The sequence below is a fragment of the Lytechinus pictus genome, chromosome 18 (genome assembly GCF_037042905.1).
Source record: "Lytechinus pictus isolate F3 Inbred chromosome 18, Lp3.0, whole genome shotgun sequence".
NCBI lineage: Eukaryota > Metazoa > Echinodermata > Echinoidea > Temnopleuroida > Toxopneustidae > Lytechinus > Lytechinus pictus.
In genome coordinates, this window is record NC_087262.1 from 3,592,421 (window position 1) to 3,664,509 (window position 72,089).

Here is a 72,089-nt window from a genome sequence, read left to right on the forward strand (position 1 = left end):
CACTTACTTCATACAGCATCATCACTTCATAAGATCAAATTTGGTCGTTGACATGCGACTCGCATGTATTTCATTAGTACGTCATTGCGCTCTATGCCAGTGCTGCGTATCACATTGCTTTCATTATTGTACGTGTTGCATATTTCACGCATTCGCGCATGCCCACTAGACTGTTGAATACAGTCTCATATATTCAATGGCAAGTTTTGTACGGGAGCCTATATGGGCTATTCTTCTAGGGATATGCTCTGGTATTGAACGGGCAATTGAAGCAGACCTAGAACCTAGAAATTTTGACCAATCAGCGGAACAGGTTATTCGACACTCTTAAATACAGGTTTATAATGTGTCACACACCACACCAAAGCTCTTTGTAAGACAAACATAATGTGTCATACGCACCACCAAAGGAAAATTTAGAGTGTGACTTTGACTTTAAATTTGTGTCAAACATGTCCATAGTGACAAGAGAGATTTCAGCTCTGACTTAACTATTTTCTTGAAAAAATTCCCTTATCCCTTTGCCTATTTCCCCTCAGGATTGCTTGGAGATAAGGGAAGTGTTACCTACAGGCACCATGAATTGCGCTTCAAAAAATTGAAAATAAATTACTTCTTGATATGGTTGAGGCACTATAATTCAGACTTCTTCTTCTTCATCTTCTTGTCTTTGCCTTTGCCCTTCTTCTTTCCTTCATCCTTCTTCTTGGTGCAGACTCCATCTGGTCCGTAGCATAGTCTCTTATCAAGCTTTCCTTTAAGGTAGAATCCATAAAGCTCCTCCTCCTCATAGTCGCCAAGATAAGACTGACACATCTGCAACATTCTATGAAAAACAAAAACAAAACATCTTGTGACTGCGTGCAACACATCAGCTAGCCTTGCAGAAGTCAATCTAAAGCAAATCTAGAGGCATTTGGTGACTTTGCAAGCAGGGTAAAAGCACATTTATGCATCCCAGTTTAAGCAAACAGTTGTACATGTAACTGACCTTTTTTTAATTTCTTATTAAAGGGGAAGTCCAACAGAGGAATGAAAGGGGGGAAAAAATCTTCAAAATCAGAAAAGAAAGTTAAGACATTGTAAATTTTTCAACTCAATTCAATTTCAATTTATTTCATTCAGGTAAAAATATATATACAATAAAATAGAATGTGGAGACAGCTTTGAAGAACATTGCGTTATTATTAAATGCTGCCATCAATATACAAACATTTAAAATTGAGTAATTTACAAGAACATATGAAGCTGATACAAATAAAGACTAATTGAACATTCAACAAAATCTTACGAACCCTAAACAGACACAACATAACAAACATTTAAAAAAATACTAAAGTGAGCCTGATAATTTACATGTAAATGTAATTTTGAATGAGAAGTATGATTCTTTTTTAAAATGTGTAAAGAAGGACTTGATTTCATTTCTTTTGATAGAGCATTCCAAATTTTGTGTCCTTTATAAAAAACTGAATTTATGCCAACAAGTTCTTAAAAGAGGAAAAAATAAAAATTGAATTTGTTTTGCATTCATATTGCTTCTTTTCACAGGCACAATAATGTAATAAGCAATTAAGAGATTTGATGTCTTACTATTTAAAAATTATGACTTTTCATCAAATCAAAGTCGGTTACAGCGATGTTATTTCAAAATATTCAGGGAGGGACCAATTTGTGAATCTTTGAAATTTCAAAACTTTCTTATTTCATGCTAACATGAAGAAGGAAAAGTCAAATCAGCCTAACATTGAGGAAATTTGATGGAAATTTAAATGTTTGAATTTGGCCTGTATAATACAATGATTTAACAGACAAAAAAATACACAAATTGCAACAGAAGCTGCCCCCCTCCCACTAATATAAAAAAAAAAACAGATTGAATCTCACCCCCAAAAGAAGACTGCATCCCCCCTCATCTTTTCATAATTTTTCGGGAGAAGGACTACATCTTAGGGGGTCAGTGCAGGGAAAACACCCCAATACGTCTTTGAAATATGAGCTCTTTTTTTTTTTTTTTTTCAAGAAATACTTTTTAATTCCCCAAACCATCCCAAATTCAGGGGCTAATTTGCTAGCTTTACTTCCAAATGCCTGTGATGATTATGGATACTATTTTGATGGCTACCCAGTGAATAGGGGGCCGAAACCTAGCCCATTTCCAAGTAAACCCTACCTTACATCGGGGCATTATGGCCCCCACACTAGACAATTTGCATGATAAATCTGCCACACATATTTTTATGACTGCGCCGCCCGCTGACTTTAGTTTCAAGCCTCGCACAACGTTTGAGACCAAGTTTGTGATGCCCAGGTTCACGGTTATGAAAATGCACAACATCAGATAAGAGCATGTCAGACCAAAATTGCTGCAAAAAAAAAAGATTTCTTCTCTTTCTACTTGGTATACTTGGTAGATTCGCCCTCAATTACCAAGGGAAGGTCTCTCAATTATTTGTTCTACTGATGAACCTCTCTGTACTCACTCTTGTCAAATTCAAATTCAAATTTATTTATTTCACTTCCATCAAACAAAAACAAATTGTATACCATATACAAACATAAATATTTGTATCCGTTGCAAAAAAAAAAAAAAAAAAAAAAGTAGAAAGTCAATGATACAAAATGTGTTTTCAGCTAAAATTCATTAATGAGTGATTATTTTTACTTTTATTTACAGCAGTCATTTAACTGATGTTCTTTATGGCCGAAATAAGTCGCTGACGAATTTAGTATTAAAAAAAATTTTTTTTTTTTAAATCATACATAAGAAATCGATTTTGGTACAAGAATTGTTTTAATTTACAATTGTCCCCCCCCCTCCTCCCCCCCCCCCCAATAATTTAAGCTTGCAAGATAGCTCAAGTAAGTTTAGGGTTAAGGGTAATCTGAGACAAGCATACATGAGTATAAGCCAGTTCACGGTTAGCTCATGATCAACTTTTCTCAAATGACCTTTGTGATTTTTCATTAGGATAAGCACTATCATTTTCAATTGTAGATGTTGCGTAAGCTTTACGGTAGAGTATTCAAATTCTAAGAACAAAAGGCATTGTATAGACCAGGTGACTAGAATAGTACACCAGGGATGAAGTTTGGAAATCTGTTTTATTGTCTGCCTTTGGCACATTTGACTATTGTTTAGGCTACTGTCAAATACCAGTGATTATGAAAGCTCTATTTATTACTCTTCAGCTTGGATGTGATAAATATTTTGAAAGGAATACCGGTACATGAATAATCATCAAATCACAAATGCCTATGTCAGTGAATTTGAAAGCCACCTTCATGGTTGTCTCCAATGACCTCTTTCTGCTCGTGCGCAGTTTACAACCGTGAACAGGCTTATTATATGATTGACTGGACTGACCGGGTTGGGATTGGTTTTTACCTGAAAGGCCATTTGCCTCCTCCTTGCATGATACCTGGTGTATCTTGAATCTTAGATCCAGGTCCAGACAGACGCTTCTTACCATTGATTTCCTTCACTCCAACACTGTATAAAGACAATGACACATTATCATTTAAATTGCATTTCTCATGGGGCTCAGACACACATTGATCAATGTGAATCTCAACAGTTGCATTTAAAGGAGAATGAAACTCTTGGAGCAAGTTAGCTTTTGTGAAAGCAGAAAAATCTAAGAAATAAGATCAACAAAAGTTTGAGAAAAATAGGAATAGCAATAGAAGAGTTATGAGCATTTGAATGTCGAGATCACTAATGCTATGGAGATCCTCTCGTTGGCAATGCGACCAAGATCTATGATGTCACAGATGAACAACTCTCCCCTTTTGGACACTGAAAATATACCCCAAAACATCTCTTTTTGCTCATTCTAATCATATGACAAATGATTCATCAATGATATAATGTTGTGAAACCTCTGTACTTGTCCTCTCATAAAGAGAACACCTCACCTTGTGATAGACTCTATAAAAGTGAGAATATAAGTGAAATAAGTACTAAAGTAATGAGGGAGTTGTACGTGTGTGACATCACAGATCTTGGTCGCATTGCCAATGGGAGGAACTACATGGCATTAGTGATCTCAATATTCAAATGCTCATAACTTTCTTATTATTCATTCAATCTTCCTCAAACTTTCAACAATATGTTTCTTTGATTTTTCTCTTTGATATGGATTCAGCTGGTTTCAAGGGTTTCATTCTCCTTTAAGGCCTTTGCAGCAAGTGTAAATAGGTTTAGAAGCTTTTAAAATCATTTGAGGCCTTGAGGGAGTCATGTTTTGTTCGGCACATATTCAATGAATATTTGAAACATCTCACAAAAGAAAGATTCCACATCCTGTTATGCCTTTTATTTGTTAGCAAACATTTCTCAATTTAAGCTTTGTAATATATGCACAGGATCTTTGTATAATGAATGAAAATATGTTCACTAACTCTTCACAAGGTCTTTGAAAATCAGAATGTTTTGCACAAGACACTAATTTCACATGAATATTTAGCATTTGATTCTCAGAACAATTTCATGTTTGTGTGTTCTTTGTGCATTCTGACTTGCTGTAGTTCATTAACAGTATGCTGACCATCACACAAATAGCTTTAGGACTCAACCATCCGAAGAGATTCAGAGAAAAACTTCACTGACATTCACGTTCTTCAAACAATGTTTTGTCTTCCATGAAACCTCACTTAAAGGGGAATCCAACCCAAATATAAACTTGTGTTTATAAGGAAAAGAAAAATCAGACAAGTTGATGGGTGAAAGTTTGAACAATATTGGACAAACAACAAGAAAGTTATGAATTTTTAAAAGTTGTAAATATTGGTAATCACTATACCCATGGAGACTTCAAATTGGCCGCATATGGAATGTCATAGTGATGTACTCCATTACATATTATGGCTAAAATGTCAATATTCCCAAAATTTTTATTGCAAATTATATTTTTCTTTCATGAGGACATAAAACAATATACTACCTGGATTATATTAAGATTACTGCCCCAGGGGAATGGGAACCTAGGAGAAAACCACAAATCCCTGATAATAAAGTACATGGCCTATGGGAAAGTTGTCCTTGCCCCTTGTCATAATTTACTTACCAAGTTGCCAATTTGAAATTTACATAGTATTAGTGATCTCAATTTTAAAGCAGCTATAACTTTCTTATTGCTTGTCCGATATCTTTCAAACTTTCACCATTCTGTTTAATTTATTTTTCTCCTTCTCAACACAACATTTAATGGCAAAGGCTGGATTCCCCTTTACATATATGTGATGAGGGAGATACAGATTCTGAGAAGTCCAAATCAGCCATTACTTCTTGGAAAATAGCCTCCATACATCACCATTCAGCTCAATTCCAAAGGCACTTTAGGAATGTGTCATTCACTTTTTAACCTGCGGCACCTGCCAATGCTCTTATTCCCACAGACTTACACAGCGATCTCATGATTCTTGAATGCAATTTAAAGAATATTTATACTTTTTCTAAAACTGGAAAATTTCCCCCTCCACATTTAATTGTATGCAAAATATGAATTTACTTGCAAAAGTATATTGTGACCTCAGGAAAACATCCTTAAATTGGTGTATGTAATTTAAGCATTTTCAAGGTTCAAGTAACTAAACTGGGTTCCAAAAGAAACTGATCAAACTTTACAAGGGCACTGCACAAATTTCACTCAGTCAAAATGAACAATATTTTTACACAAGCTAAGCTTCAATAATCTTTACTCATTAATTAAGAGAATGTCGCAATCACAGAGAGGCTATAGCCCTTTACATTTTCACTGTCAAGGTAATTATTTGTGGTGAATGGCCTGGGGCTCTGTTGACATGTTGGTCAGAGGATTGAGACTCAACTTAACATTTCCCCAAATCTCCTTGTATGCTGTGGAACCATTTTGGCTAGAGTATATTCACTTATTAAAACACAAAAGAAGGAGGGGGTATAACTCACTTGTGAAACTCATCGGAGCACAGCTCTTCAAAGATATCAATGATTTCAGATTCCGGTAGTTTCTTCTTTAAAGATGGTCTTTTCTCATTTGCTTTGTCCAAGCGTTCTGTCATCTGAAATAAAGAAGGTGGATTGAGAGCAAATTCAGAGGTAAAAAATTATTAAATTACTTAAACTCCTACTGTCTAAATCAAGCTAAGTTTCAATGTGTTCAAGACAAGACAACTTTTTTTTACATTACTACGGGACAAAGTTGATAGATTCACGAGTCTCCCTCATTTTCACTGACTGTTTTAATTTGTTTTGTTTTTACCACTCTCTTGACCTGGGAATATATATTTGAGAACCATAAGAAAAAAAAGAAACATGCATTTTTAAACATTTTAACACTAAGAAAAGAAATTACAGAATATAGCACTAAAGGCCTATAATTTTTCATAAATGAATTTAAATGAACTCAAAATCTGTATTATTTTGAGTTTATTTATATTTTTGACCTGGGAATTAATGTTTCACAACACCAGAAAAAGAAAAAAACTGGAGGCTTAATTCCTCAGTTTGAAATTAAAGCAAAAAAGGACATTTTCAAACATTTGTAACACTAAGAAAAGAAATTGACTATATTTTTTTGCCATTATATTAAATGACAAGTGGGGGATCTTAAAATCAGGAAAGAATGCAGGATTTATTGGTGATGAGGTAAATATTTAAATCGTAAATTTTGTGAGATCATGTGTGTAGATTACGTGTTCTCAAGTACAAAGGTTCAAGTACAAGGATTAAGGATCTAGCAGTAACAGACTGGAATAGAATGGTAGTGAACTGAAGCAAGGCGTGACTGCTGCATGCTGGGTTTATAATATACTCTCTTCAGGGACTAAATGCAGGTACGTGTAAATGTGGTGCAAACCTGTAGACAGGGGTGGATCCACAATTTTTCTAAAAGGAGGGGGGGGGGGCACATTTCCCCAGGGAAAATTTGGCAAGCAAAAAAAAAAAGAAAAAAGAAAGGTCTTCACTTGTGTATGAACGACATTCAAATGAAAAAAATTATGCTGTGACGTTCAAAAGGGGGGTACACTTGTGCAAAAATGGCATAGGCCCCAATCATTATTCAAATTTAAAAAATTGATTATGGCTCTCAAAGGGGGGGGGGGGGCCATGGGCCAAATGTGCCCCCACCCATGGATCCGCCACTGCCTAGAGAAAAAGCTTCATCATCAGTTAACAAAGGCGTTAATTCAACCCTCAAATATGCAACAAAGAAGGAGAAGTAAAAATACAAAACACATTTTTCAAGAAAAAATATAGAAATGCATGTACCATACCTAACTTTAATTCTTGGTTAGACAAAAATAACTGTCTTTTCTAGGGATTTAATTGAACAATATCTGACATTTCACTAGTACATCATCACCAGGCAGAGTGTAGCCACCCAACATGACCAGTTGTACAGAGACTGAAGGCAGCTTTTCTCGTCTAAGAAATACTCACTTTATTGCAGTTAATAAAGTAGGATTGATAAAACTACACTTATTTCTGAATTCTGTCTCCTGTTTATATTTCAGATGAAAAATCTTGGTTGATATAATTTAGACTTAGAGTATTAAAATACCTACCATATGAGTGAGAATATGACAGGCATCGCATTTCAATGACGAAGGTAGATGAGGTGAATGATGATCCTCATCATCTAGATCAGGAGTTGAAAAATTAATGGTTCCAAGACTCTCACCAGGTGGTCTGGGAGGAGCTTCTTCCTCCTCCTCCTCTTCTTCTTCTTCATCTGTAAAGTCATCCCCAAACTCTTCTTCTTCCTCTCTTTCAAATCCTTTTCTCGGCCCTCTTTTCAGTGGTAAGGTTCCTTCTTCTTCTTGTGCATAAACGACGTGTGCACTCATCAAACAGAATGAAAGTAAAATTGTGGAACAAATTAAACGATTCGCCTTCATCTTTGTCTTTGACTTTGTGACTTGTCAATTTGTGTAATCGCAGCAGTGACAATGCAGGTAACACAGATTGTTGCAAACTCACGCCAGAGGTTCGGGGTCCACTTTAGTCAGCACGCCGGTGAGACGTCGAAAATGTAGGTGCTGCAAAGTTAGTTTAACTAATAAGTAGCAAATCTTTACATTCAGCTTTGGATTTGGCCGTCAAAACCTTGTCAGTGAAACAGCTGTCTACTCTGATATCAGACAGCTTGCAGCTTAAGTTAAGAATGAAATAAAAAAGAGTACTATACTAGGCAAGAAGAGAAGTATTTTAACGACCAACAAACAGCAGCAGACAAATTTCGACGAATCGCGCTCGTACACGTATCGTAATATGGCGAATGAATTGCGACCTCTACGTTTGCAACATAATTAGTGGGCGTTTCTATCAACAGGTCCTAAATTCTTGAAAACATATTCCCCAAGTCACCGGGTATACATTTTGGTCCAGCTGGAAGATCCTTCTGTAATGTCATTTTATTAATGTTATCAATCCCTTTCAGACATGGCAAAGTTAGGGGGATAATTGCAATCAGCATTAATATCGCGACTTCAATGATGGAGACCGATTATTGACACAGCTCTTTTCTAAACATGTAATTGGTGTAGAGAGTGGGGGCTTGGAGGCCACGTGCCCCCCACCCCCATCCAACAAAAAATGAAAGGAGTAGAAAAATAAGAAAAGAAATACAAGAAAAGAGAAAGAGAAAGAAGTAGTTAAAAAAGGGAAATTAGGGTTAGGAAAAGGGTCAAGATGAATATCTAGTTAAATCACAAAATTATGGCTTTTTAAGCTTTGTTTAAATAAAATTGAATTAAATTTTTAGTTTAAATTGTCCCATTTTTTTCTCTCGATTCAATCGCTCTGGACTACGAACGTGTTATTTTCTTAAATAATCTATCACCAAATTATATTTTCATTTGATATTGGCCCATTAATTCTTGCTTCGCTGGCCACGGCACATTTAAAAAAATGTCACACATTGTCCATGTTATGCCCACTCAAATAATTGGGCTTAAATATGCCTCTGAGCCAGTGGCGTACCTGGGATTTTTCACAGGGGAAGGGGGGGGGGCAAAACCGTCCGCCAAAAAATTTGACAAGCCCCCCCCCCAAAAAAAAAAAAAAAGTCTTCAATCACAAATGAAGGATCTCGTACCAGAAAAAAATTTGACAAGCAAAAAAAAAAAAAAAAAAAAAAGGGTCTTCAAGCTCGTCAGGGGGGGGGGGGGGGCAGGGATACGTCCTTTGCATGGGTTGTGGCTCGTCAGGGGGGGGGGCAAACTGCCCCCTCTGCCCCCCCCCCCCCCGTAGGTACGCTAGTGCTCTGAGCCATGGGAGAGGCATTTGAGTCATTTTGGAAATGACGTCTCTTGAAAATGACATTTCGTGGACTGTTTTTTCCAGCTTTCTTACAAAATAGCTATTGTAATCTATATATAGATAATTTAGGCTGAAGACCGTAATCCGCTATATGGGACACAGTTATGTAAGCCCAGCCTATTCTGCCAAATCGATGATAAATAATAATAGAAGAATGACATCTCATTTTGGTTTTTCTGGCTCTAAATTATTTATGCAGGAATCACTTCATGAGCTTGAAATGATATTAAGTGAATCAGTAGTTTAAAATAAAATGTACATGCTTTGCCACGAGTGCAAGGATATTCAATTTGATACTAGATTACCCCCCCCCAAAAAAAAAAAAAAAAACTGAAAAGCACAATGAGCAATAATTTTAACAAACCCTAACCGAGAACTATCAAGTTACACACATGGAAGGCACCAAGGCAGGGAGGCAGGTCGTATTGAAAAATTGAAAGGGCCGGGCGGAGAAGAAAAGAGGAACTGCATCAAAAGAGAGGTATAAGTCATGTAATTGCCCCTGCAAATTCACCCCTCTTCTATAAAAAAAAAAAAAAAATACCATGGTGTCGCCCCTGATTACAGTAATGCAATATCAAATCGCTTTGGTTAGCTTGCCCTTATGTCATGCATTAGTTTCAAGTAATATCAATTTATATTTGAAATTTGCTTTTTCGCAAAGGCATAGGTAAAGGCCTACAAAATTATAGTACACACCCCCGGTATACACCTCACTAATTATAATCTGCCTATAGATAAGAGGGTTAAGAGAAGAGAAGATGGGGAGAAGATTGAGAAGAGATGTATTGGATTATGAAAGGAGAAGGCAGCAGATCGGGATAGGGGTTAAGGAGAAGAGGTGAAAAAGATCATGCAAGAGAGAGAGAGAGGGAGAGGAAAAGAAAAAAATGCAATACCTCAGTGAAACAAAAAGGCATGGATTGCAGTGAATTGTCCTGGGGAATAATCATGAGATTAAAAAAAAGTTATGATTTCACCCCATTATCTGTCTCATTTAAGTTATGAAAATATGAATTTCTTGGTTTAGAGTATTAATTATTCTGACAATTAATGAAATCCCTGTTTAGAGTTTACAAATCTGGGACATTCAGAACAAAATCCTAGCTGTTAAGAGTGTGCAATTCTTGGACATGTGCACAAAATCCGCGTCCGTGTCCAGTGGCCTCCCAGTGGCCTTCCCTTGAATCCTCGTTTCGGGTGCTTTTGCCAGGCCGATTTTCGCGCATGCCTTTTATCCACTCTTCGATGGCAGTGATCGACCCCCCCAGGACTGTCATCAAATTTAAAGGACAAGTCCACTCCAACAAAAATGTTGATTTGAATAAAAAGAGAAGAATCCAACAAGCATGACAAGCATAACACTGAAAATGTCATCAAAATCGGATGTAAAATAAGAAAGTTATGACATTTTAAAGTTTTGCTTAATTTCACAAAACAGTATAATAATAATTTATGCACACTCTGGCTGGTATGCAAATGAGGAGACTATGACGTCATCCACTCACTATTTCTTTTGTGTTTTATTATATGAAATATGAAATATTCTTATTTTCTCCTCATTGTCAAGTGATACAACAATTAATTCCTCCCTGAACATGTGGAATTAGCATTGTTTAATACAAAATCAAAAAAAAAAATCAATTCAATTTATTGACCATTAAAAAGACATCAAAATATTACAAAAATAACATGATACAACAAACTAATTCAAAATATAACAGGTTACAAATTACTTAATGGTCAGGACCCCTAAGAAGCAAGACTGCTTATAGCCGGGGCCCTACAAATAACATAAATGGTAAAAAAATACTGTATGGTTCAGTCAAGTTGGTCCTTAATGTCAAATCTATAAAAAATGAAATATTGTATAATTCAAAACAATAAAAAATAAAAGAAACAGTGAGTGATGGACATCATCGACTGACTCACCTAGTTGTGCATATCACTGTTTTGTGAAAAATAAGCAAAACTTTAAAATGTCATAACTTTCTTATTTTACGTCCGATTTTGATTAAATTTTCAGCACTATGCTAGTTTGATTTTTCTCTATATTTTATTCAAGTCAGCATTTTCCTGGGGTGGACTTGACCTTTAATGGTCTGACGCTGGCGTCATATCCACGGTTTTCCCATTTATTCTGGAAAACAAAGAGCTTCGACCATGTACCTCTCAATTTGATATTGTAGAAAGATTGAAGAGCGCCATCATGATCACATTTTACAAAGGTGATTTCTCATTTTTTATATTAGATTGGAAAAAAAAATAATTAGCGGAATTTAAAGGAGAGTAAGTCTTGACCCCACCCCTTAAAATTTTATTTAATGCCAGTTGGTACAACTGGTACAAGCACATGATCAGAAGAAGGTAATTGGTACTATAAAGTGACATGGTGGTTTAATATTTAATGAGACAAGCACCAACTTTGATGTCTTGATTATTATATTATTTTGAATTGTGTTTTTCACTAGATCCACAAAAACAACAATACGTCCACCAGCGACTGGTATTTCACAGTAACTGTTAGCCAAGTATACATGGTTATATACCAACATGCTAATTGGAAATGATCACAATTATTGTCTTGTTGAATTATTTATCTAAATAATTCTCATGTAGAATGTGTGTATCATGTCCTTATCATAATTGACATTATTTTGTCTTCTTCTATGTTCTTCATGTCACTCTCCTCTTCTTCACCACTTTCTCCTTTCCTTTCTACCTCACTCAAATATCTCTTTCTATTTTTAAGTCCTTACTCCCTCTCTCTCCCCCTCTCTCTCTGCCTCTCTCTTTCCATCTCTCTATCTCGTCCTTCCCCTGTGCTTATCCCTCTCTTCCCCAATCTTCCCTGGATGAGATAATTATATCTTGAAGTATATCAGTATAGACTAATATTTTTTCCTTTATAATTCTGTTTTTATTATAACAAATTAAAGTAAATTACAAAATTTATATATGATTATTAAGTGATTGCAAATCACACTGATAAACACAAGGTGGATACACAAAAGAGACAAAATAACAACAACAATAATAAAATAACCCCTACCCACTTATCCTCTCTAGACTTAAGTTTTGATATAGAATACTGTGGTTGCATTTTCGTTCATTTGCCTTTGTATTGTACTTCATGATATGAATAAATAAATAAATTAATTAATAAATAATGAAGCATTTAAAGTAGAAATCCAATAAATACTTTCATAGTGTGTTCATTGGTATGCTACTTTAGTCACCCGCTCTATTCAATTTCTTCATCCTGCTTTGCAAGTCCGGTTTGTAAGGCATTCCTATACATAATATCTTGCTTTGAAATCTGCCTATCATAATGAAAGAAATGAATGGTCATTTATTTTGACAAAAACTTGCCCATGAAGTAACTACGAAATGGTGACTTATTCTACTGCGAGTGACAGTTCGTATATACATATGAAAGTCCAAAACTTCACTCCTTTCATTATATATAACAAAGGATAACAGATAAACAAAAACCAAGTGAAAAAAAAACAAATTCATTAAATAATTTCTCTTTATTAATTAGGCCAATATTTAAAAACACATTTTCAAATCATAAATTATAAGAGCTCACAATGAAACATTTTGTTCACAATTTTGAGCAATTTTCGCTTTATGAGAGACAATTTTGCTTAAAACTGTTCGATTGTGTTTAATATCGTACGATTTTTTTTTCAACATAAGGAAAATAACATAAAAAAAAAACAAAGGTAATTCAAAATATTCGTTATGGCATTCATTCAGAATAGGCCTCATATTTTTCTTTCTTTTTCTTCTTACTAATGGCAGTACTCAATGTTTGGTCCTTTTCTCATCCAATGGACATGGTGGAGCTACAAGACCCGGTGGTTATAATCTCATAAGAACTTAAAATAAATAAATTCGTCATAGGAAATAAGGGGCGCAAAAAGAGAGAGAAGAATATGACGAAGAAGGGTATATCGTCGAAGAGAAAAGTATGTTTGCATGTGCAGAAAGGCTTTGTAGAATGTGTTTTTTCTTCGTACTTTGATACTTGAGGCATTGAAGGGAATTTATTAATTTAATATTTATCTATTTTAATTGTAGATTTATAGCATTGCCAATTATTGCGTTAAACAATTAAATGAGTCCATTGACAAGTTGTTCAAAAATCAGCGTCTGATCAATATGGGGTATACTTCCTTGCCTTGAGGTACGCCGAGAGAACGGACTCTGTCTTGATGAATTTGTAGAAATTAAGAAGATATGGTTAAGACTTGAAGTAGTCTTAGATGTAGAAGGCGCCCTCGATGAAGAAATTCATGATATTAAATATTATACTAAATCGACGAGAGTGAGCTGTGTGGAGAAGTAAATTTATATTAAAGTTAAGGATTCTATAATAACCTGGGAAAACAAGGTTCGAAGTATTTAATCTATACCTGGATGATAGAAGTTAAGAATATGTATGTCTCACGGACCACAGTCATAATTTTGTTTAAAGGTCAAGTCTATCCCAGAAGAATGTTGATTTGAATAAATAGAGAAAAATCAAAACTAGCATAATGCTGAAAATTTAATCAAAATCGGATGTAAAATAAGAAAGTTATGGCATTTTTAAGTTTTGCTTATTTTTCATAAAACAGTTATATGTACAACTTAGTGAAATGAAAATGAGAGAGTCGATGATGTCACTCATTCACTATTTCTTTTGTTTTTTACTGTCTGAATTATACAATTTTTCATTTTTTACAGATTTGACAACAAGGGCCAACGTGACTGACCCATGTAGTAATACATTAATGTTAATTGTACATGTTCAGGGAGGAATTAATCTTTGTTTCACTTGACAATGAGGTGAAAATTAGAATATTCAGTATTTCATGTAATAAAATACAAAATAAATAGTGAGTGGATGATGTCATCAGTCTCCTCATTTGCATACATTTTTTAACGATTGATTGTATATTGACTACTGACAACGTACAATAAATCGTTAAAATCAAGCGTACGATTGCTGATTAACCTAAATCGGGACACAGGAATTGAATTCCGGACGTTCGTGTGTCTAGTCAGACCACTCGGCCACGGCATGCACCTCCAGGGAGTTTAATTAAAGTTTTCAGTATCGACAGATTGTCTTTCTTCGACAGGTAAGAAAGTCAGAGGCCAGTGCTTCTCGAGCCAATAAAAACCAATCATCTCACTAAAATGGTAATCACTGGCAACTTTCATCACACGTCACCTGACCTCTAGGGGCGTATCCTTCACACGTAATACTGAATTACCTTGTTTCCAACGTAGAATATTCCTCCTGACTTGTGGAGAGATTCCGCGAAGAATTCATAAAATGGTTTGAGTTTCGTATCTCTCAGCTTCAGAAGACCAGCTACCTGAATCATGAAGGATATCTAACCGAAATTTTCATAAATACGATAAAGACGGATGATGATGATGATGACGATGATGATGGTGACGATGGTGGAGGTGGTGGTGGTGGTGGTAATGATGATGATGATAATAATGATATTAACGATAGTAAATCTGGTGTGATGATTGTGTTTATGGTAATGGTGGTATAGTAATCATGATGGTGATAATATTAATTTTATCCGGCCTCACTAAAAGTTTTCGAAAGCAAGGGTAGTTCTGGGTGACTTTGATTTAAGCCTCCCATTATTCTCTAACTCCATTTCTTTCACTCTCTTACATAATTATTGCTATTATTTTCATTGCTATAATTATCATTATCATACGTAACCATCGTTAATAATCAAGTCATTACGATTGTCATAAAATTGTGAAAACTCAGGGGTAGGGCGTTTGCACGTTGTGTTAAAGGATACATCGAAACGTATGCTTACCCTCTTGTCAGCATCAGGTTCATCAAATGATGTTGCCATGGCAACCTCGAAATCGACCACAACGCCTAGTATTTCATCAATTGCGGATGATTCATTGTTATTCCCATAATAACCTGTCCATGAAGGTATCAGAAACGGACAAAAAAGACTTAAAGGGAAGTCCAAATTGAAAATAATTGGTACTTTCTTGATAGAGGATACAAAATGAAATATCATTCATGTTTTTGTTAAAGAGGAGTTAAACCCAAATGAAAAATTATGTCAATTAAAATCAGAGAAGCTAATAATGATAAAATCAGAGAAGCTATTATTATAATGTCCAATTTCGATAAGACAAAATGAAACGAAAACCTATGAATTTTCAAAACTTCTGAAATGCTGCAACCACTTAACCAATCATGCCAATGGAGATTTCAAATTGACCGTCATCAGCTGACGTCATTATGCTGTATGATAGGTCAATTGCTCCAAATGATGTACTGATAGTAACATTTTTTTTTATTAGGATATGGAAATGTGTTGTTGAATATGCTTTATTTTATTACCATCAAAGATGCAAATGAAAGAGAAAGAGTTTCCCTACCACTTGTTACAATACATTCACCGAGTTGTCATGAGTCTCAAATTGACAACTCGGTGCATGAGACAAGATTATGAAATATATTTCTTATATGCTTTTCACACTGCACTTTTTTCCCTTAACCCCAGGAATTTGGTGGGGCTAAGGGGGGGGGGGGTCTTAGCCCCACCAGTTTCCCGGGGTTAAGCTTAGCCCACTTCGTTTTCACACTACGTTTTAGCAAAGTGGGCTAGCACGGTAAATAGTACGGTACTATCTGGCCCTGCAAAAAAGCAGGGTTAGCCGGATTATTGTGGTGCTAGCACCACAATTGCGGTGCTAATAGATGCAGTGTGAAACGAAACAGGGCTATGCAAAAGTGGGGCTAAGCATTAGACAATCACAGAAGTCGAAATTGCACGTTAATCGCGCTCCGTATGGTAAAATCATCAATATTTATGAGCTGTGTGATTGCCCGGGTTAAGGCGTTAACCCCGGCTAAGCAATAGTACGGGGTTAAGAAAGACAGTGTGAATCGAAAAAAAAAGATAGTATGGGGTTAAGGATAGTCCGGGGTTGAGGATAGTATGGGGTTAAGGAAATGCAGTGTAAAAAGCATATTACTGTCTTAATCTTGTCTTATTTCTATCGAGCCTTCACTCATTTGTTTTCCGTATTGTTGCCCTTTCGCACAGATTATCTTATTACAAAGGATGCATTCCGGCCCCTCCTACATCTTACCGAACTCTCTCGCTAAATAACGCCAAACTGCTCTACTCTGACTTTTTTTTTGCAGGAGTTTCTGCATTTATTGTAAAGCCAAAATAAATTTACATACATAAACATAATCGTAGTATGACATGAAAGTACATTGTAATGTGACAAATTTATAGTAGTGTCATATGGAAACCAATTATTCTATAGGTCTAGGTCTGGAAGAAAATCTTACGTCACAAATCATCAGAAAAGGAGAAAGAAGAAAAATGAAGAAATTACTTAATATCTTCCCATCTATTTCTAAGACGGGTAGTTGATCAAAAATATGTAATATATTCATGAGAATGAAGATAGTAATTATTATACAGTGTGACGATAATATCGAGGATAATGTGATAATGATAAAACAATAAATGCTAATAATAATAATCAACATCATAATCATCATCCAGGGGCCGCGGAACGGGGGGGGGGGGGCTGACAATGCAAAAAATCACAATCTTATGGTCATTTTTACGTTTTTGTACACAGTTTTGGAAAAGAGTGGGGGCTGAAGCAACCCCCCAGCCCCCCGCTTCCGCGGCCCCTGTCATCATCATCATGATCAACATCATCATCATTATCGTTATCATCATCAGCAGCATCATCATAATAATCATCATCATCATCTTAAATAATTGATTATCATGTCATTATAATAATCAGCATAATAACACTGTAATAAGTGAAAGAATGAGAATGATGTGAACACGATAAAATAGTGATTACGGTAATAGAATTGATAATAATGAATATGATAATGCAATATTAACGCTGTAAGTGGTATTGATAACGAAGCTAAAATATAGCAAAAAATAGAACAAAGGTAAAACTCAAAGGAAGACATTTTATTTTACCCGAACACAAGGCTTAATTATTCCGAAGTCAAAGATTCAGAAACGTTCAACTCGGCCAATATGTAATTTCCCCTGTCCCACTATCATCGAAACATTAAAGGAGCAATAAATTTGTTAGAAAAGAAAAGGAGTGATGTTTACTTGATTTTTCACCTTTAACTTTCAACAACCGCGTAGCCAGGATTTCATTTTGGAGGGGGCGGTAAATGCACGCGAAGCGTGCCAACACTTACAGAGCGCGCGAAGCGCGCTCCCTAGGGGGTGGGTGCAGGGAGGGGGAGTTTCCCCCTCCCGCGCGACCCGCGCGAAGCGCGAAGCTTTTGGTGTTTCATAAATTAAAATTAAAAGGAGCCGTCTCTCTTGTCTCTAGTACCTATATCAGCTCCAATTCAGTTGACTATATTGTGATTTTGAACCTTGTTTTCAAAAGTGATTGTGAACGCACAAAAAGGAATACAATGGAGGAAATTAAAATCATAATAACCCCGCGCGAAGCTAAAGCGTTTTATCAATTTTTTTGCCATGAAAAGGGTCCCGAGAAAAGGGTGTTCTCAAAGATATATTGAATACTTCCCTTGGAAAGATCAGATTTGATTACAAACATTTTAGCGACAGTGCATATCTTTAACTCGCAAAACAGAGGAGAAGAAGTGTATATGCCGGGAGGAAGATATTCCTCCCCGCGCAGAGCAATAAAACTCTGAAATTTCAAAGAGCGGACGTTTCATCAAATGCAGATATCTCTAATACCCCATCGGCTCTAATTCAATTGATTTCCTAAGATTATTGAACTTCATTACAAGGAAAATAGAGCGCAAAAAGATGAAACTTCAGTGATTTATTGAAATTATATAAAAAAAAGATGCCTAATTTTCTTGACTTATCCTGAAGCGCTTCATTTTTAATTATAAAGAAACCTAAGTGCCATTCAAAATTTCAAACTGAGGGCGCAAAACAGGACAGGAGATGAATGTGCAGGGAAATAACATGAAGAATAATATAATTTGAAAATAAATATTGTACTTTTTTATTCAATACGACACGAATTTTATACATTCCTCTTTTTAAATTAGGAACCTGTTTGCCCCCAAAATTATGGTTGTTTAGTACTGAGCTGAAAAGCGGGAGAAGTTGACTTTATGGAGGTGACGGCAGAAATTGATATAAAGATTTTACCCGCCCGGAGCCGACCCGACCAGAAGTTGCGCGAGCAAAAAAAAAAAAAAGATAACTTCATATACTTCGGCCTAACCTACTCTAATTCCATGCCCTAATAAATACATTTGAACTTTAACTGGCAAGAAACACATATAGCTGAGGTGGAAAAGCAGGTTAGGGGGGGGGAAACAATTGAGAACTTCAATATTGTCATTTAACCGCGCGCAGCGCGGAAGCAAAATTCATTAATAAATTTAGAGCAAGAGTGAAGGAGTTTCTCTTTGAGAAAAAAAATAAAGAATAAAAAGAAAAAAATTCCGACAAAGCTACCTTTTTTCCCTTTCCTCCCTTCCCTTTTCCTTTTTTCCTCTCTTTTTTCCCTTCTTTTTTTCTTTTTGGGGACGTTTTGGGGGGGGCGACCGCCCCCACCGCCCCCCCCTGGCTACGCGCCTGACTTTCAACTATTCTTGATCTCCATAAAATTATAGGCAAACCGTACATCTTCAAACTCTTGTCCTTGCAATGCAAAGAGCATTCGAGCTGGTTCACCTCGGGCACGTGCATCAAAGTATATTAGTTTGTAGCTGGGCATTTTGTTAAGATAATGATTCTTATACTCAAAATTCAATTAAATTCATCTTCTTGCAAATCAATGATAGTCTGACCGGAAAAGATAACACACTTTTTTTTGTCTCGCCTGCATAGCAGAGCGAGACTATAATAGCGCCGCTTTTCCGACGGCGACGGCGGCGTCGTCAACATTGAAATCTTAACCAAGGTTAAGTTTTTGAAATGTCATCATAACTTAGAAAGAATATGGACCTAGTTCATGAAACTTGAACATAAGGGTAAACAAGTATTACTAGACATCCTGTTAAAGTTTTGGGTCACATGAGCAAGGTCAAAGCTCATTTAGGGTCAATGAACTTAGACCATGTTGGGGGAATCAATATCGAAATCTTAACCAAGGTTAAGTTTTTGAAATGTTGTCATAACTTCAAAAGTATATGGACCTAGTTCATAAAACGTAGACATAAGGGTAATAGTGTATCACTGAAGATCCTGCCCGAGTTTCAGGTCACATGACTAAGGTCAAAGGTCACTTGCGGTCAACGAACTTTGGCCATGTTAGGGTTATTTGAGGAATTGTCATCATAACTTTAAAAGTTTATGGATCTAGTTCATGAAACTTGGACATAAGAGCAACCATGTACCCCTGAATATCATGTGCGAGTTTCAGGTCACATGACTAAGGTCAAAGGTCATTAAGGGTCAACGAACTTTGGCCATGTTGGGGTTATTTGAGGAATTGTCATCATAACTTTAAAAGTCTATGGATCCAGTTCGTGAAACTTGCATAAGAGCAGCAGTGTATCCCTGAATACCCTGTAGGCCTATGCATTTCAGGAACATGGCCAAGATCAAAGGCCATTTAAAGGTCAATGAACTTTGGCCGTGTTGGGAGTATGTGTTGAATCAATTGGCATCACAACTAAGGAAGTTTATAGATCTAGCTCATGAAACATCGACATAAGGATAATCAAGTATGAATGATTGTTTTGCACATGTCTTAGGTCACATGATCATGGTCAAAGGTCATTTTGGGTCAATGGGCATAATATTTTATTATCATATTAGTGTTTTCTTCTGTGAATAATATTCATTAGCTATTTTCAAAGGAAGCACTGCTTTTATATTGCATTGCGTAATGCAGGCGAGACTGCCAGAGGCGTTCCACTTGTTTTTCAATTAAAAGGAATCTAACCTTTACTGGGCATTTTCTACACAAATATTTACTATCGAAATCAATTGAACCATAATGTTGACTTTCAGAGATGTTGAATAGCGAGAGTCTAGACCGTCGTGTTTCTGAAGTATGTACACACTTGGTTGGGCATAATTTCGAAATGATTATGTTGGCCTATTATCCTACTGTAAATAAAAAAAATATGAAGGAGAAAGAAATGACAACGCAAAAAAAAATGAACACCCCACCCCTCTCACAAACACCCCGTTTTACCAGCCCTTTGAAAAATATGACAAAAACTTGAGCTTGATTAACAATGATTTCTTGTGGAAAAATATGCAAAATGCTGAAAAATGTTGATGATATATTTCAAAATAACGGAGTAATTAACAAACACGCCACAAGAGATCAACGTCATTATTTTTTTCAGCGATTGATTCTATACGAAATCATGGAAGGGAAAATGCTCTTTAAGAAAGTAAATGAAATTTCAGCAACACTGGGAGCAATACTGTGATCTAAAATGTGCAGAGTTAAGTTGAACTTTTTAAAATTGACCTAGACCGAAGGTGCACCTACAGAGTTTAGTAGTGGGCTGCACCTGTTAAAAGTGCCAAGTGTATTTATTTTCCTTGTAATGTCCAAACTGCAAAACGTACAGTGTAACCATAGAGCTATAGCTCTATGGTGTAACTAATACGACACCTCAATGATTTAATTTCCGAAACTGTCCTGCTTAAGATATTACAGGCAAGCAGATCGAACAAGAAAAGTCTGAGCTAATGCCCGGAGTTAATGATGAATTCACAGTGACAGTGCTTAATGATATGAAATAACCTATAAGATATGGAACGCGGAAAGGCTAAAATTTGATCACTGTCACTTTTGATTTGATGGACCTCCGTACCAGCCATCATCAAATCAAGTGCAGCCATCAGTAAATCAAAAGTGGCCATCATCATATCAATTTTCAGCATCATATCCCTCTGTACCAGCCATCATCAAATCAGTTTCTAACATCAAATCAATGTTGTCCTTTCGGCGTTCCTGATGTGCGCGCCAAAAGGACACCTGTAAGTTGATGGCAGCCACTTTTTATTTGATGACGGTTACTTTTGACTTGATGACGGCCACTTTTTACTTGCTTTTTATTTGATGACGGTTACTTTTGACTTCATGACGGCCACTTTTGACTTGATGGCGGCTGCTTTTGATTCGATGATGGCTGCTTTTGATTTGATGATGGCTGCTTTTGATTCGATAGTGGCCACTTTTGATTTGATGATGGCTGCTTCTGATTTGATGATGGTTGCTTTTGATTCGATAGTGGCCACTTTTGAACTGATGATGGCCACTTTAGATTTGATGATGGTCACTTTCAATTTTTTTATCGCTTTTCATTTGATGGTCACTTTTTGTTAAATGGTCACTTTTTATTTGATCACTTAATTTGATGGTCACTTTTTATTTGATGGTCACTTTTTATTTGATGGTCACTTTTCATTTGATGGTCACTTTTCATTTGATGGTCGCTTTTAATTTGATGGGCACCTTTTATTTGATGATCACTTATTTGATGGTCACTTTTAATTTGATGGTCACTTTTAATTTGATGGTCACTTTTAATTTGATCAATTCTTATTTGATGGTCACTTTTAATTTGATGGTCGCTTTTTATTTAATGGTCACTTTTTATTTGATGGTCACTTTAAATTTGATGGTCACTTTTTATTTGATGGTCATTTTTAATTTGATGCTCAGTTTTTATTTGATGGTCACTTTTAATTTGATGGTCGCTTTTTTGTTGCTCACTTTTTATTTGATGGTCACTTTTAATTTGATGGTCACTTTTTATTTGATCATCACTTTTTATCTGATGGTCGCTTTTTATTTGATGGTCACTTTTAATTTGATGGTCACTTTTTTGTTGGTCACTTTTTATTTGATGGTCACTTTTTATTTGTTGGTCACTTTTTATTTGATGGTCACTTTTTATTTGATGGTCACTTTTTATTTGTTGGTCACTTTTTATTTGATGGTCACTTTTTATTTGATGGTTACTTTATATTTGATGCTCATTTTTTATTTGATGATCACTTTTTATTAGATGATCACTTTTTATTTGATCATCACTTCTTTGACGGTCACTTTTTATTTGATGGTCACTTTTTATTTGATGCTAACTTTTTATTTGATGCTCACTTTTAATTTGATGGTCGCTTTTTATTTGATGGTTATTTTTTATTTGATGGCTACTTTAAATTTGATGATCACTTTTTATTTGATGGTTACTTTTTATTTGATCGTCACTTCTTCTTTGATGGTCACTTTTCTTTTGATCGTCGCTTTTCATTTGATCATCACAATTTAAGTTGATGGTTTCGGCATTCCATACATGGTCGCTTTATATTTGATGGTCGCTTTTCATTTGATCGTCGCTTTTATTTGATCGGCACTTTTCATTTGGTCGTCGCTTTTCATTTGATCATCACTTTTTACAGTACGTGCGCATAAACGTGTCGCAGTGAGCATGCACTGAGCAAATCCTCATGTACGTATATAGCTAGCGCGCTCTTTTTGCTTCCGAGAATTGAAGTGCAGGTGCATATATATGAATCTATTGATCGTGAAAAAATAAATCTGGAAAATGGAGGGTATACTTAATAGTTTAGGGATGCCTCAATCAGTTATTAACAACTTTCAACGGGAAGGGGTAAGTTGAAGTTAGAATTTACTTAGATCTAGACCTACGCTTTAGATCTAACTTTGTTTGTCTATTTTGTTGGTGTGAAACGGTACTATAGGCCTTGGCCTAGGCCCTACTCCCTCACAACATTGTCACTGGGGCGTTGCACTGGGGCCTATGCTCTAGTATAGACCGGCTAGGCTAGGGCCCTATCTATAAGTGTCACTAGGCCTAGTCACTAATAAGCCTAGACCAACCTGACTCCATTGTTGAGAACTGTGCTAGTAACTTAGTGTTAGAGCCAGAGGCTACACACGAAACCCATGCAAATGCAGAAAAAATACAGTTAGTGTTCAGTTCTTAAATATTTTCAGATCTCTAGACCCTAATAATATTAATTTTAGCTGATGATTGGCATTGCCCATTTTGCAAATGCAGCGCGGCGGGGGCAGAGGGAGGGGGTAACACTAACGAGTAACGTTGAGTCTTATCCATTGTAGTTATACACTCAAGCCTAGCGCCTATAACATACAGTTCAATTGTTACTGTTAACCCCCTACCCTCTACTCCTGCCCCCGTTGTGTTGAAGAAAACCTTTTTTTTTTTTTTTTTTTTTTGCTATAGGCTATTCATATTTATATATATATATATAAACAAGGCCATAGATATGAATAACAACAAACCGAGTCGCCCTTTTCCAAAACTCCCAACCCCCCTCCCCCCAGAAAATTTGTTGCGTCTATTATTGGGCTTATTTTCTTTTTACCCAAAATTAAGGGGGGGGGCTGCGTGCGCAACCTCCCAACCCCCTTGGCGACGGTCATGCAGTTGACCCACAGAAATTTAGAAAATTTATATTTTTCTTGCAAAAATGCATAAAATTTACAAAAAATTGTGCAACAAATCCTTCAAGTTCTGCTCGATTGCTTCGCTCCCTCACTTTCGAATAGGGTCTATTTTTGAAAATTGCAAGAGTTTTTAACAATGATGGGATGAGGATGTTTTAAACACTCTATCAAAAGTAGGTTCAATTTTGCACCTTTACCAATGTCACACCTGGAACATATTTAATGATGCAAATTTGCACCTTTCAGAAAAATAGGTGCAATTAAGCTGTACCTTTTAAGGTGATTTCTTTTCTGAAAGGTGCAAATTTGCATCATTAAATGTGTTCCAGGTGTGACATTGGTAAAGGTGCAAAATTGAACCTACTTTTGATAGAGTGTTTAAAACATCCTCATCCCATCATTGTTAAAAACTCTTGCAATTTTCAAAAATAGACCCTATTCGAAAGTGAGGGAGCGAAGCAATCGAGCAGAACTTGAAGGATTTGTTGCACAATTTTTTGTAAATTTTATGCATTTTTGCAAGAAAAATATAAATTTTCTAAATTTCTGTGGGTCAACTGCATGACCGTCGCCAAGGGGGTTGGGAGGTTGCGCACGCAGCCCCCCCCCCCCTTAATTTTGGGTAAAAAGAAAATAAGCCCAATAATAGACGCAACAAATTTTCTGGGGGGAGGGGGGTTGGGAGTTTTGGAAAAGGGCGACTCGGTTTGTTGTTATTCATATCTATGGCCTTGTTTATATATATATATATAAATATGAATAGCCTATAGCAAAAAAAAAAAAAAAAAAAAAAAAGGTTTTCTTCAACACAACGGGGGCAGGAGTAGAGGGTAGGGGGTTATGAACTGTATGTTATAGGCGCTAGGCTTGAGTGTATAACTACAATGGATAAGACTCAACGTTACTCGTTAGTGTTACCCCCTCCCTCTGCCCCCGCCGCGCTGCATTTGCAAAATGGGCAATGCCAATCATCAGCTAAAATTAATATTATTAGGGTCTAGAGATCTGAAAATATTTAAGAACTGAACACTAACTGTATTTTTTCTGCATTTGCATGGGTTTCGTGTGTAGCCTCTGGCTCTAACACTAAGTTACTAGCACAGTTCTCAACAATGGAGTCAGGTTGGTCTAGGCTTATTAGTGACTAGGCCTAGTGACACTTATAGATAGGGCCCTAGCCTAGCCGGTCTATACTAGAGCATAGGCCCCAGTGCAACGCCCCAGTGACAATGTTGTGAGGGAGTAGGGCCTAGGCCAAGGCCTATAGTACCGTTTCACACCAACAAAATAGACAAACAAAGTTAGATCTAAAGCGTAGGTCTAGATCTAAGTAAATTCTAACTTCAACTTACCCCTTCCCGTTGAAAGTTGTTAATAACTGATTGAGGCATCCCTAAACTATTAAGTATACCCTCCATTTTCCAGATTTATTTTTTCACGATCAATAGATTCATATATATGCACCTGCACTTCAATTCTCGGAAGCAAAAAGAGCGCGCTAGCTATACGTACATGAGGATTTGCTCAGTGCATGCTCACTGCGACACGTTTATGCGCACGTACTGTAAAAAGTGATGATCAAATGAAAAGCGACGACCAAATGAAAAGTGCCGATCAAATAAAAGCGACGATCAAATGAAAAGCGACCATCAAATATAAAGCGACCATGTATGGAATGCCGAAACCATCAACTTAAATTGTGATGATCAAATGAAAAGCGACGATAGTGACGATCAAATAAAAAGTAACCATCAAATAAAAAGTGATCATCAAATTTAAAGTAGCCATCAAATAAAAAATAACCATCAAATAAAAAGTGACCGTCAAAGAAGTGATGATCAAATAAAAAGTGATCATCTAATAAAAAGTGATCATCAAATAAAAAATGAGCATCAAATATAAAGTAACCATCAAATAAAAAGTGACCATCAAATAAAAAGTGACCAACAAATAAAAAGTGACCATCAAATAAAAAGTGACCAACAAAAAAGTGACCATCAAATTAAAAGTGACCATCAAATAAAAAGCGACCATCAGATAAAAAGTGATGATCAAATAAAAAGTGACCATCAAATTAAAAGTGACCATCAAATAAAAAGTGAGCAACAAAAAAGCGACCATCAAATTAAAAGTGACCATCAAATAAAAACTGACCATCAAATTAAAAATGACCATCAAATAAAAAGTGACCATCAAATTTAAAGTGACCATCAAATAAAAAGTGACCATTAAATAAAAAGCTACCATCAAATTAAAAGTGACCATCAAATAAGAATTGATGATCAAATTAAAAGTGACCATCAAATTAAAAGTGACCATCAAATTAAAAGTGACCATCAAATAAGTGATCATCAAATAAAAGGTGCCCATCAAATTAAAAGCGACCATCAAATGAAAAGTGACCATCAAATGAAAAGTGACCATCAAATAAAAAGTGACCATCAAATAAAAAGTGACCATCAAATTAAGTGATCAAATAAAAAGTGACCATCAAACAAAAAGTGACCATCAAATGAAAAGCGATAAAAAAATTGAAAGTGACCATCATCAAATCTAAAGTGGCCATCATCAGTTCAAAAGTGGCCACTATCGAATCAAAAGCAACCATCATCAAATCAGAAGCAGCCATCATCAAATCAAAAGTGGCCACTATCGAATCAAAAGCAGCCATCATCAAATCAAAAGCAGCCATCATCGAATCAAAAGCAGCCGCCATCAAGTCAAAAGTGGCCGTCATGAAGTCAAAAGTAACCGTCATCAAATAAAAAGCAAGTAAAAAGTGGCCGTCATCAAGTCAAAAGTAACCGTCATCAAATAAAAAGTGGCCGTCATCAAGTCAAAAGTAACCGTCATCAAATAAAAAGTGGCTGCCATCAACTAATACAGGTGTCCTTTTGGCGCGCACATCAGGAACGCCGAAAGGACAACATTGATTTGATGTTAGAAACTGATTTGATGATGGCTGGTACAGAGGGATATGATGCTGAAAATTGATATGATGATGGCCACTTTTGATTTACTGATGGCTGCACTTGATTTGATGATGGCTGGTACGGAGGTCCATCAAATCAAAAGTGACAGTGATCAAATTTTAGCCTTTCCGCGTTCCATAATAAGATAGTTATCATGTACTTCGTGAAGACATCGTGAGTTCCATCGCACTGCACTGCGATGCATGCATGGCCTTCATCTTGTCATCGTAGCAGTGTTATTAGCCTGATTGGATTAGATTATGTGACGTCATAGACCATCCATCTATTCACGTGACCTCATGTTGAAGGCGCGCGCCATCGTCAGCGAGTCATAGTGTTTCGATCACTTCGCTCCCCTCTCCGAGCTCCCGGGCGCGAAATTGACGCCACATAAAATAACGGGCCTATACTAATTTAACAAACGCGGCACGCTCCAACTACGTTGTCAATAGTACTTATGCGTGGTGCGATAGCAGTGCAATCGTCACCAGCAAGCTTCCACCCCATTAACCGGACGTTGTCTAGTTTCCTCTCCATCACTTCCATCTCATTTTGTGACTCTCTAATCCAATTCAAAGATGTCTACCTACAAACTGACGTATTTCGATGCCCGTGCTAAAGGGGAACCTGCCCGGATGCTTTTCGAACTAACTGGACAGAAGTATGAAGATATTCGGTATGGTTTCGAGGGACAGGAGTGGCCACAGATCAAAGGGGACAGGAAAAGTATGACGTCATATTTTCTTATTTTTCTATGTCACCAGCATGACATATCCATCAAAGAATAATTAATTACGTGAATGAGTCGAGTGGCGTGCAATACCTAAAGCAAACAAGATGTGCAGTTATAATCTATATGCTACATTTCTTTAAACCCCTTCCAATGCTGTGCACGTTATCTACTTGAAAAAAAAATGCTGAGTAATAACTCTTCGGATGCTTTTCGAACTAACTGGACAGAAGTATGAAGATATTCGGTATGATTCCGAGTGACCAAAGATCAAAGGAGACAGGAAACGTATGACGTCATATTTTCATTTCAGTTCATTTCATCAGTGCAAATGTGCATTAATTATCATCCATAAGATAATCTATATAGCTGCGTGTATGGTGTGCACTGATCGATAGCAAACAAGCTGTGTAACATTTTGGTGCTGATGTATCCTTGTATGATGCCATATACACTGTAAAAAATGAAGTGCTAATTTAGCACTTACAGTGCTTGTATAGTGACTGCACCACGAGTGCTGATTTTCTAGTTCAAATTTAAACGAGATAAATTAGCACTCGTAGTGCAGTCACTATACAAGCACTGTAAGTGCTAAATTAGCACATCATTTTTTACAGTGTAAGTAAAAGTTAGTTCTATAAAGAGCCGACTTTCTCAATATTTTAGGCTCGTTTTTATTTAACCCCCATTCACTAGTAATTATGTGTGATCTTGCATACAAGCTTGTGCCCACTGCTAATACACAATAAGTCACGTTAAAATCATTATCTTCAGCTTGAGCTTTACAGTGCTGTGGTGTAGCGGTTCTGACTCTCGCCTTAATCAGAGGGTCGTGTGTTCGAATCCCACCATGGCGTAGCTTCCTAGCTTGGCAAGGCGTCGATCCACACTTTGCCACTGCACTCTCACCCAGGTGCTAATTGGGTACCTGTAGGAAACAACCGTCATTGTGGTTGGTTTAGCAAGTGTGCGCCTATTAAACAGGCTGCTAAAATGAACCTTGTGACCGGGTAATAATTGTGAAGCGCTTTGAGCAGTCGTAGATTGATATCGTGCAATATAAAAGCCAATTATTTATATGATTATTATTATCATTATTGTTATCATTATTATTATTATTGTTATTATCATTACCACCACCATCATCCTTATTATTTTTATTGTTATCATCATCATTATCATCACTGTAAAAAATGAAGTGCTAATTTAGCACTTTTAGTGCTTGTATATAGTGACTGCACTACGAGTGCTGATTTTCTTGTTCAAATTTAAACTAGAAAATCGGCACTCGTAGTGCAGTCACTCTACAAGCACTGTACATAAGTGCTAAATTAGCACTTCATTTTTACAGTGTAATTATAAATATTATTATCCTTATTATCATAATCATTATCATAATTGTTATTAATATTATTATTATTGTTGTTAATATTATTTTTATTATTATTACCATTATTATTATTATTATTATTATTATATGTTTGTCATTTTGCCTCCGACGAAGATTCTGCTAGGATCGAAAGCTTAGGCCCCTTTTGACTTTCTATTATTATTATTAGTATAGTAGTAGTAGTAGTAGTATCTTGGGATTCTTGATACGAGTTTGTTTCCTCATTCAACCATAACTAAGAGACCTACATGACTTGTGCTTGTAATTCGCATTATAAACAGTGTTATATTCGGTTCAGTGTCGTACGACATTGACCAATGATAATCAGATGTAATACACTTAGACAAAATTATCCCTTTTTACCGTTGCATTCAGTATAATGGAGAAAATTTGACGGGCCATACCTGGCGTATGGGGGGGGGAGATTTCAAAACAATTGCGAGTGAGCAAAAAATTTCACAAAAATCTAAATTTGTGATGTATTTTGGCCCAATATTCGGAAAACAGTATTCACTTGTTACCCTTTACTTTCTCTCGCTCTCCTTTTTCGGGGGGGGGGGGGTCCAACAATAGTTTCATTATAAGATCGTGGGGTTTGTCGTGAACGTAACCACCCGTTAGAATTCAAGAACACAGTTCAATGCATGGTGATCTGCTTATACTGAAGCTTGTCTCTTTTGTTTGATTTGTTTAATAATTTTGTTATTATCTGTATTAAACGTATGATGTGAAGTTCGTTTTCACAATACTGATTTTTATTTTGCAGTTCAACAAAGAATAGTCAACGATTAGTCAAAAACAATTAAACGTTCAAGGTTCGTTTTGGATTGTTTCAAAATATTGTAACAGGTGTTGAAATTATTCAATTGCATGAGCGAAGTCATGATTTTATAAGATAGTGATGTGCATCACCATGGGCCCGTAACACAAAGCTTAGCAATGATCGTAGAACATTTTTCTACGATTGATTCCATAGACTACAATGTATACAATCAATCGTGAAAATCAAGCGTACGATCAATCGCTAACCTTTGTGTTACGTACGGGACCCAGATGCCAACCCTTTCACAAAACTTTGAAAACGTGCGGGACATGCAAATGATTTGGCAAATTGCGATAAATTACTGGCCACGTGATACATTTCAGCCAATTCTTTGATTAAGATGCTATTATATTGACTTTCTTTATCTGTTAATATCCAGGGTTCCCCCTTGCTCAGCTACCCGTGTTGGATGTAGACGGTCAGCTCCTGGTCCAAAGCAGGGCTATTTACCGCTTTCTAGCTCGTCGCTTTCCAGGTGGTAAGTCGGACTTTAATTTGTTTGCCTTATAAGGGCATCACCTCCCACCTCCCCTCCCACACAGCAAAAAATGCGGTGTTAACCGGTGTACATAGAGGACCACACCAGTTATTTTACACCGGTGTTAAATTGACAGTGTTAGTTTAGCACCTATAGGCAGTGGCGTAACTACGGGGGGGCATGGGGGGCACGTGCCCCCCCCCCCCAATCGGCTGGCCAAAAAAAAAAAAAAAAACGTGAGAAAAGGGAGAAAAAGAGGGAGAAGAAAGAAACGTAGTGGGAAAGAAGAATTTATTGTACATTATAATGTTATATTATATTATATGTTGTGTTATATTACATAAGAATTTTTTTTTTCATAACTTTATGAAACATAATGTGCTCAGGGCCTATTTGTTCATTATTCTTGGTAATAGCATTGTCTGTTTAACGAGATATACATGTACAATCATGTTGTACCAAAACGTCCTGTTTTCAAGTCAATATGCACCAAATATATATCATCGCACTTCGAGTTATTATTGTTTTATGTAGTGACATATGCTTCTTTTCATGACTACTTAAAGTGATAGCCTCATTTTAAGGTCTGTATATAAAAAAATCCTTGTTCGTGTTCGTGCTTACGTTCGAATTAGTGGATTGATGAGATTTGTCTGCTCTTCATGAATTCCTGAAATCGGTCCTTAAAATGTCTCTTTTTCTGATGTAAATATCAAAAAATTTCAGCTCGCGCTTCGCGCTCGCATCATTTGTTTAGTGAAATACGTATGGTCATAGTATATTCCTACAAACAAGCCTTAGAATGCCCCTCTTCACATCTGAATTTCTTATATTTTCAGCTCGCACTTTGCGCTACTGAGATGCGTATGATAATCATGATTACTATGACTACAAAAAGCTCTTCATGTGTTTGAATGTGATTCTAACAAAATCTGCAATCGCTTGGCACTTGCATTGGATGACTATGGTGAGATATGTATACTCTTAATGGATTAAAAAAAAGAAATAGTCCTTAAAATGTCCCTGTTTGGGGTCAATATATACACAATTTTCAGCTCGCGCTTCGCGCTCGCATCATTTTGTACGTGAAGTACGTATGGTCTTCGTAAATTCCTACAAACAAGCCTTAGAATGCTTCTCTTCAGGTCTGAATTTCCTAAATTTTTAGCTCGCGCTTCGCGCTCGCAATATTTGATTAGTGAGATGCGTATTTTAATCATGATTACAATGACTACAAAAGGTGTTTCATGTTTTCTTACAAAATCAGCAAGCGCTTGGCACTCAAATTAGATGAGTATGGTGAGATATGTATACTTTTATTTGATTTCTAAAAAATAGTCCTTAAACTGTCTCTGTTTGGGGTCAATAAATACAAAAATTTCAGCTCGCGCTTCGCGCTCGCATTGTTTGTTTAGCGAGACAGATACGTATTTTTTTTTATTTGATAGCTTATTTTGACCCTTTTTAGGTATGAATTTCTAAAATTTTTAGCTCGCGCTTCGCGCTCGCATCATTTGATCAGTGAGATACATTACATATCCGTTTAATGGCACAGTCCTTAAAATGTATCTGTACAAGGTCAATAGGCCTATACCTGGTAATTGAGCGACTCAAAATTTTTGCTGGTGCCCCCCCAATGCCGTGACCCACGGTACGCCACTGCCTATAGGTGTTATTGCAACACCTTTGGTTGTTACATGTACACTCTTTGGTGTTATATTCAATCTCTAGGGTGTAATTTTAACACCAGAGGGTGTGGTCCTCTATAAACACCCACTGGTGTCAGTTTTAACACCACAGTTTTTACAGTGCATATTCTCACACAGAATGCAATGCTGATAGATCAAGACTTATTCTTATGATATAATATAAAAAACTAAGGAGAATACAATGCACTTTTACAGTAAATGGAGGCTATATAACGAAAATAAGTTTTAATGAAAGAGATGATAGAAAGAAGTATTCTATTTTTAAGTTCCAAAATCGGTTGCAAAGTGACAAGAAAAGACAATCATATTAAGAAAGCCTAAATAGTCGCAATTTAGCCTATCACTTTCTATGGCGATTGACAATGTTGCAAGAGCTTTATTTGTTCAAATTTCCATAATTATGACTGTTTTGTACACAAAATAAATCACTGCTACTCTCACGGTGCTACTTTACAGCTCAAGATATTGACATGATTTGAAACAGCATTCACTTAAAGACAAGTAGCAACTTTAGTAATGGAAAATGCATTTGTAACTCTCCAACCAGGTAGTCATAAGGAATTTTCGCAAAAGCTACGTACGTAGACGCTTTCTGGAACGTAGGTAATCTATTGACAAGTGCCCTTCATAAGAGTGAAGTCTTGTGAATCGAAACAGCACAGTTTCGTCCGGCGTGACTCTGCATGGACAAACGACATATTTGCAATTTTCCGTCAGCTCCAAAACGTCGGATGAAAAAGTTGTTCCGACTCAACAATTTTCGACAAAGACCTCGCAGGTTTTCATTGTGATATGACTTGTATTTACTTGACCGCAGAGAGGGAAGATTGAACATTATTAATTGTTTAAGGGTAAGCCTGTTGGCTGGTAGAATCCGACAGGGGTAATAAATCTTTAGACGTCGTTCCGATGACAGATCTTGTAGGTATATAATAATAGGTAAACCTGTTCGTATCTTGACGATTTGTGTAGATTACTATGGTAAGAACGATGAGGAACGTACCCAGATGGATGTTTTCATGGGAATGGTAGCGGACATCGAAGTCGCAGTCTTGCCAGCTTTCGAAACATCAGACGCTGCTAAAAGAGTAAGCATGTGGATATATGAAACAATGATGAATGCAGAATAGGGATAAAAAAAACTTTAGCATGTTTAGGGTAAAGTGGGGAATGACGAAACATTTTCCTCCCGACTACAACATAGCGATTTTAGACGCTAAATTCACAACAAAGTAGACATCTTGTGGCAACTGGAATAGTTTTCATTGATCATTTAGATAAACTAAAAATTATAGATCAGTATGTGTGTCTATTATTAGAACCACAACGCGTTATGAAGACAATCAGGACTGAACATCCTTGAATAAAATATGCTACGCCTGATATGCCAATATTCACAACACAATAAAGGCATTCAGGCCCTTAGTACTTCCGATTTTTATGTGAGACCTACCTTAAAGTTTGTCTCTGAGAAGATGCATTGCTCTTGAGCAGGTTGTGATGCGAAGTTAAAAAGAGAAAAATGAAGGTCAGACGTTTTTTTTTTAAAAGTTGATTGTAATGGCATTGCCCAACTTAAGATATTTGACATGATAAGGCACCGATCGTTCGCGATTTTACCCTACACTGCAAATTATACCGGTGCCGATTTAACACCAGCCCGGTATCTCTATATGTCCACACCAAAGAAGTGTTAAAAAAACATTAGTTTGGTTTTGTTTTAACACCACCAGATAGGAGTTTATACAACACCAATCAATATTTAAACAGCATCGGTTTGATTCCAAACTGGTGTTGTTTCAATACTTCTCTGTTGGTGGTAAATTAACACCGGAGTTTTTGCAGTGTACATCAATCTGCTCCCGTAGGATAATCACGAATATAACTTAGAAATCAGTAATGGGGTAACTCCTTGTTAATATTTTTGTCAAACTTGCATAAAGTCACTTCTGAGATTGTTAAACCCTTTTGTGTTGTAAATAGCAAATAACGACCTCAGTTTGGAAGTTAATTCGCCTTTAAAGATGAAGAGTCTTAAAAACAAAAATTTTCTTCTTCACGATGTAGGAAGCAGACCTTGTCAAGGCTAGGGACAGCTCTCTGAAGCCTTCCTATGAGTTCTTCTCTCAATCTCTTCAGAAAGCAGGAGGAAAATACTTCATTGGAAACAGGGTAAGATAGTTTTTGATTAGCTAGTTGTTGCTATGTTGCAAAAAAAAATGATTTGATGTGATCATAAGATTAACAGCGGGTTGCATTGACTGACCTTTAGTTTCGATGTAAAAAAATAGAGAAGAATGAAAACGTATATCAGTGTATATAGTTGATTTGAAAAGAAATAACTACTAGGTTCACTATGAAAGCAAGATCAGGGGCCTGTAACACAAAACTTAGCAATGATCGTAGAACATTTTTCTACGATTGATTCCATTGACTACAATGTATAATCAATTGTGAAAATCAAGCGTACGATCAATCGCTAACTTTTGTGTTACGGGACCCTGAAAGTCTTTGTCGACGGTTCCGCAGCTAGGAACTTATGGTGAAAATAAGGAAGTTACCAATGATTTAAACTCGCTATATACATGCACGTTTGAGCATAAATAGCATGAATTATGTTATAAAAACAGACAATAACAATTATGACCCAGATTGTGGACGTTCATTTTTTAGCCTCATCAATGACACAACCCATGTTCTCTTAACAACTTTCCTTCATGTGGAGATCAAGTTAGCGGGAACGATGTTAAGGAGATATAATACAATAGATAGATAGATAGAAACTAAAAAGATAGAAAGAAAGACTATAGATAGAAAAAAAATAGAAACACAAATAGAAACGAAAATGGAAAGAAAAATAGAAATAAAAATGAAAAGAAAATTAGAAAGGTTGATTGATTGATTGATTGATTGCAACGTATGTATTATTGAAAAAGTACAATTAAATAGATCGTCGGTTTTTTTTCCCTGCAAAACTGTCCATGGCTGTAGTCACTGTAGAAACATACGTCACCCTTCCGTATTCTCATATTTTTACCATGTCTTACTGTCAAGTTTTTATTTCAATCTTTCTCGTCAGATGACGTTAGCCGATCTGATTATCTTCAATCTCATCGATTTTTTCCTGGACAGCACTGTTGGTCTGAAGACTTATTTTGACCCTTACCCAAACCTGGTCAAGTACTACGAAACAATCAAGAATGATTCGCCTCTCACCGGATATCTCAAAACAAGAAAATACACCCCTTATTAAATCATAATTCAATAATTATTAGATGAAAATATTGGAAGGTCATTTTCTCTCTTCTCACATATCACGAGGGTGTGTCATAGAGATTTAGATTTAGATTTATTCATTTCCGTTCAACAAAATAATCGAAGTAACAGTATAGGCCTACATGTTCAAAATGATACGTACACTTCAATGACATTTCATAACAAATATTGAAGATAGATTAACTGAACGGCGGGACTTGCCAAGAAAAGCAGAGCTTGTATAAAAGGCAAGTCCCTAAACTTAGTTTTAATACTAATTAACAAAACCTATACAAGAGACGGACGGAAAACGAGCTTAAAATAAGTAATATACCAAAAAATATTTAAATATCTAAATCATTTTTTGTCATATTTAAATATTTAAATATGACAATAAGTCGAAATAAACTGTTTGTGATACAACCTCCAGATTCGGATTGAAACAGAAAAACAAGAATTTAATTAAAAGCAAAATGGAAATGTATGTCGTGTCATTAACGATGTGAAAAAAAATATTTCCATAAACCATCATGACTACAAACAAGTTTAAAACAGAATTATTGGTTAAACAGGGGTTTGCATGTTTGTTTGGTAAAATAACAATTATTGTGTTTGATTCAGGAGCAGTGGCGTAGCTAGGATTTTTTTCCTGGGGGGGCACTGGGGGGTCCTTGCTTTTTCAGGGGGGGCACCATTTTTTCGGTGTGTGTGTCACAAGGGCGGATCCGACTTTCGCCAATAGGGGACGGTGCCCGAAATTATCTTCACCTATATTTTCCCCGATCAGTCACTTCTTAGTTTTATTCTTATAAAACAACATTAACATGAAATAAGCCTTATAAAAAGTGCGAGCGCGAAGCGCGAGCGATTTTTTTTTTTTTACTTTTATGTATTTTGTCCTGAAAATTTAATATTCTGGGCAATGTTATGTGTGATCCTGAACAAGATTCGTATGTAACTAGATGGTTACTGCGAACGCCAAGCGCGAGCAGAAATTTTTATTACCTGTTCTAGCATTATCGAAAAGGGACCTGTTAAGGACTGCTTACAGTTACCCACGAAGACGGTATATATTTCGATAATGCGAGCGCGAAGCGCGAGCAAATTTTTTTAACATTCCGACCTAAAAATGGTCATTCTAAGCACTTTTTGTATTAATAAATGGGATAGGTATGTAACTAAACAATTGATGCGAGCGCGAAGCGCGAGAGGTAGAAAATTTAGATTTCAGACCTAAAAGCGGGACACTCTATTCATATTTTGTAAATCATAAATAGGATATAGTTAATTGGGTATCATTAATAATGCGATCATGAAGCGTGAGCAGACAATTATTGATATTCTGACGTGAAACTGGATAATTTAAGTACATTTTAAATAAAGAACATGCAGGCCATCGCGCATGTTTTAGATTTAGACCTAGAATCTGGGCATTCTGAATACATTTGTTTAATGGAACATTATGGAATACACCTAGACAATATGAACTTGGCAAATCAAACAATGTGACCACGCAGCGTGAGCTTAAAATGCTGATATGTAGACCATAAAAACAAACATTTTACAGAGCACTTAAATTTGTAAATGAAAAAAATAATGAAAGCTCGATGTCCGAGCTAAAATATGTTTTGTATATAGACTTCAAAACTTGCTCCATATCAGCCTATTGAGCAAGATATGAATCTCATCGAACAGGCAATTCTGGCGCGAAGCGCAAGCAAAAATTTTATATGGTAACATGAAAGATTTTTTTTTTGCAAGTCTTCCCCTCACATTATTTCATTCACTCGTCTTCCTCTTCCTTTTTGTTCTTCTGTCTTTCTTCTTTTTTCTTTTTTTCTTTTCTTCTTTCTCCCTTTTTTTTTTTGCTCTGCCAATTTTTTTCAGGGGGGGCACCTGGGGGGACACACCAAATCTCAGGGGGGGCACGTGCCCCCCCATGCCCCCCCGTAGCTACGCCACTGTTCAGGAGCTGCGGAACATGGGACTGAGGGGACTTCAGCCCCTATGGCCATCCTATTTTGATTTTTTACATGATCACCACCCCCTCCCCTTTCAAAACCATTCTGCAGCTTCTGAGATTTATCATTTTCTGACCAACGAATGTGCAGGTTCCATTTTGACCTGATATTAGATAAAATTGTATTCAACCTTCTTTTAAAAATTCATATGTAGGGGTGCATGAATATCTTGTGTTGTTATTATGAGTAGCCATTGTACTGTAAATAAAAACGCTATTAAAATTGTTTATATAACGCTGATTCCTATTTGAACCTCACAGTAGTTGTTCAAACAAGAGTTTAAAGCAGCCATTCTCAATTACTTGTTTTGAAGCTCCACATTTCTTGTTGAGAATCTGTAATGCGCCACTATCCATTACGCAAACCAGCAAAGTATTGCGGAGGGGTCCAGATACCCCTGGTGGCGGTCAAGGGGGCAGAAGTTTTGGAATATTAGGCCTTTTAAATTGCCCAGAGGGGCTCTAATTAACATCAACATAAGATATACAAATGCCACCAAACTACACAATATAAAAAAAACGATTAGTGACTTTTTCACAACATACCAATGATACCACTAGTTCAGACTGTTCTGCACCAGATCTATTGGCTGAAGCAAGCGGCATAATGAGTAAACAAAATTGAGGGGGCTAGATATGGCAGCTGAAGCAAAAACGTTGAACTTTTCAATACAAAAATCTATATTTTAACATAATATTAAGGAAATAATACAATATTCCAGTCTTTCCTTTTCCTTTTCTTTCCCTTTCTACTTTTTTTTCTTGGCCGTGAAACACTTGGGGGCCCCCAGTCCACACCCCCATCTGTTAGTATGCCAGTGGCTGAAGTTACATTCCCCGATTTTGCAAGGGCTGAAACTCGGGCGTTGCACTGCAAACTGCCCCTCTCTCTGCATGCAGGCAATCACGGCAGGCAATACATCTGAGCATATTTTACTATTACAACTTCGGATTTTAATCGGCTTCGGAAACAAAGTTTCTGCTTGTTATGTCCCAAATTCACAATATTTTATGATCAGGATGTTCTTTGAATATCATATTATTTGATGTTTAACTCTTAACCAAAACGTATACTCTGGAAATGCAAAATTACTCGCCGTAGAAATTGAAATCCTCCAAACGGGGCTTTCAAATCACTTGTGTGGCACATAAACTTTGTACAGCATAGAATAAATAAAAAGGAGAACAACATCGATCCTCCATAATAGGGGTTATCGAGTGCTGAATTTGACAAAATTTGAGGAAATCAATTAGCAATGAAGTGTCAAGTAAAGAGTTTTTGTTTTCTTTTTGTATTAAAATGATCACCAAATCGTTATTTCCAGCCCAGGTTACTGGTAGATACATTTGTTTCTCCCCAATTTTTCCTTATTTTTACTTCTTTTTTTTTTATACCGGCTCCCAAGCGCCACTGCGCAAGGCTCGGTGCGCCACCATTTGAGAATCCCTGGTTTAAAGTCTTAAACAGCCAAGTTTATTTTTCATTTAATTTATTGAATTCTCAATAAATTAAGCATGGTTGTTTAAACTATTTTACAACTACTGTGAGGTTTGACAAATTTCAATCAGCGTTTGAAGTGCTCTATACCAAAGAGGAAATCTATGTTAGTTCTCGAACATTCCATTCTTGTTCTTCTAATGAGTGAGATATTTAACTAGAAAGTTCAATGCCAGTTTTCATTTACAAAATTATAAAAGATTGGAATCCCAATAGATCAGACTTATAATAAATTGATAAATAAAATATAAATACAGATAAGATATTATCATGATATGATTTCAGTTATTTTTAAATTGACTTAAATGTCTGAAAAACACAATTCCGTGAGTTCCTCTCCCCTCCTCTTCACCCCGCCCCCCCCCCCTCTCTCCCTCCCACCTCTCTCTTCTCTCATTTTATCAATGGTTTTACCATGTTTAGTCATTCTAACATGTATCTGTTATATTTTTAGATTGAAGCAATAAATGTATGCAGAGTTTGTAGAATTTGATGAAATAAAGTTTCACCGTCTATTTTTGTAAATGATTGTCAGGGTAATCCCAATAATTTATTATGAATGGAACATTTTAACGAAACCTACACAACATGGGCAGGAAAAACCAAGATGATGGTGATACTAGTAATTGTATTGTTGACGATGATGATGATTATGGTGGTGGTTGTGGCAGCGGTGATGATGTCGATGGTGATGATCATGATGGTGGTGTTGGTAGCATTGATGATGATGATAATGACGGTGGTGATGGTGATCATGATAGTGGTGATGGTAGCGGTGATGATTATGATGGTGGTGGTGGTAGCGGTGATGATGTCGATGATGATAATCATGATGGTGGTGATGATGTCGATGATGATAATCATGATGGTGGTGATGGTAGCGGTGATGATGATCATGATGATGGTGATGGTAGCGGTGATGATGATCATGATGGTGGTGATGGTAGCGGTCATGGGCGGAAATCCCAGGGGGGACGCGTCCCCCCTACCAAAAATAGTAGGGGGGACACAATATCAAATGTCCCCCCTACTATTTTTGGTCTTTTATGATGGAGAAAAATGCACCATTCACATTCGAAATAATACATGTATTTTGGACTAAATGACCTTACATTTTGGGTGAAAACCTTCTTTTTTTTTGGGGGGGGGGGGCTTGTCAAATTTTCCAGAGTGACTAAAATAAGATGAGGGGAAGACTTGAAAAATAAAAAGAATCTTTCATGTTACTATATGAAATTTTCGCTCGCGCTTCGTGCTCGCATTGCCTGTCAGGTGATTTTTCAATATGGATCGAGCTTAAATATCAAGTTTGGAAGTCAATATACATTACACATTTCACCTCGGAAATCAAACTTTCAATATTTTGTGTGATTTACAAACTGATTTTAAAAAGTGCTCTGTAAAAATGACAGCTTCATGGTCTGATTATTGACATTTTCCGCTCGCACTGAGCGCTCGCAAATTTCGATTTATTAAGTACCTATTATTTTTGTGTATTCCATTTAGTTTGAAAAAATCAAGTCTGATTGTCAATACGTATCAGATAGCGCTGGCTACTCGCTCGCATTTTAATTGGCGATTTATGTATGTCTCATTATTGATTTTCATGACAGTTTATCAAAGATTTTGACTCGCGATTTGCGCTCGCATTAATGGTTAAAAATATTTTGACTGATGCATTCTATTCATAATTACAAAATTGCTTGATATGTCCAGTTTTCAGGCCATAATATCATCAGATTTCTCGCCCTCATTCGGCATTAATAAATAAGATATTAATAATTTCACGATTAAGTTGTCCCTTTTGTTTTATCTCGCGCTTAGCAAGAGGAATAGGAAGATAGTCATCATTTTCGTATGACATGTCCCAAGGATGTCCCGGTCCTATGTCAAAACTCAAATAACAATGAAAAATATCAGCTCTTTATTAAGTGCGATCTATATCCACATCACAATTTTCCTACAAAGTGCTTGAAATATATAGCTGAAATTGACTCTTTTTCAGATTTTTCATGATAAAAGAGGTGTAGAATGCCTAGATTCTAGCTCTAAATCTGAAACACGCGCATGTTTATTCAGATATTCAACTTGTTCTCTATTTAAATCATTATCCAGTTTCAGATCACAATATCAAAAATTTTCTGCTCGCGCTTTGTGCTCGCATTATTAATTTAGAAAGATCCCCTATTACTCATCCTTTTCATGATTTACAAACCATGAATAGAGTGTCCCGTTTTTAGGTCTAAATCTCGAATTTTTCTGCTCGCGCTTCGCTTGCATCAATTGGTTAGTTATATAGCTACCCTGTTCACGATTACGAAAATTGATTAAAATTTTCGATTCTTTTTGTAAAAATGTCAACAATTTTCAGCTCGCGATTCGCGCTAGCATTATGATTGTTGAAATATGTAACGTCTTCATGGCTAAGTGCAAGCAGTCCTTAACAAGTACGTTTTCGATCAGTTTAAATAAAAAAAAACATTTTATGGCTGCACTTTGCACTCGCATTATCAATGTAAGGACCGGGTGTAAGGAAGGCCCCCAATTACTCATCCTTTTCATGATTTACAAAACATGAATAGAGTGTCTCGTTCTTAGGTCTAAATCTCAATTTTTTCCGCTCGCGCTTCGCGTTTGCATCAATTGTTTAGTTATATACCCAGTGGCGGACCGTGACCCGGAGGAGACAAAGCATTGAAGGGGAACAGCATTTTTCACAAACAATACAGAACCCCTCCAATGCTTTGTCTCCTCAGGTCAAGGTCCGCCACTGTATATACCTATTATATGTTTTAGTTACAAAAAGTGCTTAGAATTTCCATTCTTTAAGCAAAAATTTCAAAAAAATTTAAGCTCGCGCTTCGCGCACGCATTATTTGATTGTTGAAATATGTAACGTACTCATGGCTAACCTTTTCCATCAGTTAACATCTGCTCGCACTTCGCGTTCGAAGTAATTATTCAGTTGCATATACATCTTTTTCAGGATAACAAACATTGCCCAGAATGTTCAAATTTTAGGAAAAAATACATAAAATTCCCCCCCCCAAAAAAAAAAAAAAATTGCTCGCGCTTCGCGCTCGCATTATATAGATAAGGATTATGATATTATATATTTATGTTGAATTATAAGAATGAAGCTAGAGTGGCCATGAGGACTACTCTTTCAATGAAACAAACAAAAATCATCTTCGAGCGGCCGATCGGGGATTAACATAATTTTTTATGGCTGAAAAAAAAAATCGCCCCCCCCCCAATTGGCGAAGGCTGGATCCGCCCCTGTTGTCCCCCCTACCTTTCGGGACAGATTTCCGCCCATGGTAGCGGTGATGATGATCATGATCATGATAGTGGTGATGTATAGCGGTGATGGTGATGATAATCATGATAGTGGTGATGGTAGCGGTGATGAAGATGAGCATGATGGTGGTGGTAGTAGCGGTGAGGATGATGATAATGATGGTGGTGGTGGTAGTTATGATGATGATGATGATGACGATGATAATGATGGTAGTGATGTTGGTAGCAGTGATGATGATGATAATGATGGTGGTGGTGGTAGCGATGATGATAATGATGATGATAATGATGATGATGATGGTAGTGGTGGTAGCGGTGATGATAATGATGATGGTGGTGGTAGCGATGATGATAATGATGATGGTGGTGGTGGTAGCGGTGAGGATGATGATAATGGTGGTGGTGGTGGTGGTAGCGATGATGATGATGATGATGATCATGATGGTGGTGATGGTAGCGGTGATGATGATGATGATCATGATGGTGGTGATGGTAGCGGTGATGATGATGATGATCATGATGGTGGTGATGGTAGCGGTGATGATAATGATGATGGTGGTGGTAGCGATGATGATAATGATGATGGTGGTGGTGGTAGCGGTGAGGATGATGATAATGGTGGTGGTGGTGGTAGCGATGATGATGATGATCATCATCATGATGGTGGTGATGGTAGCGGTGATGATGATGATGATCATGATGGTGGTGATGGTAGCGGTGATGATGATGATCATCATGATGGTGATGATGGTAGCGGTGAGGATGATGATAATGGTGGTGGTGGTGGTGGTAGCGATGATGATGATGATGATGATCATGATGGTGGTGATGGTAGCGGTGATGATGATGATGATCATGATGGTGGTGATGGTAGCGGTGATGATGATGATGATCATGATGGTGGTGATGGTAGCGGTGATGATAATGATGATGGTGGTGGTAGCGATGATGATAATGATGATGGTGGTGGTGGTAGCGGTGAGGATGATGATAATGGTGGTGGTGGTGGTAGCGATGATGATGATGATCATTATCATGATGGTGGTGATGGTAGCGGTGATGATGATGATGATCATGATGGTGGTGATGGTAGCGGTGATGATGATGATGATGATAGTGGTGATGTATAGCGGTGATGATGATGATGATCATGATAGTGGTGATGGTAGCGGTGATGATGATGAGCATGATGGTGGTGGTGGTAGCGATGATGATGATGATGATCATGATAGTGGTGATGTATAGCGGTGATGATGATGATAATCATGATAGTGGTGATGGTAGCGGTGATGATGATGATGATGATAATGATGGTAGTGGTGTTGGTAGCAGTGATGATGATAATGATGGTGGTAGCGATGATGATGATGATGATGATAATGATGATGATGATGATAATGATGGTAGTGGTGGTAGCGGTGATGATAATAGTGGTAGTGGTGGTAGCGATGATGATAATGGTGATGGTGGTGGTAGCGATGATGATGATGAAGAAAATGATGGTGGTTTTGGTAGCAGTGACGGTGATGATCATGGTGGTGGTGGTGATAGCGGTGAGGATGATGATAATGATGGTGGTGGTGGTAGTGATGATGATGATGATGATGATGATACTGATGGTAGTGGTGTTGGTATAGCAGTGATGATAATGATGGTGGTGGTGGTAGCGGTGATGATGATGATGGTGGTGTTGATACCAGTGATGATGATGAAGAAAATGATGGTGGTTTTGGTAGCAGTGATGATGATGATAATGATAGCGGTGGTGGTAGCGGTGATGATGATGATAGTGATATGGTGGTAGCGGTGATGGTTGTGGTGATGATCGATAGTGATGGTGGTAGTGCTACTGCTGATGCTGATAATGATGGTGAGCTCTGATGTGTTTGCTAGGTGGTACATGGTGGCACATGGGGCGCGTTGTAGAAGTTGTCATCACTGTCAACGTCAATGAAACCGTTGAAACATTTGTGCTGGATTTACCTGGGGGTGCTGCGTGTATCATCGCACACCTCAAGACTGGTCCAAAATCCGATTTTGGAACCAATCTCATTTAGCTCGTTTTGTGAACATGTGAATGAAAGGTATGTTTTTATTTGAGGTTTGAGACTATATTTTAAAGTAAACATGGTAAAGGCCAAAGTAGTCTCAAATCGTAGCCATGCCCCCATGGAAGACCAGCAGCAACAATGATAGTTCCAGCTGAATATGGGCTACCAGCCGTAATTTTATCTTGTTTGTATATACTGTACATTTTTTTTTGTAAAATTGTATATTTTTAATCTTAAGGAAATAAAAACAACAACCAAACAACAATTTATCTTACGATTGCTATGGCGTCATTACGACTAGATATGAAATTAGCTTTTATTATAATAAGGATAGCATAATTGTAGTCACAAACTTGAACATAGGTATTCTTACGATGATTTTGAACATTACACAGTAAGATGTTCCATGTCTCAAAAATAATATAAAATTCTACTACGTTTTATTCCGGCGAGCTTAACATGCTTAAGGTGTGCTTCGGCCTTATTAAAGGACAAGTCCACCCCAACAAAAGTTGATCGATTTGGATAAAAAGAGGAAAATCCAACAAGCATAGCACTGAAAATTTCCATAAAAATCGGATACAAAGTAAGAAAGTTATGACATTTTACGGTTTCGCTTAATTTAACAAAACAGTTAAATGCACATTCTGGTCGATATGCAAATATGGAGACTGATGACGTCATCCACTCACTATTTCTTTTGTATTTTATTATATGAAATATGAAATATTCGAATTTTCTCCTCATTGTCAAGTGAAACAACAATTAATTCCTCTCTGAACATCTCGAATTAGTATTGTTTAATACTATATGGTTCAGTGAAGTTGGTCCTCATTGTCAAATCTGTAAAAAATGAATATTGTATAATTCAAACTATAAAAAACAAAATAGATAGTGAGTGAGAGACATCATCGACTGTCTCATTTGCATGCCACTGAGTTGTGTATTTCACTGTTGTGAAAATAGGCGAAACTTTAAAATGTCATAACTCTCTTATTTTACATGCGATTTTGATGAAATTTTCAGCGTTATGCTAATTTGATTTTCTCTATTTATTCAAATCAACATTTTTCGGGGGTGGACTTGACCTTTAACCATGGGCAGCACCCCCTGGAAATCAAGGAGGCTGCTAAAAAGTATAAATTTAACCCAAATTATTTCATTTTGTAGTGAAACCTATGTTTTTGTGTGTGGGGGTGTGTGTCTGATTTGCTTGCTTGTTATATAAATTTTGCTTCTCACCAGCACCCCTGTTGAAAAATCGTTTCCAGATAGGGCACTGTCTATCATAACTGTATTGTCCCACGTCCAAATAGGATAAAGAGAAGTAAACATCGATAGGGGAATGTCAATAGTATTTGACGTTTGCATTTCAGGTTCGAACAATACGGCGAGAGGTCAAGTCCTCAAGTACAATATTTTGTGCGCGATATTTTCAATGTTCAGTGCAGTCGTCTTTGGGAGTATATATAACTACCAGTACCTCGATAACACACAGTCTCGATCGTCTCATTATCATCTGACGCTGTCTGCTATATCCTCTTCCCCTGAATTTAATTCTAATCAAATTAAAAGATGTCTACCTACAAACTGACGTATTTCGATGGTCGTGCTAGAGGGGAACCTGCCCGGATGCTCTTTGCTCTGGCAGGACAGAAGTATGAAGATATTCGGTATGGTTTCGAGGGACAGGAGTGGCCACAGATCAAAGGGGACAGGAAAAGTATGACGTCATATTTTCTTATTTTTCTATGTCACCATGACATATCCATCAAAGAATGATTAATAACGTGAATGAGTCGAGTGGTGTAAGTGCAATACCTATAGCAAACAAGATGTGCAGTTATAATCTATGCTACATTATTTTCTTTAAACCCCTTCCAATGCTGTGCACGTTGTCTGCTTGAAAAAAAAAATGCTGAGTAATTCTCTTCGGGTCAGTACAGTGCACTTTTTTAACAATAACGTCTTTGAACAAGATTTCTATAAAAATTGAGATCGTTCGTGAATGCGTGCACTCACTGTTCATGCTGTTGGAATTCAAGAACGTTAACAATTTCACATTGTGAATTCACTTTATCAATTTCATTTCATTCAGTCGTTCACAATATCATATTAAAAATGAAATGACAAAAAAATGAACGAAATTTTTAATTTGGTTCGTTTCGATTCAGTGACTAAAAAAGTTGATTTCAGCCGCATGGCTATATAGTTTGAGGGGGAGGGGGGGGGGGGGGCGGGGCAGCAAGTCCGTATACAAAATGAACATGAACTCCCGGTTAACAACAAACAAGCTTTCTCGTCTATTTCATATAGCAGTGCACTTAGATTTATTAATGTGCATTTAACTGATTCACGCGTTATCGTTTTCCCGGAGATATCGGTCATTTTTAAATCACACAATGGAGTTTATTTAGAGACACTAGAATTCACTAATAACCACTCAAATAAATTTATGGTCGAAACTATTTCGAATTAGATCATTCCAATATTTGTCATGTATACTTTTGATTTCTTTCTAGGTCAAAGATGTTCTTAATGAGCTTAAAAACTCATACTTTTTTATTCTAAATTTTGTGTACTGCATGATAATTCAGGAAATTCGGAAACATAAAATCCAACCTCCAAAACTAAATAAACCATAATCCTTATATTGACATTATTCTGAACCAAAAAACTCTATTACAATCCGAACTCTAACTCTATATGCCCTCTGAGATATTAAGACCAGAGCAAATATCACAAATCGCATAAGGACAAGTCCACTCCAACAAAAAGTTGATTTGATCAAAACATGGACCCTACAAAAGGAAAAAAATCCAACAAGCATAACCATGAAAATTTCATCAAAATTGGATGTAAAATAAGAAAGTCATGACATTTTCGCTTAATTTCACAAAACTGTTATATGCACATCCCGGTCAATATGCAAATGAGTAAACTGATGACGTCAGCACCCACTCACTAATTCTTTTGTATTTTATTGTAAGAAATACGAAATATTCGAATTTTTCTCCTCATTGTCATGTAAAACAAAATTCTATTCCTCCCTGAACAAGTGGAATTCCATTATTATGGTTAAGTCACATAATTATGTGAAAATTGAAATATTGTATAATTCAAACCAGTATAAAAAATATCGAGTGAGAGACATAATCGACTCTCATTTCCATATCACTGAGTTGAACATATAACTGTTGTGTGAAAAATAAGCGAAACATACAAATGTCATGCCTTTCTTATTTCTGATTTTGATGAAATTTTCAGTGTTATGCTTGTTGGCTTTTTCTCCTGACCTTTTATTCAAATCAACTTTTGTTGGGGTGGACTTGTCCTTTAATCAACAGTCAAAATTCATGCAGACTGGGGATACTCCTTAATGCGAAATAAATGTTTAAAAAAATCACGTAATAAAAATTTTTAGAGAGCCGTTTACCATTGTTAATTTTAATGTTCAAATCAACGGTAAAAAATATACTAGTCTAGAATACTCTCACTAAACCGTAACATTCAATAATATTTTAAAGAATGCAAAGTTCTCTCAAGAAATCATGATCCTTTATCTGTTAATATCCAGGGTTCCCCCTTGGTAAGCTACCCGTGTTGGATGTAGACGGTCAGCTCCTGACTCAAAGCAGGGCTATTTACCGCTTTCTAGCTCGTCGCTTTCCAGGTGGTAAGTCGGACAATGTTCAGCAGCAAACTCACTGTATATTCTTTACTTAAACTTTCACACTTCCCCCATTATCTCTTAAGTTGCAGCTTGTCTAATTCTTAATTCAAAACGTTTGAGAAATATTTCACACCAGTGGCGGCGGAGAGAAGTTGAAAGTGTGGGGGGCACAGGGAAAAAAATTCACCTTTTATTTCAAAAATGACACTTTCTTAAAATCAAAGAAAAAAAAGACTTATCTAAAGTGGTGTAACGAGCCAACAATTTTGAGGGGCTATCAAGATGTTGTATCACGTAAAATGTATAAGAAGCTGTGAGCGAGCGAAGCAAGCGAGCAAAATTTTGACACTTTTTATAACGAAAATCCAATTTTGTGATAGATACTATTTAGAAAATAATATAATATCCCACCCTTCTCTCTTTCCTTTTATCTTTTTTTCTTGATCGTGAAAGCCCCCCCCCCCCCCCCATCTGTACGCCACTGCTTATCTACCCCACTCATATGACTCATGAAACTCAAGGCACGTAGGATTATTCTTACAAGTTGTTTTTCCTTCATAAGAAGTAACATTCAATAATTAAAATAATTGTTTTCTTGTTTCAAAGGGGCACTCGTTAACACATAAAACTGGTCCTTCTCGGTTGATACGGGCACAGAACACGTTCGTGAGGGGCACTTTTCTTGGGTAAAAATGGGCACTGATACGAGAAAGGGCACCTATAACTCAAAGGTGCACTCGCTAACGGCAAAAACGTGTCCTTCTCAGGTGAAAGGGGCACAGAACACGTTCGCGAAGGGCACTTTTCTTGGGTAAAAAGGGGCACTGATACGAGAAAGGGCACCTATAAGAAGGCAAGGGGCACTTGCTAACGGGTCCTTCTCAGGTGAAAGGGGCAAAGAACACATTCGTGAGGGGCACTTTTCTTGGGTAAAAAGGGGCACTGATACGAGAAAGGGCACCTATAAGAAGGCAAAGTGTCACTTGCTTACGGCATAAGACGGGTCCTTCTCAGGTGAAAAGGGCACAGTAAACGTTCATGAGGGGGCATTTTTCTTGCATAAAAAAGGTCACTCTTCCCAGTGCTTGGAAAGGTGTGGGGCACTGTGTCCCCCATAATCGCCGCCCCTGTTTCACACAACAGGTAAGAGCTCCGAGCTTTCAAGAAAAAGAATTAGAAGTCATGTCAGATACACATAATTCACATCTTTATTATTGACAAAAATGCAAAGTGAATAAATTTCTTGCTGATGGAAATCACGCCGTGCTATCACAGGCTAGGATTCGAACCCACGCTCTTCTGACTGAAATACAAGAGTCAGAAACACTAGACCATTATGCCACCTCGTACATAAGCCTATGCTTATATATTGTGGTGGCGTCAATGAGTCATTAAAGGGGGACATTCACCCTGACAAAAAAATTATTGTGAAATATCATAAAATATGATAAACACATTGGTGAAGGTTTGATAAAAAAATCCGTCAAAGATTAAAAAAGTTATTAGAATTGTATTTTTACTTGTGATGTCATATGCGAGCAGCATTCCCATCTATCGTGTATTTAAAAAAAAATCAATGAGATGGCATTAAAAAAACAATGACAACGGTTGTTATTGTACCTTCATTATATCAACAGACAAATTATTTGATACCCGCTTCTGAAAGAAAAAACAATTGAGTCATTATGGATATTTTAAAAACTGAAATGTATGCATGTTATAGGACATAACATATTGCTGCTCGTTAATGACGTCACAAATCCAAAACTCTAAATTCCAATGACTTTCTTAATCTATGATGGATTTTCCTCAAACCTTCATCAATGTGTTTTATAATTGTTTTCTGGTATTTTTACAAGCTTTTTTTACAGGGGTGAACCTCTCCTTTGTGTCCCTACCGTGGGAGGGGGTAAGCCTGTTTATTATATCATCGATGTTTTGTAGATTACTATGGGAAGAACGATGATGAGCGTGCACAGATAGACGTCATCCTCGGGATCGTAGCGGACATCGAGATCGCAATCACACCAGCATACGAGACACCAGACGCTGCCAAAAGAGTAAGCATGTACTTTGGGGAAAATACATCTAATAATTACAAAAAATAACAAACTTTAGGGCTTTGTAGGGATAACCGAAACCTTTTCCCCCCGACTTATCATAAGACATTGCTATATGGCGATTTATGAAAACAAAGAAAAATTTTCATTGGTATTTTAAATAATATTGGGTGATTTCATATGTATTTATGTCCGATTTCCTATTTTGGGGGGCTTCCTGCATGAGCAGATTGTCTCTGTTCATCTGTGCAGTTGAATTAGCTTGCCTTGACCAGTTCGTAAAACGAAATAGAAAGTTGAGAAAATTTGAGGCCATGCACACAAACACGAAAAGGTTGTTTAATTATTGCCCCTCTGTACAAGATGATGGAAATAAGGAACGCATTCGTTGGCGATGTTACCCCTCACCCGCTCCCATGGGTGTAATTTTATATTCCTTTAAATGGGGATAACTCCAAATCGTTTGTTTGATACTTTGGTCAGTTTTTTTTACAAGTTATTCCTGGGATTGTTTCACATTTTCATCATTCAGCGTCATTAATTCCAATCACCATTTCCCTCTTACGAACGATAATAATAATAATAATAATAATAATAATAATAATAATAATAATAATAATAATAATAATAATAGGCATTCATATAGCGCCATCTATCTAGAAATATTCTATTCCGAGGCGCGTTGTTATTATTATCACTATACCCCGGCTTTAGATGGAGCTGCCTTTCAGCGTTCATACTTTCAAGGAATTAATCCTGCCGGGTACCCATTCACCTCACCTGGGTTGAGTGCATGGCTGCATGGGATTCGAATCGACGACCCTCTGTTTCAAAGTCGGAAGACTAATCCACTGGGCCACTGCTCCACATTCTCAGTCACACAATGACACTCCCTCCTTCCACTTCTTACTGTCTTGAGCATCCTTCTTGTTCAGACACACCTTACTAGGCCCCTTCTTACAAAGAGTTGCTATTGATCCGATCAATCGCAACTATGGACGGCCAGCAACGTCAACATCTAAAATACATGTTTGTTCAAAATATTTTCTAGCAATGGTGTATATTCATGCATTCGTTGTTTTCTTTAAAATTCCCTGCGTTTCTCTTTGCTTACAAAGGACATTGTGCAAATTTCCTGTAGAAAAAATTATGACACTTGTGGATTTCCATAGAGCTACGATTGATTGGATCAATCTTAACTCTATGTAAAACGGGCCCCTGCTTTCCTTCATCACCATCCATATGATTATCTTTGGTCTTGGGTTTCCTCTCGTGCCATCAACTTCCATATTCAATGCTCCTTCATCAGCACTCGGCCCATCCATCTCAAACTACTTTCATTCAATTAATTAGAAATCATCAATTCATCATAAGTTAGTAAGTTCATTCGCCTTTACAGATGAAAAGTCGTTTTTTTTTTCTTTCTTAATGATGTAGGAAGCAGACTTTGTCAAGGCTAGGGACAGCACTCTGAAGCCTTCCTATGAGTTCTTCTCTCAATCTCTTCAGAAAGCAGGAGGAAAATACTTCGTTGGAAACAGGGTAAGACTGTCTCTTTATTAATTTGTGCAAGAAGTGTGCAGTTGTCTATATCATCTATGTAAATGTACAATATAAACAGATAGATATATAGATAGATAGAAAGAAAGATGATAGATATATATATATAGGTAGATAGATAGATTTATAGGTGAAACGAAGATCAAATGCATGGGGGGGGGGTATTAATAAAAAAAGTAGAATAGATATAAATTCATCAATATAAAGATTAATATTAATTACAAAATTAATTACCACTATAAAAAAAAAACCTCATCATCCTTCTCAAACCAAAACCATGTTATCACTTCAATCCCTTTTTTTGTCAGATGACGTTAGCCGATCTGGTCATCTTCAATCTCATCGACTTTTTCATGGACAGCATCATTGGTCTGAAGACGTATTTTGGCCCTTACCCAGACCTGGTCAAGTACTACGAAACAATCAAGAATGATTCGCCTCTCACCGGATATCTCAAATCAAGGAAAAACACCCCATATTGATATAAGAAGTTATAATCTATTCTCTGTAATAACGTCTAAAAAAGATTGAGCGAAAGAATTGAAGTAGACGAGGAATGCCGAAAGGGCCTAGTGTCTTGTCAGCTAGGATGGGGGGGGGGGGGATATTTCTTATCATTATTACAAACGAAAAACTTTCGCTCAATATTGGCTAAAGTCTGAGCATGCATGTTTGATAAAATTATGGACAACTGTCTATTAAATCTAACATAAACGTGGTAACATTGGTCATTAATCAAAATCCCTACATATCCAAACATGAATTTTTGAAGTCAATTAGATGTCATTCATTGATGAAAATACACAAGCCTTAAAGGGATGGTCCGGGCTGAAAGTATGTATAGCTTAATAAATAGAGTAGAATTCACTGAGCAAAATGCCGAAAATTTCATTAAAATCGGATAACAAATAACAAAGTTATTGAATTTTAAAATTTAGCAATATTTTGTGAAAACAGTCGTCATGAATATTCATTAGGTGGGCTGATGATGTCACATCTCCACTTGTTCTTTTGTATTTTATTATATGAAATTAGGTTTGTTCAATTTTTTTCCTCCAAGTACTGAAACAATTGGATTGACAACTGATTTAGTGCATTGGATATTTATTGCTGCAACTTATTTCATTGTAAGGGAGACATATTATTCACACAAGTATGAAATAATGAAAAAATTATGATTTTATGTAATAACATAAGAAAACGGAAAGTGGAGATGTGACATCATCAGCCCACCTAATGAATGATGATGATGATGATTGTGATGATGAGGGAGACTGGTGATGATGATGACGATGCATGATGATGATTGTGATGATGAGGGTGACTGGTGATAATGATGACGATGCATGATGATGATGGTGATGATGAGGATGACTGGTGATAATGATGACGATGCATGATGGTGATTGTGATGATGAGGATGACTGGCGATAATGATGACGATGCATGATGATGATGATTGTGATGATGAGGATGACTGGTGATAATGATGACGATGCATGATGATGATTGTGATGATGAGGGTGACTGGTGATAATGATGACGATGCATGATGATGATTGTGATGATGAGGATGACTGGCGATAATGATGACGATGCATGATGATGATGATTGTGATGATGAGGGTGACTGGCGATAATGATGACGATGCATGATGATTGTGACGATGAGGGTGACTGGTGATAATGATGACGATGCATGATGATGATGATGATGAGGGTGATAATGACGATGCATGGTGATTGTGATGATGAGGATGACTGGTGATAATGATGACGATGCATGATGATGATGATGATGAGGGTGATAATGACGATGCATGGTGATTGTGATGATGAGGATGACTGGTGATAATGATGACGATGCATGATTGTGATAATGAGGGTGACTTGTGATAATGATGACGATGCATGATGATGATTGTGATGATGAGGATGACTGGTGATAATGATGACGATGCATGATGATGATGATTGTGATGATGAGGATGACTGGTGATAATGATGACGATGCATGATGGTGATTGTGATGATGAGGGTGACTGGTGATAATGATGACGATGCATGATGATGACGATTGTGATGATGAGGGTGACTGGTGATAATGATGACGATGCATGATGATTGTGATGATGAGGGTGACTGGTGATAATGATGACGATGCATGATGATGATGATGATGAGGGTGATAATGACGATGCATGGTGATTGTGATGATGAGGATGACTGGTGATAATGATGACGATGCATGATTGTGATAATGAGGGTGACTTGTGATAATGATGACGATGCATGATGATGATTGTGATGATGAGGATGACTGGTGATAATGATGACGATGCATGATGGTGATTGTGATGATGAGGGTGACTGGTGATAATGATGACGATGCATGATGATGATTGTGATGATGAGGGTGACTGGCGATAATGATGACGATGCATGATGATGATGATTGTGATGATGAGGATGACTGGTGATAATGATGACGATGCATGATGGTGATTGTGATGATGAGGGTGACTGGTGATAATGATGACGATGCATGATGATGATTGTGATGATGAGGATGACTGGCGATAATGATGATGATGATGATTGTGATGATGAGGGTGACTGGTGATAATGATGACGATGCATGATGATGATTGTGATGATGAGGGTGACTGGCGATAATGATGACGATGCATGATGATGATGATTGTGATGATGAGGATGACTGGTGATAATGATGACGATGCATGATGGTGATGATGGTGATGATGAGGATGACTGGTGATAATGATGACGATGCATGATGGTGATGGTGATGATGAGGATGACTGGTGATAATGATGACGATGCATGATGATGATGGTGATGATGAGGATGACTGGTGATAATGATGACGATGCATGATGATGATGATGGTGATGATGAGGATGACTGGTGATAATGATGAGGATGCATGATGATGATGGTGATGATGAGGATGACTGGTGATAATGATGACGATGCATGCTGATGATGATTGTGATGATGAGGGTGACTGGTGATAATGATGACGATGCATGATGATGATGGTGATGATGAGGGTGACTGGTGATAATGATGACGATGCATGATGATGATGGTGATGATGAGGGTGACTGGTGATAATGATGACGATGCATGATGATGATTGTTATGATGAGGGTAACTGGTGATAATGATGACGATGCATGATGATGATGGTGATGATGAGGGTGACTGGTGATAATGATGACGATGCATGCTGATGATTGTGATGATGAGGGTGACTGGTGATAATGATGACGATGCATGATGATGAGGGTGACAGGTGATAATGATGACGATGCATGCTGATGATGATTGTGATGATGAGGGTGACTGGTGATAATGATGACGATGCATGATGATGATTGTGATGATGAGGATGACAGGTGATAATGATGACGATGCATGATGATGATTGTGACGATGAGGGTGACTGGTGATAATGATGACGATGCTTGATGATGATTGTGATGATGAGGATGACTGGTGGTAATGATGACGATGCAAGATGATTGTGATGATGAGGGTGACTGGTGATAATGATGACGATGCATGATGATGATGATGATTGTGATGAGGAGGGTGACTAGTGATAATGATGACGATGCATGATGATGATTGTGGTGATCAGGATGACTGGTGATAATGATGACGATGCAAGATGATTGTGATGATGAGGGTGACTGGTGATAATGATGACGATGCATGATGATGATGATGATTGTGATGAGGAGGGTGACTAGTGATAATGATGACGATGCATGATGATGATGATTGTGATGATGAGGATGACTGGTGATAATGATGACGATGCACGATGATGATTGTGATGATGAGGGTGACTGGTGATAATGATGACGATGCATGATGATGATGGTGATGATGAGGGAGACTGGTTATAACTTTAATGAGAGTGATAGCAGTAATAGGATAGTGATGATGATTGAAATCACGTCAACGATGTTGGCTATGACAAATGATGGTGATAACATTGACAAGAAAGTTTATTGAGTTCATGACTTTAGTAAACTAATTGAAAATGTGATATGAAATATGACAAAAACTTCAATGATATGGAACATTGATAAAAAACACCTCATTATTGGGACCAACTTTGTCTCAGAACAATGATGAAATCGTCAACATAAAAACAATAGAGCGGTACTGAAAGATACACTTTCACCAAAGATACTTTATTTCAAGACACCAGCATGTAAAGCATATGAATACTGTATTATAAAACACCGGCATATTAGTCTATATAAAAACACCAGAATGTAATATGACTTAACATATGTCTATTCAAAAACACCAGATTGTAATATGACATTATATAATCTATTTTAGAACACCAGAACGTAATATGACATAATACAGTCTATCAAAAAACACCAGCATGTAATATGACATAATAAAACACCAGAATGTAATATGACATAATGTAGTGTATTTCAGAACACCAGAATGCAATATGACATAATATAGTCTATTAAAAAACACCAGAATGTAATATAACATAATATAGTCTATTTTAGAACACCAGAATATAATATGACATAATATAGTCTATTTAAAAACAACAGCATGTAATATGACATAATATAGTCTTTTTCAGAACACCAGAATGTAAAAACATATTCTTTTCTCAAAACACCAGCAATCTAATAACATAGATATAAATAATTTAATATACCAGCAATCTAATGAAACAAATTTAATAAGCTGAAAAATAAAGAGATTAACATATTGCACAACAATAACTTTACTAAAGAATAATACCATCACTTCATTGTGCAGCAATTAGGAGGAAAACAAACCAGACAATAGTAAGATAATAATACGATTCTACAAAATAATGCACCAAGAAAGAATTGTTAACTCAAGTATATTTCCACCCACCTGTATACTCCCTCTAAATGAGAGGAATACAAATTTACTTGTAAATACACCCTGTAAATGAATAGAATATCCAATAAAAGTTCAATTTACTTTGCTACCTGTCATATAAATATCAAAATATACAATTGAGATAAGATTACACCTGCTGCTAGGAGACCAAGAGACAAAAAAAAATCCTTAAAAACAAAAATGAAAAATAGAATATAAAAAAAAAAATCTATACTCTTCTTCTGTAATTTTCAAATGGTTTTTGGTCTATACACCTCAACGCAACAATAAAAAAAGTGAGGTAGGCTTTGTATGTGGATTGGAAACTGAAATACATGTACCACAAAATAAAAAAATATATAAATATATATTGCTATTCCATTGCTGTAAGGCAGAATTTGTGCCATAAGCGAAACTGTACTTGAACCCAAGCTTAACCCTTATCCTAATGATCATAATTCAAAAGAAAAAAAAAGTGGAGTGCCTCTGGCAGTCTCGCCTGCATTACGCAATTCAATATAGCAGCAGTGATGACTTTGAAAATGACTATGAAATAATCACAAAAAACACCATTCATATAATATGCTACTACGTTCATTGACCCTAAATGACATTTGACCTTGATCAAGTGACCTACGACTTGTGCAAGATGAGCAATGATACAGGATTACCCCTTTGTCCTAATTTCATTAACTATATCCATGAACTTTGAAAGTTATGATGGCAATTCAACAATTACCTACAACATGGCCAAAGACCTTGAATGACCTTCGACCTTGGTCATGTGACCCGAAACTTGCACAGGATGTTCAGTGATACTTGATTACTCTTACTCACATTAAAAGTTATGATGGAAATTCAACAAATACTCCCAACATGCCAAAAGTTCATTGACCCTGATCTTTGACCTTGTTCATGTGATCTGAAACTCAGGCAAGATGTTCAGTAATACTTCTTTACCCTTACACGTAAGTTTCATGAACTAGGTCCATTAATTTCTATGTTATGATGACATTTCAAAAAAATTAAAGTTAGGTTAAGATTTCGATATTGATTCCCCCAACATGGTCTAAGTTCATTGACCCTAAATGACCTTTGATCTTGTCATGTGACTGAAAACCAAGGTTCAGTAATACTTGATTACCCTTATGTCCAGGTTTCATGAACTAGGTCCACACACTTTCTAAGTTATGATGTCATTTCAAAAACTTAACCTTCGGTTAAGATTTGATGTTGACGCCGCCGCCACCGTCGCCATCGTAAAAGCGGCGCCTATAGTCTCACTCTGCTATGAGTATGTCCCGATGCAGCACAGACTCGCCAAGTGTTGACCCAAATCATATTGAATTTTGCTGTGTCTCTGTGTGCAGAGACAATTCTAAATTATACCTTTGTATTTTCCATGGTCTCGCCTCCGGACAGCTGAGGATGCATAGAAAGAGATACGCATCATATTGATCAATGCAGCAACAATATATGTCATTAGATGTACCAACCGTAGATGTATGCATATATGTATTTCATTCTAAATAAGCTTCAGCCAATAAAAATCTGAAACTTCAGCATCAATTTACATATCTACATGTATAATTAACAATTAAAAATAAATACAAAATTAAATAAAAATGATACACAATTAATGATTATTTCCAATTAGCCTTGGAAACAGAAATTACTAAAATACTAGTGTCAATGGCATAGATCAGATAAAAAGAAATTATTGATCGATTTACCTAACTTTTTAGAATGAATATTTCAACATTTTACTTCTTCAGGCAAAAATACAACAAAAAAAAGGAATCGAGTCTTTGGAAACAATTTAACTTTAGTATATACAGTAGTTAAAATGGTATGAAAATGTTACATAATAAAGCTATAACAGTTACATACAATATTAAACAAGCCTCAGAGGCTGTTCTCACTCAGTTCCTTAAACTAGTTTAGTGGAAACTAGTTTAGTGGAAACTAGTTTAACGCTAAGTGAGAACGGTCGAAGCGCTCTTGGAAGCGCTCTTCCAAACCAGTTTGGAAGACCACCTCGCGATGTAGTTTTCAAGATCGCTTCGCATCGGAAAAGTGGTTTTAGCGTAAGTGAGGACACAACCGTTCTTCGGGAAGCGATCTTCGCACATTTTGAGCGCGCTACTCCACACGACAGGTGTAGAATGCCTATGCTGCGGTTTCGAATTTCGCGCGAAACGTGTCTCCCCACTGAGAGCGTTTCCATAGCAACAAGAGCGCTATACGTGAAGTGATTTTGAAAACCACTTTCGTGTGATCAAGTGAGAACGCTAGCAAAGCGATCTTCCAAACTGGCTTTCTGAACCGGTTCCCAGTAAACTAGTTTTAGGAACGTAGTGAGAACAGCCTCTCAGTTATCTTGGCAGTGCATATGATGATGATGATGAAAACATTGCTACAACTATTACCTACAACCCATTGCAATGTGGTTTATTTAGTAGTACTTCACCATAACTATTACCTACAACCCATTCAGCCTCGTTGCATTCAGTGGTACATATGACAATGACACATAAGACTTCAGCAACTCTTCTGTACAAACAGTAATGCATACATGAAAATGGCAAAACATATCACTAAAACCATTGCTTACAACTCATTTTGCATAAGGACATTCAGCGGCGCATATTGACAACGATGCAGAGTTTTTTTAAACATAAAAACAAAGACCTATTTCACTTTGGTATATACAGGAATGTGTATTAACAATGATAAAGAAGGTTGCCCAATATCTTTGGATACATATAAAAGTACACAATATGAAAGTGATACAACAGATCAATAAGACTACTGCTTAATCGGCAGTATACAGCTTTCAAGATGTTGGTTCAAGCTATAGCACAAGCTTTCTGAGGTGCAATTACATGAAACTGAATTCAAATTATCCCGGCAACCTGCTTTACTGCCAGCTAGCTAGATTTCCCAGCTTGTATCACAAAGTATTATCTAATTCCGTTTCTCATTAGGCTTTTATGCCATAATATTCTCACAGCAAACTGTGAGTATGAGAAGTCACTGTAACTGCCATCCTTCATAAACATCAGTTACAGCAGTGGAAACAAAATCAGACGAACGTGTGCTCTCTTACCTTGATCAGTCAAAACAATTTTGATAAGTGATTGCTATTTCATCATGGACATTGATTCCAGGTAAATGACTTCCAAAAGGCTAGCACACTACTAATGAAAGCAAGTGATATCTCATATGTATTCCGCCTTATGTGCCTTTGTATTTTCAGTTATGAAAATCTATTAATGATACATAAGTTCACCCTGTTCAGTTATGCAAATCTTACAATGATACATAAGTTCACCCTGTTCAGTTATGCAAATCTTACTATGATACATAAATTTACCGTTCAATTTGGTACCATAATAATTGCATGGTAATTGTCAAGAAGGTCCCATCACACGTGACCAAGTATACTTTGGTGTGGTGCAAAAAACTACTTTAAAAAAATTGTCTTTAAGTACTCAATGACTCGATCCCAGACCTAAATTTTGTTAACGTCTGATTATTTGACCCCTGACCTACTTGCGCTTTGGTGCCAAATAATGAGCTTAGCCCGAGATCTGATTTTGGTCCTCAAAACAGTTCTTATCTTGTGCTACAGTACCCTAAGATGACCTCTCAACCTTCACCTATATGTATCTGTGCTGTGGTATACTGAGTAGACTGTGACCCTGACCAATTTGTGTTTGGGAACTCTAAGATGACCTAAGCCTTGATCTATTTGTGTTTGGGAACTCTAAGATGACCTAAACCTCGATCTATTTGTGTTTGGGAACTCTAAGATGACCTTAACCTTGATCTATTTGTGTTTGGGAACTCTAAGATGACCCAAGCCTTGATCTATTTGTGTTTGGGTACCCTAAGATGACCTTAACCTTGATCTATTTGTGTTTGGGTACCCTAAGATGACCTTAACCTTGATCTATTTGAATATGGGTACCCTAAGATGACCTTAACCCTGACCTATTTGTGTTTGGGAACTCTAAGATGACCTCTGAACATTAATCTATTTGTGTTTAGGTACCCAAAGATGAACTAAACCTTGACCTATTTGTATTTGGGAACTCTAAGATGACCTTAACCTTGACCTATTGTGTTTGGGTACCCTAAGATGACCTCTTAACCTTGACCTATTTGTGTTTAGGTACCCTAAGACGACCTCTTAAGCTTGACCTATTTATGTTTAGGTGCCCTAAGATGACCTTAACCTTGATCTATTTGTGTTTGGGAACTCTAAGATGACCTTAACCTTGATCTATTTGTGTTTGGGAACTCTAAGATGACCTAAACCTCGATCTATTTGTGTTTGGGAACTCTAAGATGACCTTAACCTTGATCTATTTGTGTTTGGGAACTCTAAGATGACCCAAGCCTTGATCTATTTGTGTTTGGGTACCCTAAGATGACCTTAACCTTGATCTATTTGTGTTTGGGTACCCTAAGATGACCTTAACCTTGATCTATTTGAATATGGGTACCCTAAGATGACCTTAACCCTGACCTATTTGTGTTTGGGAACTCTAAGATGACCTCTGAACATTAATCTATTTGTGTTTAGATACCCAAAGATGAACTAAACCTTGACCTATTTGTATTTGGGAACTCTAAGATGACCTTAACCTTGACCTATTGTGTTTGGGTACCCTAAGATGACCTCTTAACCTTGACCTATTTGTGTTTAGGTACCCTAAGACGACCTCTTAAGCTTGACCTATTTATGTTTAGGTGCCCTAAGATGACCTTAACCTTGATCTATTTGTGTTTGGGAACTCTAAGATGACCTTAACCTTGATCTATTTGTGTTTGGGAACTCTAAGATGACCTAAACCTCGATCTATTTGTGTTTGGGAACTCTAAGATGACCTTAACCTTGATCTATTTGTGTTTGGGAACTCTAAGATGACCTTAACCTTGATCTATTTGTGTTTGGGTACCCTAAGATGACCTTAACCTTGATCTATTTGAATATGGGTACCCTAAGATGACCTTAACCCTGACCTATTTGTGTTTGGGAACTCTAAGATGACCTCTGAACATTAATCTATTTGTGTTTAGGTACCCAAAGATGAACTAAACCTTGACCTATTTGTATTTGGGAACTCTAAGATGACCTTAACCTTGACCTATTGTGTTTGGGTACCCTAAGATGACCTCTTAACCTTGACCTATTTGTGTTTAGGTACCCTAAGACGACCTCTTAAGCTTGACCTATTTATGTTTAGGTGCCCTAAGACGACCTCTTAAGCTTGACCTATTTGTGTTTAGGTGCCCTAAGATGACCTTAACCTTGATCTATTTGTGTTTGAGAACTCTAAGATGACCTAAGCCTTGATCTATTTGTGTTTGGATACCCTAAGATGACCTTAACCTTGACCTATTTGTGTTTAGGTGCCCTAAGATGACCTTAACCTTGATCCATTTGTGTTTGGGAACTCTAAGATGACCTAAGCCTTGATCTATTTGTGTTTGGATACCCTAAGATGACCTTAACACGGACCTTTTGGTGTTTGGGAACTCTATTATGACCTTCACCTTGACATATTCGTGTTAAGGTACCCTAAGATGACCTCTTAAAGGGGAATCCAACCCAAATGAAAACGTGTTTTTATAAGGAAAAGAAAAACCAGACAAGTTGATAGGTGAAAGTTTGAACAATATTGGACAAACAACAAGAAAGTTATGAATTTTAAAAAGTTGTAAATATTCGTAATCACTATACCCATGGACACTTCAAATTGGCCGCATATGGGATGTCATAGTGATGTAAGGCAAGGACTACTCTTCCATGTACTCCAATACATATCATGGCTCAAATGTCATTTTTCCCAAAGGTTTTATTTCAAATTATAATTTTCTTTCATGGGGACATAAAACAATATACTACCTGGGTTATAATTAGATTACTGCCCCAGGGGAATGGGTACTTAGGAGAAAACCACAAATCCCTGATAATAAAGTACATGGCCTATGGGAAAGTTGTCCTTGCCCCTTGTCATAATTTACTTACCCAGTTGCCAATTTGAAATCTACATAGTATTATTGATCTCAGTTTTACAGCAGCTATAACTTTCTTATTGCTTGTCCGATTTCTTTCAAACTTTCACCATTCTGTTTAATTTATTTTTCTCCTTCCCAACACAACATTCTATGGCCAAGGCTGGATTCCCCTTTAACCTTGATCTATTTGTGTTTGGATACCCTAAGATGACCTTAACACGGACCTTTTGGTGTTTGGGAACTCTATTATGACCTTCACCTTGACCTATTCGTGTTAAGGTACCCTAAGATGACCTCTTAACCTTGACCTATTTGTGTTTAGGTACCCTGAGTAGAAATATGTAAGAGAGAGCAAACAGTATGATCATGATGCAAGATAGAGCTACATGATTCTGCCACAGATCCCAGTCAGATATTGATACATCCAAGTCAGACAAGTACTCCTCTCCAGTGATACTGTTAAAGGAAAGAAAAAACAAATGGCAATGGCCCTCATTCTGAATTTGGGTTTAACATAAAGGACAAGTCCTTTCCAACAAAAAGTTTATTTGAATGAAAAGAAAAAAAATCAAACAAGCATAGCACTGAAAATTTCATCAAAATGGGATGTAAGATAGGAAATTTATAACACTTAGTCATTATTGTCAAATCTGTAAAAAAAATTGTATAATTCAAAAAATAAAAACAAAAGAAATAGTAAGGAATATCATCAACTCTCTCATTTGCATGTCACTGAGTTGTGCATATAACTGTTTCGTCAGAAATAAGCTAAACTTTAAGATATCATAACTTTCTTATTTTACATCTGATTTAGATGAAATTTTGAGTATTATGCTGGTTGGTTTTTCTCTATAGATTCAAATCAACATTTTTCTGGGGTGGACTTGACCTAAAACTCTGGTCTAAAATTGTGGTTTAACTATGGATAGCCAATTGTGACACAAATCGAAGAGTACGGGTTCAACTTACTAGCTAAATTTCTCACTCAAAAATTAAAAATTGTTTTAGAATGATAACTAACATAGCTTTATTTACCATTAAAGAATGGGAAAAGAGGACACTAAACATAGAAAATGTAGGCCTACAATGTAAACAAAATGAAATTTTGACATTTTCGGCTTCCCGTAAGCTTGGCTCAGAGTTAGACCATGGCTTAACCCTGAATTAGACTGGTGGGCTGATATTCAGCCCCCCTTCAATATTTTCTTGATAAATATGTAGAGTGTAAATAAAAAAAGATCAATTTGGGGAAAAGAATGTCATAAAGAGCAACAGGACTTACCAACTATCCGTTCTATTGTTTCGACAGAATGTCAAGCCTTTGAACTCATTGATACTCAAAGCCTGAAATATCATAAGAACAATAATAACAACGATATCAACAGTGATAACTTAAGTGTACATGTAGTTAATATGATGACAAGGATAATACTATTTATCATGATGGTGGTGATGATAATGATGATGATAATGACGGCGATGATGATAATGGTGCCGATGGTGATGAGGATGATGATAATGACGGCGATGATGATAATGGTGCCGATGGTGATGATGATAATGATGATCATAATGATGATAATGATGATGATGATAATGACGGCGATGATGATAATGGTGCCGATGGTGATGATGATAATGATGATCATAATGATGATAATGATGATGATGATAATGACGGCGATGATGATAATGGTGCCGATGGTGATGATGATAATGATGATCATAATGATGATAATGATGATGATGATAATGATGATGATGATGATGATGGTGATAATGATGAGGATGATAATGATGAGGATGATGATAATGATGATGATGATAATGATGATGATGATAATGATGATGATAATGATAATGGTGCCGATGGTGATGAGGATGATGATGATAATGAAGATGATAGTAATGATGATGATGATGATGATGATGATGGTGATGATGATGATGATGATGGTGATGATGGTGATGAAGATGATGATGATGATGATGATGATGATGATGGTGATGATGATGATGATGATGATGATGATGATGATGATGATGATGATGATGATGGTGATGATAATGATGGTAATGATGATGAAGATGATAAAATATTTGTGCTATCATGACAAATTTGATATCAAACGAATGAGCATGTCATGCCCCTTCATCACATTACTTTGTCACGCGGAGCTGAAAAATATCGAGGTGTCATTTTTTCCGCAAAAATCTTCTCATTTTAGACAAATTAGAAATGAAAACTTGACTAAAAAACATTTCATATTTGTGCTAGTTACTTCTCAACACAAACATTTAAGATTACACTTTTTTGTTCAGTGGTGACATATGATAGAAAATGTAATATAAATCATATGACATTTATATATTTCAAGGAAACAATGTTTTAAAATATAACAATAGAATACATTTGGCACGAATGTTACTTCTTTTTCTTCAAAGAAAATTCCACCTGAAATATACTTTGATCCCAACAGCATCCCAATCATGTGGAAGATCTAATATGCTCTTTCATTTGATACCAACTCGTCATGGTAGTATTCATATTTCTGAAGATATAGTTAATTTTACAATGCTTGGAAAGCGAATAAATTTCACTGAATTCCATGGCCCGTATTCTGATGTCGGCTCTAACTTAAACTCGGGTTTAAAGTTGTGGTTTAAGTATGGATAACCAATCGTTACATAAATCACTAACAGTAGAGATATCATATTTCTGCTCATTTGGCTTTCAAATCATTCTTTATTGTCTAGGAAGTATAAATAGATGATTGTCTTCACCATCGATGAATCAGGAGAGAGCACAGTAAACATAAGCAACATACAACTTAATAACGATTTTGACACTTTTGGCTTCTCATAATTTTAGCACAGAGTTAGACCACGGTCTAAGTTGAACCTGACTTCAGAATATGGGCCCATGGGTGTATATAAACGTTTGGCCTCAACTGTACGTCACTTACATTGACAGAGTATCTGATGATACTGAAATATTTCACCCATTCCAGCCAATCGGGTATAGAAGAGGTGTTAACCACAACACCTGCAAACACCTAATAAGAAATTAAAAAAACAAAGAAATTAAAAGCCTTTCGGACTGGCCGGAACATGTTTAACGGGATACCATAAATCTTCACCCCGGTCCGTTTCATAAACTTTGTTATGATACCGGTAGCAATTTTGAAATAACAGTTAAAAGCTACTGAAATCCTTCAATCTGATTGGCTGATAGTAAATTTGTATAGAAATGTGCATTTGCTATTATAACAAGTCTTTATGAAACGGGACCCTGGTGGCCGTTTCATAAAGCTGTTCGTAAGTTAAGAGCGACTTTAAGAACAACTGGTGAACCTTTCTTACACGCTAAATAATCATCAATGAAGAATTAATGGTGAATATTATTTACCACAAGAAAAGTTCACCAGTCGTTCTTAAAGTCACTCTTAACTTAGGAACAACTTTATGAAATGGCCCCCAGGTGTTTTTAAAAGTCAGACTTTATTTTGAATTGCCCTAATCAAATTTTGACAAATTATAAGCTTTTCAAGGTAAATGCTCGATAACAAAGAATAGTAATCTAAAGATCATAAATCATCTTTAGACAGTGCAGAATTAAATGATTGAAAATCTGATGTTGTTCCAGTTGTTTGTAAAGTAGTTTACTTTGCCAAGATCAGAACCAGCATGCCTCTCTTGACATTCATCCTAACAGAGATCTAATATCAGACAGCGGTAAGGATACTAAGAAAAATTTCCTAGATACTTTTTCAGCATTTAAGATATATGTAGCCTTGAGTAGTGGTGGAGCTTATCACAAGGAATGAATAATATTGCATAGTCTTGCTTGTATGGTAAGGTCCTCTAAGTCTGTGCAGGGCCCCGACTCAAAATTGTGGAAAAATGATGAATTTCTGGCTATTCATGTCACAGCCTCAAATGCACCCCTTTTTTAAATCAAAATCCCTGAATCGTGTTTAGTGAATGGATGTGCAGAAAGGGGGCACCATTGTTTTGTTCAATATGAAAATGAAAAATACGGAAAAGCATCGGAATCTCTTGACTCTGGACAACGACATATTTGCAATTGTTCGTCCAGTGCAAATCTTCAGATGATCTGCAGTCCCGGTCCACCAACTTTCGACAAAACCCTCTCAGCTCTCCGTTGTGATTTTAATTGCATTTTCAAAGGCATTGATGCATCGTAGAGAGTTTCCCCACAGTAAATACGAAAACGACATACACTGTATTAAGTCGACGGGAAGATTCTCTGAATAAAACAGCCCAAAGAGTGATTTGGTTTTAAAAACTATAAATTATCAAATTAGCTTATATGAAAGAATAATTATGTATCTTCATACTGCCAAAAATTCTAAGTTGTAAAGTTAAAAGCAAGACAAGATATAAAGGTTTGCTCAACACCACAATATTTGGGCTGCTTTGAAGTTTTTTTTCAGATTGCAGTGTGCATGCTTGTCCTTGAGTGAGGGCGTGCTTGCGTCACTTAGGTCATTGTGACATCACAGTCTATAGATAGTGAGTGTACTTACAAACATGATGATATTTGATGCAGCTACCAGACTGAGACCCACACTCACAATGCCAACCTTGATTGAGATAAGAAAGACCAAGGCAGTACCACAGAATGTAACCAGTATCAATGTCAAGAGAAAGATGAAGAATGCACCCGCCTCGGCTCGAAATCCTGAAAAAAAAATGTTAAGGAGCCATTTTGTAAAAAAATCACAAGGGCAATCGTGGAGCGTTGTGGCCCAGTGGATTAGTCTCCGGACTTTGAAACAGAGGGTCGTGGGTTCGAATCCCAGCCATGGTGTAATTTCCTTCGGCAAGAAATTTATCCACATTGTGCTGCACTCGACCCAGGTGAGGTGAATGGGTACCCGGTAGGATTTGTTCCTTGAATGCTTCAGCGCCTATTAATATGGCGGCTTAGCTACAGCTGGGGTAATAATATGATACCACGTATCAAAGCGCAGTTGAGTATATGCACATAGCAACTACGCTATAAATGGACATATTATCATTATAATAATATTGCACTTCACCCCAGGGTGGCGTCCTCCATTGACTAGTGGATACCATACATGTCAAAAAACGTAAAAGTTAAAAGGGTATCTATTCCACGATATGGCACATTAATTAATACCTTATGTATAAGAGGGTGTCAAAAACATTGAAATGCAGAAAAAAAGGTACACTTTTCTGGTAGTAATTACTTGCATGATAGGGTCTGATATGTGAGGATATAAAGAAATAGAATACATTTTTGAAAGGGTATACTTTTTACACCAACATCATGTGTTATTAAATTATAAATTATTTCCTGCCGGTACCCATTTACTTCACCTGGGTCGAGTGCAGCACAGTGTGGAACAATTTCTTGCTGAAGGAAAACACGCCATGGCTAGGATTCGTACCCACGAGACCCTCTGTTTGAAACGATGGGAGTCAGAACCACTAGACCACAACACGCCCACAAAAAATATACTTGAGTCACATAATCACTAATGAAATTGTTATCAATTACATAATGATAATAATAATAGGCATTTATATAGCGCCATCTATCTAGAAATATTCTATTCCGAGGCGCGATGTTATTATTGTTATTACCCCGGCTTTAGCTGTATACAAATTTTACAATTCAATGTCATGCACTCTTGGAAAATGAGATGTTGCCAGATACTATACTAGAATTGAATTTTATAATATTTAGAAGAAAATGTTCAAATACTGGAATTGGTTTTTTAAAGATTAATATTGCACGGGATTAAAATATCATTGAATGATCTGAGTTGATATGTGGTGAAGAAAAAAAAAATCATACTGCAGTCATAACAATTGCTAATAACAATAACAATAATAATATGGCACACTCCAGCTACTATGTACTCTACTGCGCTTGATACTTGGTATCATATTATTAACCTGGCTGTAGCTGAGCCGCCATATATATGCACTAACTGAAAGCATTCAAGGAATAAATCATACCCTGGGTCGAGTGCAGCACAATGTGGGTAAATTTCTTGCTGAAGGAAAGCAATCATAATAAAATATGATTGACTAATAAATTGATTCACTATCAACAAAAGACAAAAAGATAGATAACTTACCTATCATCCAGTAATAGATAGCAGCAAAAACTAATGTGGGAAGAACCCTCATTGGAACCAAATCACATAAAACCTTAGAGATGAAATAGGAGGAAGTCCGATAGAAACCGCTACTCGACTCATGGCTGACGGGAAATAAATACAAATAATTTTCAATAGAACAACAAAGGCAGAGTATAAATGCCAGTTGTGGTAACAATTTCTAAAATTTTTTTGAAAATAATCCAATAATATGGCCACCCACGTATCTCAATATATGAATAAAAATAATATGTGACACAGGATACTGGAAGAAGTTGTGTAATAGTTGAGAACTTAGCAAAATAAGCATGGCATGCCAACCGAATATCTAGGGGGTGTACCAAAAAGCTGTTCATTAGTTTAGTTTAGAGCGACTTGTTCTGATACCGGTAGCAATTTTGCAATAACAGTTAAAAGCTACTGAAATCCTTCAATCTGATTGGCTGATAGTAAATTTGTATTGAAATGTGCATTTGCTATTATAACAAGTCTTTATGAAACGGGACCCTGGTGGCCGTTTCATAAAGCTGTTCGTAAGTTAAGAGCGACTTTAAGAACAACTGGTGAACCTTTCATACGCACTAAATAATCCCCAATGAACATTTAATGGTGAACAGCTTTATGAAATGGCCTCCGGGTCTTTTTCCAAATATTGATAATACACTGTCCCACGTGTGCTTATGTTTGTTGTACAACGCCTACTTAGCTTGTTGTACGCGAGCAAATGTGAGACTGAATGTCGAACATTTGTACCGTTGCACACACGACGTACCATCCAAAATGTACCGTTGCAAGGCTTTAGGAGGTGACGTCACAATACAATTTAATTCACTGAGCTCAGTAAAAAATGAAGGCGAAATATGCGTATAGCCTGCAAGCTAAATGCGCAGTGCCCGAGGTCATGTGCGCTTGTTGTATTTTGCTTTTCGCTTTCAATTTTTTGCTCCCTTTTCATAGATTACTGCAGGGAAAATCTCTTGTTTTTCCAAATTTTCCCTAAACTCTGAGGCATTGTACAACACAAATAACAAATATTCTTATTCGTGCAATGGTGCTAGATTTCACATTCGTTGAAAGAAAGAGACACTCTGTTTAACTTGGCTAACGCCTTGTTAAATAGAGCATCTTTCACCTCATGCGAAATCTCACACCATCCCACTCATACCTATTCGCTATTTGTATAATGGCAATCAATAGTGCGATTTTTTTTCAGCTTAGATTTCACAATTTCACATATGTAACTGTACAAGTGGGGGCGTCGTGATCTAGTGGCGATGGTTTTCGTCTTTCCGTCTGAAGGATGAGGGTTCCATTCCTAGCCATGGCATGTTTTTATATATTTCTTTTGCTCATCACAATTTGAAAGTCAAATCAAAACGGCATTGAGTCATACAAGAAACAATTCTTCTCCATCATTCATAGAAATATCATCAAACTTTAATATGAATCTGTCCATCTCATATCAAGTATGTCTAAATATTTACACACAAAGAACATTGATTAATGAAATATTTGAATTATAATACAAAAAATATATATTCTACCATCGCAATAAGTTGCATTTAAGCAGCTTACGGAATCTGATATTAATTGTGCCTGGTACGGGGAGAAATTATTTTGTTCAACTCACATATATATTTTACGTTCATCTACAAACAGTTCCAAGGCGCTGATATTACTAAAGACCATGAAGATACTCGCAAAGAAGAAGGCACCAGTCCTAAACAATAAAAGACAAAGGAAAGAAAACAAAAACATCATTATTATGATGGCCTGCACTGATCGCACAGAAACGTTGTGAGCGCTAGTAATGCGCTAACAGAGGCCATGTTACAAACAGTCACCATGTGTCCGCGATGCCTAATGTTACAATACATTACTTACACATTGAAATAACTTTTTTGACTTCACAATGCGAAAGATGTGACTGGGCTTACTGTTTGCACTCTGTTAGGCTAACAACCTTTTTTGTGCAGCCGGCTCTGGTTGATTTCAGGGAAGCTTGCCATGACAGATGTTAAATCCCAGTCTGTTTTATCCGTTTCTATGGTAACTATTAGACATATGTGCCTATCCACTTATCAAAATCAAGGAAAGGATTCGACATTGTAACAAAAAAAAAGTCAGCCTGGGGTCTATAAGATGTCTTCTACACTAAAAACAAGTAATGTCCAAAAATTCAAACTACCGTACAGACAATAATTTAAAGTGATCATTTCACTTTGTTCTGATTTAAAAAATTATCCTTTTGGTTCCTGAAAATGGGCTAAACATTAGGCTTATAGTGTAAAAATACCATCCCAAAAGTTTCAAAGTATTATATTTACAGGATCAATTTTAAAACCTTGGAGATGTAAAACAAAGTTTGAAATAATTGGGAGTTGGTTTCAATGACTATGTGTATACAGGGAATCTGTGCACCACAACACATTAATTCTAGATGAACACAGCATGACCTACATACAGTGTGTACAAGGTATAGGTCCTACACTGAATGTACAGTGCAGCTAATAGTGTGTGTATAGGAGATACACACAACAGAAGGCAGTCAAAATAGCCAACGGACTTTTGAATTGGAGAAAACTGGTCATAAGCTGAACCCGTCTACTAGACGGTTCTCAAAATCAGGCTAATAAATTGCTACTTGTATCTAAATTAGAGTTTTTCATCCTATATTGTGGTCTGTTTCAGGGTTTTTGAGGACAAATACAGGCACTCATACGCACGTTTCAACTCAGTTTGAGAATTTTTTAAATCAGCTGCTCACAAAGTTAAACGATCCCTTTAATTAAAATGAATTTAAAATATAATTGTACCAAATACCTGTTCTGAGTGCCAGCTGGATATGAGGTGTCCACCTGGAAATACACCATCCCCATAATTAATGCAATGAAGGACCCCATTACCAACTAGGAGGAAGAAAAGCAAACAAAGAAATGGTAAAAGAACATTTTCACAGAAAACTGTTAGAGTTCCCAGCTTTTCAAGAAAAAAAATTCCCTGATTTTTCCCTGATGAAGTTTAAAAATTCCCTGATAATTATTCAAACCCATTCCCAGTTTTGCATGTTTTCTAAACATATATTTTCAATATAAAAACAATAATGTAAAACTAATTAGTACCACCATAACCAGTCATTCAATGGATGTTGTTTTGGTATGCAACAAAATATACAGAGTCTGACTGAGGTATTTCTTCATATCAAATTCCCTGATTCTCCCTGACTGAAAAAAAAGTAAAACAATTTTCCCTGATTTACCTGATGTGCTGGGAACCATGTGGAAGGGTTATTTATAGAGAACAAAACTGATGGACAACTTCAAATGATTACAGTGCATGATTTTGTAGCATAGTATCTGGAAAAAACAGATATTATCTAAAGTTGTGAGTCCAATCATGATGTCACATGACTCACTATCAAAGCACATACTCTATGGGACATGAAGCAATCAACTATTGCTTCAGATGCAGGAGCCAAATCCAGAACTGGGTTCTTGTCCAATCCCTCTCTTACAACATGAGCACCCAAAATGGTCCAAGGCGGTGCAGACAAACTTGTGACATCGCCTACTTGTTTCTGCAGGCTTCTTCGGACTGGCGCTGACTCAACGTAGATGGGGTAGTATCGGCAGCACGGAAGTCCGCAATAATGGGAATGTACTTAGTAGACAGTTTATGTTGTCCAGCGTCTCGGTTCACGGAAT

General features: G+C 36.7%; 4 protein-coding genes across 4 annotated transcripts in view; 2 read left to right on the plus strand and 2 right to left on the minus strand.

Annotated features, from left to right (window-relative positions):
* LOC129281673 (marginal zone B- and B1-cell-specific protein-like) overlaps positions 1-8,256 on the minus strand; it is a 12,282-nt gene extending 4,026 nt beyond the window's left edge. Inside the window, exons 1-4 of the mRNA XM_064113133.1 lie at positions 7,549-8,256; positions 5,930-6,042; positions 3,389-3,493; positions 1-826 (exon numbers count right to left, since the gene is read on the minus strand). The exon at positions 1-826 is cut by the window's left edge and continues 4,026 nt beyond it. Of these exons, the coding sequence (XP_063969203.1) occupies positions 634-826; positions 3,389-3,493; positions 5,930-6,042; positions 7,549-7,881 (744 nt within the window). The 5' untranslated portion in view covers positions 7,882-8,256 and the 3' untranslated portion in view covers positions 1-633. The remainder of the gene's footprint in view (positions 827-3,388; positions 3,494-5,929; positions 6,043-7,548) is intronic.
* An 18,640-nt stretch (positions 8,257-26,896) lies between these two features.
* On the plus strand, positions 26,897-39,128 carry LOC129281762 (glutathione S-transferase 1-like). The gene is made up of 5 exons (XM_064113347.1): positions 26,897-27,456; positions 30,053-30,151; positions 32,833-32,948; positions 33,928-34,032; positions 34,940-39,128. Exons 1-5 carry the CDS (start codon positions 27,309-27,311, stop codon positions 35,111-35,113), a joined length of 642 nt encoding a protein of 213 aa, XP_063969417.1. The 5' UTR covers positions 26,897-27,308; the 3' UTR covers positions 35,114-39,128.
* A 6,223-nt stretch (positions 39,129-45,351) lies between these two features.
* Positions 45,352-52,197, plus strand: LOC129281790 (glutathione S-transferase 1-like). The gene is made up of 5 exons (XM_054917711.2): positions 45,352-45,707; positions 47,562-47,660; positions 49,602-49,717; positions 51,155-51,259; positions 51,586-52,197. Exons 1-5 carry the CDS (start codon positions 45,560-45,562, stop codon positions 51,757-51,759), a joined length of 642 nt encoding a protein of 213 aa, XP_054773686.2. The 5' UTR covers positions 45,352-45,559; the 3' UTR covers positions 51,760-52,197.
* Positions 52,198-62,091: 9,894 nt separating this feature from the next.
* Positions 62,092-72,089, minus strand: part of LOC129281672 (broad substrate specificity ATP-binding cassette transporter ABCG2-like) — a 41,116-nt gene continuing 31,118 nt past the window's right edge. The window contains exons 11-17 of the mRNA XM_064113082.1: positions 71,209-71,294; positions 70,016-70,105; positions 68,365-68,489; positions 66,781-66,935; positions 65,197-65,286; positions 63,513-63,574; positions 62,092-62,686 (exon numbers count right to left, since the gene is read on the minus strand). Coding sequence (XP_063969152.1) covers positions 62,539-62,686; positions 63,513-63,574; positions 65,197-65,286; positions 66,781-66,935; positions 68,365-68,489; positions 70,016-70,105; positions 71,209-71,294 — 756 coding nt within the window. The 3' untranslated portion in view covers positions 62,092-62,538. The remainder of the gene's footprint in view (positions 62,687-63,512; positions 63,575-65,196; positions 65,287-66,780; positions 66,936-68,364; positions 68,490-70,015; positions 70,106-71,208; positions 71,295-72,089) is intronic.

Excerpts from the sequence above, each read along its gene's own strand:
- LOC129281790 (XM_054917711.2), top strand. The coding sequence starts at position 45,560 with ATGTCTACCTACAAACTGACGTATTTCGATGGTCGTGCTAGAGGGGAA. Across the intron at positions 47,661-49,601 it reads AGCTCGTCGCTTTCCAGGTG|ATTACTATGGGAAGAACGAT; the intron begins GTAAGTCGGACA and ends GATGTTTTGTAG. Across the intron at positions 51,260-51,585 it reads AATACTTCGTTGGAAACAGG|ATGACGTTAGCCGATCTGGT; the intron begins GTAAGACTGTCT and ends TTTTTTTGTCAG.
- LOC129281762 (XM_064113347.1), top strand. The coding sequence starts at position 27,309 with ATGTCTACCTACAAACTGACGTATTTCGATGCCCGTGCTAAAGGGGAA. Across the intron at positions 32,949-33,927 it reads CATCAGACGCTGCTAAAAGA|GAAGCAGACCTTGTCAAGGC; the intron begins GTAAGCATGTGG and ends TTCACGATGTAG. Across the intron at positions 34,033-34,939 it reads AATACTTCATTGGAAACAGG|ATGACGTTAGCCGATCTGAT; the intron begins GTAAGATAGTTT and ends CTTTCTCGTCAG.